The sequence below is a fragment of the Mirounga leonina genome, unplaced genomic scaffold (genome assembly GCF_011800145.1).
Source record: "Mirounga leonina isolate KUSES-001 unplaced genomic scaffold, KU_Mleo_1.0 Mir_173, whole genome shotgun sequence".
NCBI lineage: Eukaryota > Metazoa > Chordata > Mammalia > Carnivora > Phocidae > Mirounga > Mirounga leonina.
Window position 1 is genome coordinate 27,844,963 of NW_023270447.1, and position 72,089 is coordinate 27,917,051.

Genomic DNA, 72,089 nt, shown 5'->3' on the forward strand with positions numbered 1-72,089 from the left:
TGTAAACCTAACACTGCTCTAAAAGTCTTTAAAAAAAGAAAACCTCTCTGAGGTGAGTCTAAGTGTACTTGTTTGGGGATATTTTTCCTCCTATGATGAACCCTGTTCAGGATATTTGTGTTTCTAAAATAGGCCTAAGAGGAGAAGAGTCTTCCTTCTAAACAAATTGTAGTCAACAGCTCAATCATTTGGTAAATTGCTTATACTTATTTCTAAAAAACAGGGAATTTGGTAGAAATGCCTGGATTCTACATAATTTTTGAGACCATTAGACTATGATAGACTTTCTTTCTATACCATTTCTTAATTTAATCTAAGTGTTTCTTGGAGCACCTGGGTGGCTCAGTTGGTTAAGCGTCTACCTTGGGCTCAGGTCATGATTCTGGGGTCCTGGGATCTGCCTGTGTCAGACTTCCTGCTCAGCGGGGAGCCTGCTTCTCCCTTTCCCTCTGCTGCTCCCCCTGCTTGTGCACACACACACTCTCTCTCTCTGTATCAATTAAATAAAATCTTTAAGTGTTTCTCATTTGCCTGTTATGTGACCAATAGGTGTGGGGTGGGGTATAAAGATAAATAGTACCTAGTTCCTGCTTAGACTCTAAAAGATTCTAAAGCTTGGGCACAAAGATCACCTATGATTCAAGGTGGAAATTTGCATGCCATGAGATCCAGTGTCCCATCATATTTAAGATGGAGAGTCAAGGATAAAATCATAAAGTAATGTCATCTAGAAGGACTCTATGGGTATACAATACAGTTTGAAAAAATAAACAAATGCATAAAGCAAACAAGCGAAGACATGCAAGTAAAATTTACTAATTCAGACCTGTTTAAAATTATTCATTCAAAAATACTTATTGGGTGCCTATAATGTCTCAGATACTATTCGAGGATACTAGATGGAACCAAAGCCTTGCCCCTTAGGATGCACATAGTTTGGAGGAGGTAGGGAGATGGATGTTATAAAAGTTCCTCACCAATCTCAGTAATCAGTGAGATGAAAGTCATATATAAGGTATTGAGATTGTATATGACAAGGGTGTCTAAGCTAGTGTGGAGAAATATGGAAAGCTTCACAGAATGCCATATTAGGCTGAGATGAGAAATGTGAAGAGGAGTCTTGAAAGGTCTTGAAAGGAGTCCTGTGCTTTGCAGGAGTTAAAAGAAGGCCAAAGCCCAAGGGTGTCATCAACCTACTAGGAGGTGATGAGACCAAGGAGGGGGAATAAGGAGCCAGACCATGCATGCCTTACTAAACTTGCACACAGGTCTTTCTGCAAAGAACAGTGAGAAACAGGCGTCAAGTTGTAAGCAGAACAAGATGATAAAATTCCAGTTTCTAAAAAGAGGACTCTGGCAGCAATTTGAGAATGGATTAGAAATGACTAAGAATGGATGTGGGAGGGACATCTAAGAGACTACCAGTAGTTCAGAAAAGAGGGTGGCGGCTTGCATTAGATTCTCAGTGACATGGTTTCTGGGCTATCATTGATCTGTTTTCAGTATTAGCTTCTAAAACAAAGTAAAATATGCTTGTTTAATAGCAAATGAAGTTTTCTGAAGAGATCTAAATGGGAAGCCTCTGTATTATCCAAATGCTTACTAAGTATGTATTGATTGTGGGTCGGTAGAGAGTCCTGCCTGTCTGGGGTTTTAATAATGGTTCAAGTAGTGCCTAAAGATCTCATGAATTGACTCCTAAGGAGTCAGATAATGATCTTATGCCCTAAAAAGGAAGATGATATTAACCTATCACCACGACCCGTGAACATTTTCAGTAAGGTGAATCTTTCAAAGCTTTTTAAATTAAATAACGTGTTTATTTTGTATTTCTAATGTTGAGAATTAAGTTTTGACTTTAAACCTAGAATATGCATGCGTGGGTGAACTGCAAAAAAACACATCTTTTATTTTACACCTCAAAGCGTACATAAAATATATGTAATATGCTTCCAATTATATCTTAGTTATATAAGATCACAATAAAACTTCTAGAAAATTATGTAACAATATAAGAGAATATCTTTCAAAGAATGATATTTTTATGAGAACTTGCATTTAAAATAAATTTAATATTGTTACAAAGATCTCACTCTTAGTTTATCAAGCAACATTACGATTGATTAGAGAATAGTTTAACTATGGCAACAGTATGAATCAGCTTAACACTTCTCCTCCCCTTCATTCATCTTGGAATGAGATAATGATGCAGGACTACTCTAGTAGAGATATCACTTGTAGCCGAATAATTCATCTGTGAATAGCCCCAGATTGCAAAAATTACAGCATCATTTAAGCATTATTTATGGTTAGTGTGAGGTTAAAACTTTGGCAATATTTCACAGTGCATGGAAGAAAACTATTCATGGCAGCATATTTACGCATTTTATAGAAATGGACCAGGATGATTCATCTTTATAAAGTTAATGGAACCTATTGAATAATATTACTAAATTAGTTTTTAGGTCAATGAATTTTTTTTTTTTTAATTAGGCAAACACTATTATTAAATGAGATGATTTCTAAAGCTGTCTAATCCATCCCCCGTCTGCTAATAGAGTGTTCCTGTGTAGCCCTGGCACCTATATTCCATTTTAAAATATAAACATATATAATTACTAAAGAGCATAAATAAAGTTTACAATGTAACCTTTCCAGTTCCAATTGTCATCCTATCTGGGACACCTTCATGCAAATAATCTGCTGTGTTTGATAGTAATTCATATAATCTAGCAATGACAGTGGAGATTAAAAAACAAAGTGCTTAGTTAAATACAAAAGACACAAAGTTTAGACCCATGAAGCATTCATGTAAATTAAAAACAAATGCACAGACTCCTGTAAGGTTGAATTAAATTGCAGCACATACGGAAAAATTCTGAAAGTGTCTTCTTTCATTCAGCTGTCTCCCTAGAGTCCTATTCATCACAGTATTGGTAACTGCCCTTGGTCATTCTTCCTCTCTCCACTGATTAAAACAAAAACAAACTCTACATGCTCACAAAACAACTATGATGATGTATCATCCACTGAAGAAATTAGACAAGCCATAAACATACAACAGATAAATGCTTACTGCCACCTAGGATTTAGAATAACAACATCTTGGGAATCATTTGTTTGCAAGAAAACCTAGTCAAATTAAAAAGAAAAATATTTATCCCTACCTACTGATAGCCTTGACATTCTGTATTAAGAGTTTAGTCTTGGGCCACCTGGGTGGTTCAGTTGGTTAAGCGTCTGCCTTCGGCTCAGGTCATGATCTCAGGGTCCTGGGATCCAGCCCCGCATCGAGCTCCCTGCTCCGTGGGAAGCCTGCTTCTCCCTCTCCCACTCCCCCTGCTTGTGTTCCCTCTCTCGCTGTCTCTCTCTGTCATATAAATAAAATCTTTAAAAAAAAAAAAAAAAGAGTTAAATCTTTTTCTGAAGGCTAAAATAGTCCACAAGTAGTATAGGTGGAGAATTGTGGTATAGGATTGGTGTTTCAGTTTCTAAGTTTAAAATGTAGATGTAATTTGTTTTGTAATCACACAGATAATGAATATTCCCTATAGATAAATTGGAAAATACAATTTAGAAAACTTGAAAACTAGAAGAAGAAAAATATAATGTTATGGTTAGCCATTGTTTGCCTTATTGTTCTGAGATCCTTGGGTAGGTTCACTGCAGCACTGGAAAAAGAGAGCATGTACCATGCATTGTCATACAGCAAGAATTTCCTCAGAGAACCAATCATGGGTGCCTGAGCGCCAACACTGTCCCTAATCTCCAAGCCTGGCCAGCTGCTCCAACCATCACTTCAGTATAGGACAAAGGGAAGCACTAAGGGCCATGTCCATGCACTTACAGTCTTGGTCTTGAGGATAGCCACTTTCCGGCTAGTTTGGAAATGATGCATAGTGACAGCAACTTGAGGAGCCCTCATCCCTATGAGTTTTGATCAGATGGACAGCTGAGCTCAAGTACTCAAAGTTCAACTCCTAGCTTAGGCAAACTTGAAGAATTGTGCTCTGGATCCTAGTCTTATTAGTTGGAGTTCTCCAGAGAAATAGGATTAATTGTGTGTGTGTGTGTGTATACATATGTATGAAATATTTATATACTTACATATGGATGTGTATATAAAGAAATTTATTATAAGGAATTGACTCATAGGATTATGAAGGCTGACAAGTCCCAAGATCTGTTGCTGGAGACCCAGGTGAGCTGATGTTAGAGTTCCAGTCCATTTTGAAGGCTGAGAACTGGAAAACTAATGTTTCAGTTCTAGTTGTAAAGTCTACAGGCTTGGGACCTGGGAAGAGCTAAGAGCTGATGTTTTAATTTGAGTCTGAAGGCAAACAAAAGCTGATGGCACAGTTCAAAGCCAGTGAAGCAGAAGGAATTTTCTCACTCAGGGGAGGGTCAGTCCTTTGTTCTAGTCAGGCCTTCAACTGATTGGATGTGGCCCACCCATATTAGGAAGAACAATCTGCCTTATTAAGTTAATTGATTTAAATGTTAATCTCATCTAAAACACCCAGAATAGGGCACCTGGGTGGCTCAGTTGGTTAAGCGACTGCCTTTGGCTCAGGTCATGTTCCTGGAGTCCCAGGATCGAGTCCCACGTCGGGCTCCCTGCTCAGCAGGGGGTCTGCTTCTCCCTCTGCCCTCTTCCCTCTCGTGCTCTCTCTCTCTCATTCTCTCTCTCAAATAAATAAATAAAATCTTAAAAAATAAATAAATAAAAAATAAAACACCCAGAATAATGTTTGGCTAAATATCTGGGCACCCCATGGCCCAGTCCACTTGAAACATAAATTAACTATCCCACTGGTTTTCTTGTGCGAGTACAGACTCTTCCCCTGATATCTCTTCTTATCTCCCACATGGTCAATTATATATTCTCCTCTGATCTTTCCCATTGGCAGATGAACATATTTTAATGCTCCCCACCTTCTAGAAATCCTGACTTGACCCCAGCATCTCCCTCATGCTGTTGTACTATTTCTCTGCTCCTGTAAAAGTTCAGAAAGAATTGTCCCTTATTTATGTTCTCACTCCCATTTTTTTTTTTTTTAAGATTTTATTTATTTGACAGAGACAGCGAGAGAGGGAACATAAGCAGGGGGAGTGGGAGAGGGAGAAGCAGGCTCTCTGCCAATCAGGGAGCCCGATGCAGGGCTCAATCCCAGGACCCTGGGATCGTGACCTGAGCCGAAGGCAGATGCTTAATGACTGAGCCACCCAGGCGCCCCTCTCACTCCCATTTTTGTCTTTGCCCTCCATAGTCTGTTTTTCCTTTGGCATTCTACTCGAATAATCACTATCAATTTGCAGTCAGTCTTTTTTTTAAATTCTTCATCCTTTCATGGCTTCTTAGGAGCACTTGATCTGGTTGGAGTTTGTCTCTTCTTAGAATCACGTTCTTCTCTTGCCTTCCTTGGCATCTCACCCTCCTTGTTTTCTTCCTCTCCAGTGTGTGTTGTTACCTCACAGGTGTTTTGTTGCCTTTTCTTCCTCTGTCAGACTTACAGTTTTCAAAGTGATAGAGGGTTCAGTTCTCCGTCCTGATTTTTCTATCTGTACACTTTCTTGAGTTCTTGAGTGATCTTATTCAGACCACTGGTTTTAAATACCTTTTGAGCAATTAGCACCACTGCTTTATAATGCTTTTACCTTAAGGACATTTGCAAAATTTCTCTATGCTTCAGTGTATTGATCTGTATATTCAAAATAATAATAACTAACTGACAAGAGTTTTGTAAGGATTCAGTAGATTAATATGTGCAAATATTTAAAGCTATGCCTGGTACAAAGTAGGCAAAAAATAACAGTAAATGTATATGACCGTGCATGTGTCTGTGTTTTCATTCACTTCTAGGAACCTAAACTTTGGTTGCTTGTTTGTTCTGTCTTCCTAATTCTTCAGTGGATCTTTCCTCCTTTCCTTTTCAGTGGATATATTTATACATTGACATTGAAACTGACAGGTAGTACACTGTCATGGAATGGAACACAATCTGGAATCAAACATCAAAAGTTCCAAGCAGATACTCACAATCAGTAAACTAGGAGACCTTGGGCAAGTTACTTACTCTTTCTGAGCCTCAGCTGTATCATCTGTGTAGAGGGCATTAAATAGTAATACCTATTTTATGGAGTGATGGGAATTCAATTGTTTAATACATATAAAGCACTTAGAACAGTGTCTATATGGAGGAAACACTGTGAGATAGGATTATTTTATCATTATATGTGGTGAATTATATACACTTATATTTTTCATTACTAAAGGAATTTGTTGTTATTCTATTTTCCCACTGGATTATAATCTCATTGAATACCAAGCCATATCAACAACAGAACTGTGTGTGTGTGTGTATATATATATGTATATATACACACACATATATATATACACATATATATACACACACACACACACACACACACACATATATATATATATATATATAATTGATATAAATAATCTTAGTAGTTTTTCCTGATGGATAATCTGCCGGTAAGATCTTATGTCTACATCTTTTATGTTTGTAAACAAATGTATGATCTCTTATTATAGAAGTCTCTTACAAATAGAAAGTTATATTTAAAAAGATAACTATATAATGCCTAGGAGTACAATGACTAAGTTCATGAATTAGAATTCTTTTTAAATTTGTATATAGCAAACATTTATGATAGAAAACATAATTGTATGAAGATAGGTTATAAAATTAGGACAAAACTCTGATGAGTGTGTTTGTCAGAAATGAAAAAATAAACAACCGAAGATTATGAAATCAGTGTGTCCTAAATGCTTTCAAGCGCTTATGCTGACTACTTTAATGAATGTGAACTCTAAGTAGCAATTACTGTGGGCATGCATACCAGATTCTTTCTCATGTCATTTCTAATTTTTCTTTGCTGCCAGAGAGATTAATTCTAGCTTGTTTTAAAGCCATGGCCTAAGTTCAACAGTAATTAATGTCCAAAGAGATATTAGAAATTTTGCAATTGGAGGAGTGTTTCTGTTTCTACTTCTCAAGTAAAAGACTGTTTTGTTTTAAAGAAGAGGCATTAATGCCTCTGAGTAAAAAAAAAAAAAAAAGTTGCTTCAGTGTACTCTCAGTCAATGTTTGTGTAAATAATAAAAGAGGATATGTTAGGATATCATAGTCTTACCTATGCTATACACACAGTGTGTGTCATAACATTTTAGTAGATTTTTTGTGATTAATAATAGGAAATACAGGAGTAAATTCATCTCATTTCTTTCAAGTATACATAGAAATATGTATAGCTCTTAAAATTTGCTCTGTATATAACTATGATAAACATGACTAGAGTCTAAAGGTAGACTTAAAAAGATAGTAAATAACTGGGGTAAAATATATCAATATATATGTGTAATATTTTATTTTACATTTGAATATCAAAAAATATTTATTGGGGTGCCTGGGTGGCACAGTCAGTTAAGTGTCTGGCTCTTAGTTTCAGGTCTGGTCATGATCCAGGGTTCTGAGATCAAGTCCCACGTCCAGCTCTGCACTCAGTGCAGAGTCTGCTTAAGTTCCTCTCTCCCTCTACCCCTCATCCCCCAAATAAAAAAATCTCTAAAAAAAACTATACACCAGCTACTATGTGCAAGACACTTAATTCAGGTCTTGTGTGTTCTAACATCACTTTTAAGATGACCAAAGATATTTTCAGAATATCATATATATTTCTGTCACTGTTCTAGGTCCTGGGATTGTTGAAGATATAATCTCTATTCCCAGGTTGCTTGTGTACCAGGAGTGGAACAGGTTGACAATAGGTCTGTATATACAGAAAGCAGAATCAAATAAATGACTCAGGTACAATATACAATATGAAGAAGGTGAAATGGTTTTATGTACTTCAGAGGGACTGTGTGTCTATAGAAGAATTCTTTTTTTTTTTTTTTAAAGATTTTTATTTATTTATTTGAGAGAGAGAGAATGAGAGAGAGCAAGCACATGAGAGGGGGGAGGGTCAGAGGGAGAAGCAGACTCCCGCCGAGCAGGGAGCCCGATGCGGGACTCGATCCAGGGACTTCAGGATCATGACCCGAGCCGAAGGCAGTTGCTCAACCAACTGAGCCACCCAGGCGCCCTACAGAAGAATTCTTTACATTAGGCAGTCAGGAGGACCCTGATGCCTTGGAGATTTTTGAACATCTCTACAAAGAGTATTCCAAGAAAAAGCATAGGTACAAATGCTCTGGGACTGGAATGCCACAGGGTGTATTCCAGATACCAAAAGGGCAATGTGCCTGGGCAAGGAAAGAAGGAGAAGAATAGGGTGAGATGGCATTGAATAAAGACCAGATCATGCAGGGTCTTGTGGGCCTTGGCAAAAAGTCGTATTTTATTTTCTTGCAGTGGGAACCTATTGGTAGTAATTTGATTGCATTTATTATTTATTTATTATTTTCTTCTAAAGATTTTATTTATTTATTAGAGAGAGCAAGCGTGTGCACAAAGAGGGGGAGCATCAGGCAGAGGGAGAGGGAGAAGCATGCTTCCCAGTCAAGCAGGGCTCAATCTCAGGACCCTGGGATCATGACCTGAGCCAAAGGCAGACGCTTAACAGCTTAACCAACTGAGCCACCCAGGCACCCCTGATTGCATTTAGAAGACTAGAAATACCATTTTGGCTGTTGGATGGGTGATAGGAGAGCAAGAGTAAGAAGCAGGGAGACAGTGAGTTATTTGGCAGCTGATGTAAATTGGGTAGAGATGATGGTGAATTAGAACCCAAGTAAGGTTGTAGTTACTAAGAGGTGGTCAGGTTGAGAATACATATTGAGGGACCTTCCTAATGATGAGATAGGGGATGAGTCAAGTATGACTATTCGGTTTTGTTAGTTTCTCTTGGAGAAACTGAACTGAAGTTGCTGCCATTTGTGAAGATGGGGAGGGCTTGGAAATAGGAAATGTAAGTATCTGGGCAGGATGTAATAAATTGTTCTGTTTGGGCTGTGAGATGCCTATAGATACTACAGTAAAGATATCAAAAAGGAAATTAAATACATGCATTAGGAGGTAAAGGAAGAAGGCAAAACTGGAGATATAAATTTATGAGTTGTTAACACATCCCCCCCCCAAAAAAAAAGTCATGGCAGTCTATAAGAAAACCTAGGGAGGAACTACAGCTAGACAAGAGAAGAAAACTAAAAATAAAACCTCAGGCAGCCACAATTTGGGTGTAGAAAAGAGGAAAAACCAGCAAAAAGCACTCTGAAGAAGAGGCTAGAGGAAATAAGAGGTAAGCTGGGACACTGAGCAATTAGATGAATCTAGAAACACTGTTTTGAGAAGGAATGGGTGGTAAATCATGCCAGGTGGCGTAAAAGGTTGACTGAGACTAGGTCTGGGATGACACGGTCTGTGCCAGCCTCAGTTAGAACATTGGGGAGGAAAAATCTTACTGGAAATGGTTAGGAAGGTATTGAAGGTTAGGATGTGGAAACAGAGGCAAATCTTCTGAGAAGTTTGGGTCTGAAAGAGAGCAGAGAAATGGCTAACAAGGGGACATCATTCATCTCGTTCAAAACCTAAAACATGAAAGTTCTTTGGCTGCAGCAGCTGTCAGAATATTTATCCTCGGGATTGGTTCAGGTAATCTGGATGGATAGGTAAATACCATTTTCTGCATGCATTATTCTTCTCTAGACTCCTTGAAACTACAAGCTTGGTGAAGGACGGTGGCCTTTCCACATGAGTAAATTCTTTTTGTTCAAGGAATTTGAATAGCTGCATTTTCTTCCTAGGACTTGTAGTCAAGCACAGAGTTCATATTATGTAACAGTAACTACACTACGTTTTGGAGATTCTTTTTAAAGATTGTATTTATTTATTTGACAGAGAGATAGCGAGAGCAGGAACACAAGTAGGGGGAGTGGGAGAGGGAGAAGCAGGCTTCCCACCGAGCAGGAAGCCCAATGCGGGGCTGGATCCCAGGACCCTGGGATCATGACCTGAACCAAAGGCAGACGCTTAACGACTGAGCCCCCCAGGCGCCCCTGTTTTGGAGATTCTAAAGTGAAAAGATACAGCCTCCATCATTAACAAGCTGGTAGCCTAGTTACTCCTCATTAAATTCTGAGTTTGTCTTATTTTGGGGGGGGGGTGTGAAATTTAGTGCCATATCAGTTGTGTTACTACCTTTTGGGGAAAAATATGTCATTTGTTCCAGATAGATAAAAACGAATTTACTGTCATAGTTACTTTGGAATTAAAAGTCCATCAAAAATAACTTTCACATTCAACTTTTCTGGAAAAGTATAAAGAACAAAAGCATCTGCACTGTGTATAAATTGGCAAGTATCCTTGTCTGGCACTTTCCAAATTGTTTTAGCAACGTTTGGCAAGAATCTATCACAAATTATGGATGATTATAATTTTGCAGTATGTGAAAGCAGATGGAGAAGATGAATTGACACAGAGAATGTTTCTTCCTGGGAAACTGATTGGTAATAATAATTATCTTTGAAGAAGACAAAAGGTAAGAATTACCTACTCACTTTTATATTTTTATTTGAGAACTTACCCTATTCAAAAAAAGCCCTTAACTTACGAAAAATTTGAAACTGATAGAAAGATCCACCACAAGTTACTCTATGCACACAGTGCACAAACTGCAAAATATTCTGTTATAATTAACTAAATTGGAAATTAATTGAAGAAAGAACATATAATTGATAGCGGCTTATTTTTTCTTAGAGGTAATATTTTTATGCTCCTAACAAATGAGATCATTTTTCAATCTTTTTTAGCTCATGAGTAATCATATGGATAGTCATGGTAACTTTATAAAATGGCCACATTTTAGAGGAAGGAAACTGAAAATAAGCAAGTTGTTACTGAATAATTTGTAATGGTAATTTGTGGTTTATAACAATAGGTTTCTGAGGAGGGCTGAGCTTTAAAGTCAGTATATCTGGGTTCAAATCCTGGACCATTTAGTCTTTGTGGATGGCTTAACCCTTTTACTACTTCAGCTCCTTTACCATCAGGATCCGGCCACTCCTCACTGCCACCTCCACTACAGTCCTGGCCCTTGATGCCATGGTTCTCACTGGGATTATTCAAATAACCTCCTAATGGTTTCTGTGGTTTGAAACTTGCTTTCTTCTGACAGTTCTGAAAGTGGCAGTCAGAGAGAACCTGTTAAATATCAGATCATGATGCTTTTCTGTTCAGATCCTTCATGGCTTTAGGACCCATTTGCATTCTGTTCCCATCTCTTTCTTATCCCTCTGATCACAGCTTTTCCCCTTGCTCCTTTTTCTCCATGCGGGCTGGTCTCCTTGCTGTTCTTTGAACACCCAGGTCAGGCTCCAGTCTCTAGTTCTTTCTATGTGCTGCTTCATCTGTGGGACTCTCTGCTCTTCCATCTCTTCATGACCCTCTCTTCCTTGGGATCTTTCTTCAGGAAAGCTTCCTTAAATGACCTCTTTCATACTGAAACCCTCCCTAGACACATCCCCATCACCCTTCCCTAATTTCTTCTTCTTTTTTTTTTTTTTTCCCTACAGGACTAGTTGTCATCTATGTACTTTAGTTATTTGTATTGTTTATGGTTTGTTGTACCTCACTAGAATATAAGATCCATGACAACCCGGATTTTCACCTCTATTGTTTAGTGACCTGACACGAAATAGGAACAACAAATATTTTTAAGTGAATTAAATAATTGCAGTTATTATTACCATGGTTGGGAATTAATGTTCTGGTTGTTGCCTCAGACATATACTGGCGGAAAGTCACTTACTATTGCCTTCCCTAAAATGAGGCTAAAAACTGACTACACTAGGCTGTTATGGGGATTAAACAAGATAAAAATATCTACCTTACAGGCTGCTATGAGGCTTAAATAGAACATTTACATGAAAGTACCTAGCACACTGCTTGGCAGATAAAAGGTGATGAATTAATGTTAATAGAATTTGCATTTGAATGAAGAGATAATGGTATGCAAATCCAGGCGTCATCTATTTGGGCCCTCATTTTGTATTTAGGGAAAGAAAATTATATGGATTATTTTTATGGGAAATTTTGTAGAGCACAGAATCTTACCCAATTATGTATTTGTTCCTAAACTCCTTATTCATACATACTTAGATGGTTCTATTATTCACTCATAAGATATGTATCTTAGAGTATGCACATCTATCTTGCCAAGATCTCATGCCTGTAGACCATCAGGAGTGCTTCTATGATCAGAGTTGGATTTATTGTATATTGCTTTGAGAGACATGGAGACCACGCTCCATGGGAACCATGGCATATCCCAGGAAGAGGGTATTAGAAGGAACTCACAGGTTGTGGGCTTGCATTAGGTAATTTTAAAAGGGTGTTTAAGAAAGTGGTACTTGGGGTTGGGTGCCTTTTGGAAGCAGAGTCAATTCTGTGACTGAGCATCTTAGTTTTCATCTAGAGAGTGGGAGGAAACAAGTGGAACTGAAATTGTAATTGGAAAAGTAGCAGTAATCCCTCATGTTAGTCAAGGGTGGTGGATGTTTGGTCATTGTTGTGTGTGTGGTTTGCACAGCAAGCTTGTTATTGTTTGTGCTCAGCCATGACTACTAAGTGGCCTTGTCTTTGTCTCACTTCATCATGATCACATAGTGACCTCGTCTGGTGTTGGTGACATGTGAGATTATTTATGATTGACAGAGAACACTATGACCTCCCACTGAGTACTGAGGTTAGCGCCTAGCAACCCCAAGGCCTAGCTCCCAAATGTCATGGGCTACTTGTCCCTTTCTCAGGCTTTGTACACATATGCATATGTATTGGAACGTGCTTTTGATGATTTCAACACCACTTTTTTTCTTTCTCTTTCCTTTTTTTTTTTTTTTACTAAGTGCTAAGCCACCAAAATTTAGGTGACTCATTGACTCATTCTTAAGAAATAATTCTTGGGAAAACCTTTCAGTATAATTTTATATCCAAATTAATCCTAATTGATTTGTAATAGTTTTAGTAGATATTGATACTTGCCTTTCATAGGTTAAGTAGTTATAAATATCCAAATATAGCTTAACTAAATAATATTTTGGAAAAGAGTTTTGTCAGACATATCTGTAGTGTATGTATCATTTCCTAAGAATACATTATCACAATTAAAAATAGCATTTGTAATAAAAGTAAACAGAAATAAAAATTGCAATACAAAAACATTCTTGTAATTTAATCATGAAGAAACATCCAGTTTCCTCAAGTGCCCTTTAAATATTATTGTAGCTTACATAAATTCACACCACTCATTTTTTTGGTTCTCCGTCAGGAGATTTGCATTTAAAAGTTTATTTATTATTTATGAGTATCCCACTTATTAATAAAAAACTTATGCCAGTTCATTTAAATGTTAGTCAGCTGTTGATGCCTAAGATAGTAGCTATTACACTAAAGTAAAATCTTTCAGCATTGTGTTTTTAAATCCTTATTAGATTAGGTCGTTATCAGCATAAGTGGCTCTTACATTATACATACACACACATACACATAGATAAATAGATGAAAAGATTATAGGTAACTTTATGGACCTTACAGACTTTTAGCTCTGAATGATCATCTAGTCAAATCCCTTTTTTGTAAGGAAAATGAGACCTGTGGACAGATGTTAAATTCCATACTAAGATATGCAGAGCAGAAATAAAGAATTAGAGTTTCCTGACTTCAGAGTCAAGCCTTTTCCACTATGACACTTGTCTTTATCTCTTTGGGTTAAGTCGAAAATCTCCTGTGGATTTATTTTTCTTATATGGTAATTCACACAAAGTCAACATTTATTATTTGAGGGACCCAGGAAGAACAGTGAATAAAATTGTCAGGCTCCTTTTATTTCACAACATTTTGTTAGTCTGAAAAAAAAAACACTTGATCACAAAATGTTGCAATAAAGGCAGGCAGAGATGACTTTCTGTTGCATGGTATGAAACAAGAGCTTAAAAAATAATGAACTCTTCTGTTGACAAGTCCCCAACCGTCTATGTTTTTTTTGTAAATTAGTATTTAATTCTTACTCAAATTGACACATAAGAATTGTGGAGCCTCACCCACCTTTGATTAAAAATCTTGGCTGTTTAGGGGTGCCTGGGTGGCTCAGTCATTAAGTGTCTGCCTTTGGTTCAGGTCACGAACCCAGGGTCCTGGGATCCAGCCCCGCATCAGGCTCCCTGCTCCGCGGGAAGCCTGTTTCTCCCTCTCCCACTCCCCTTGATTGTGTTCCCTCTCTTGCTCTCTCTCTCTCTGTCAAAAAATAAATAAAACCTTTAAAAAAAAATCTTGATTGTTTTAAGTTAAAACACTCTAAATGAGTATTTAGTATATTGCTTACTCTTGGAGAAGCGTGTATATGCTTAACAGTTAAGGAACCCTTATTCTATGAAATAGAATTCCACCGCATGTTTCATTGTTTTATAAGGTGGGGTTGGGGGGAATAATTGAAAGTGGATTTAGAGTAGAAAACACTATCTTTAAAGTTCTATTTTATGCTACAAATTACTTCTCAAGAATTCTTCCAACAAATCAGAAAATAAACATAACAAAATTCTGATGGATTTCACCATAATTTTAAGTTTTGCCATCTTTTTTCCTTTTAACAATTTTTTTTACAAGAGCTTTTAGACTCATAAATTTAGTGATTTCACGTGTTCTCCCCAAATCCCTTTTTTAAAATCCCACAAACTAGTCCATGTGCATGTGTGATACACTTTGCTAAATGAAACACTCAATTATAGGACTGTGTTTGCTGTATGCCAATTTAGTCAATGTTTTTGCATTGGTGAGGCCATCCTTACTTAACGCCTCATAAAAAGAAAAGCCAGCCTCTTCCAAAAGCACTAATTTATTGTACACCAAGGATCTGTGCTTTAAAAAGTTCTCCTACTGTATGCAAGGTAGGTCAAACGCTTGCAGAGGACCTAAATACCACAGATTCCATACACCTTGGAAATGAAGATGCAAATCAGAAAACAATAAATTCCAGGTTTGTAACAAACACCCTGAAGAAAACTTGAACAAATCATAACTGTCAGTGAAGATAGATGATCAAAGTTTGTGTCATGCCAAAGAATACAAATCCTTGTGCTCTTGCAAGCATTTCTTTCTTTCCCTCTCCTCCCCACTCTGCCCTCTTTTCTATTCCTCTCTCGCTCTTTGGTTGCAGGCACATCATCAACCTTAATGATAAAAGCCTTGCACAAAAATAATTCTTAAGCCTCAGGAACAAACACCTCTTTGGCACCCTGAGAGAATATTCCACAAACATCATCAATCTCCTTCAGGTCATGATTTACAACCTTTCCTTTTGGCCGACTTGAGCCATTTGTGAGCATGCCCCAGCAGCGTCACACTGGGATTTTCCTCCACTTTGCCCTCTAAACACATAGCAACATAAACCGTGTGACGCTGCCAGTTTGGAAGCCTGGGCCTGGCAAAGGAAGCAAGTACACACTACAGATATTAGGCTGCGAAAGCACTTACCCAAGCAGCTGCCTCTCAGTGCCTGGACTCTCCAGAGCAATGGAGGAAGGGGATAGATCTTTCTATGAAGGTTCTGGAGCCAATTTGTTGTGTTTCATATGCTAATTGCCAGTGGCATTCAGAGAACCAAGTAATGATTAACTTCAGGGCATGAAATTTGGGTCTTACAAAAGAAAAAAAAAAAATCAAAGTCAGTGAAGTAATTTGCATGGGTGTATATTTCTCTGAACAAAACTTGTGTTTTCAGAATAGTTAAGTTGTCTGATAAATGCCATCTTTCTGGATGTTTTCCTTGAAACTCAGGAGTCTGTACCACAGCTGAATTCATTTAGTATGTGCCTAAACCCACTCTTACTCTGTGTGCTCGCTAAAACAGATGCACATACATTATTAATTGTTGACTAACTTGCAATCATCATCAAGGGCAGAAGAACTACCCCCATCAGGAAAGCACACAAACATTATGATTACTTGAAAACATAGGCAGATCTTTAAGCTGTCTATATTGAGTGAAATAGTAGCTACTGACAGATCTAGCAATATTTATAAGGATGCTTTGCAAAGCAATATGTTTACCATAACCAAGTGGTGCAAACCGGAGGAGTTTGTGAAGCTGGGTACTTGATAGAGAAGTCAGGATTCTTACTCTCCCTCTCCACCCACGCCCCCCACCTTCCCAATAATGTGTGTGTGTTGTGGTCGCTTCAGCCACACATATACTAAAATTGGAACCGAATTTGTGTGTTGTGTGTGTGAGAGAGAGAGAGAGAGAGTCCAACAGTGAGGCATAAATTTAGTCTTAATTGTAAGGCTTAGTTTTTTTTTTTTTTTGTAATAGTTGGATTACATTATAGGGAGTGATGGTTCACAAACCTAATCACCTAGGTGGTCTGCTGAAGAGCAATCAGATCATAGGAGAACGTATAAGGAAAATCAAATCCATGTTTATTACTCAAAGTGGTTCATATTTTTGTTTTCTTCTTGCCTTGGCTTTTTATCCATTCTCTGGTATGGGCTGGGATGTTTTTAGCTTTCAGCATCAAGTTGGCGAATCAGAAGCAGCTATAGGTTTAGAAGATGCACTCTTTCTTACACTGTAAGATTACAAATTGAAAAATTTTGGAAGGCAGTATTTAAATAGTTTTACGCTGCTTTAAAAATATCCATATACTTTGACAGAGTAATTTCACCTTTCTGAATTTATCCCAAACATAATCTGAAATTCATATAAAGATTTTTATAGAGAGATTCACTGTGTTATAACTTAACATTTGAGACAAATACTCAATGATAAGAACAGTTAGCTAAATTATGGTATATAGATATGCTGGGATGATATGAAGCCATTAAATTATATACATAACATTCAGTTACATATTATATAATGAGAAATGCATGTTATAATGCTAAGTAATAAAAAAACTACCCCAAACTTTTCATACCATGTGATCTTTATTATAAAAAAGTATATGTAGAAAAAATATGGAAAGAAAACATTGAAATGTTAATAATGATTTCTCTCAGGGTTAGAAATTAGAGATGATCCTATGTTATATACTTATTTTTTATTGTTATATATGTTTTATTTACAAAACTACAAAGACTCCTTTAGAATTGGTGGTGATAGAGGAGGAAATATAGTGTTTTAACCAACAATTTTATTGTCCTGGGCTGTGAATGAGACTACATTTCCCTGATGCATCAAGTGGGGGCTATATTTTTGGTTCTCAATGGCAGGTAGACAGAAGAGACGTATCATTCCCAGTCCAAGGCCGTCAAGTGTGGGTGTACCTTTTTTCTTAAGTGCTTGCTCTTTCGTCTTCTAGACTGGAAGTGTAAGTTTCTAGGAGAGTAATGCAGCTGAGATTCCTTAGTCACCACTCGGATAAGAGCTCCAAGAATGGGCCATGTCATCCTCATCAACATTTTTGTGATTGTTGAGATTTTCACGTTATTTGTTACTTGAGCTTAGTGATTATCAGCTACTTTACTGTGATACAAGTCACTTGCTAGTTTTCTTAAAGATAAAAGGCACAAATAATGTGAGCAATGCAGAAATAGAAGTATGTAAGCTATTGCTGCTTCTATGTGCCCTGGTTATTTTATATAGGTCTGCTTAAAGCTGTTAAAAAAGTGACAATGTGGGGATTTTTAGCCTGGTTATTCATCTGCTTATATTGGGAGTGGTGGGTTTCCAGATTTTATATTAATGGCAAAAATACATACAGAAAGATGATAAATATGTATATTTATGTATGTATATGCTATCAGGTGCTTTCTTCAATTCAGAAAATTGTTTCACACTGACATGTTTTTTTTAGAGACTGTTTCTTCAGCCTGTAATTTCTCCTTCTCTACATGACAAATGCCTCCTTTACAACGAAACCCAAATACTAAGCCTCAATAAAGCCTTGTTCAGCCCAGTCCTCAATGTGTATGGACATCATTCTGCGTAAGCTCTAGGTGCAGAAACAATGATTAAAAGATAGTTATGTCCCCATGTCTTAGCAAAGAGACTAGCACAATAAACATAATCATTAAATTTGGTATTGTTTTCAAATATGTTTTATTTGTAGTATCCTGTGTTTATCCTACTGTCACAAGTGACAGAAACATGAGTATTATGACCTGTTTGTTGCTCCTACCTAACTTAGCCATCATAAAGGTCCTTTACCTTGAGATACTTTTCATTCTGCAATTTTAAATTCCAGTTATTTTTTCAGTAACTGAACTTTTAAAAGAAGCCAACCTTACTCTTCACCTTTTCTAATGGTTTAAAGTTAACTTTAATGTCACATTTTTAAAAGTTACTAAATACAACTTCTCTAATTCATTTTTTTAACTAGGTAAATATGCTAGTATATATATCTTAGCTTCCTTGTGTGATTTATGAACTACTATGCAGTCATTAAAAAGAATGTAGTAAATCTAGTTATACTACCTATAAAACTTTTCATTACATGTTTGAGAGTCAAAAAATAATGAGTGGCAATGTTCTATGTAGGTTATGGACTTTGCTTCCATTTAGGATATAGAAAACCTCAGGAATAGGTTGTTCTCACCCTAATAACCCAAGAGCTAGATAATCTATAAAATCATAGCTTTTATTTATCTTACTCAGAATGCTGAGTTCACAAGGCAGTCCAGCAAATCGAATTCCAAGGCCCTCTCAGGAGACAGAATACGTGGACTCTTAGTTTGGCAGAACATGAGAGGAAAAGGCAACCACAGTAAAACTGGGAAAGAAGAAAATATTATAATGTTAGCATACATTTTTAAAGGCCAAGTGAAGGTTAGTGTTGACAACTTGGAATCTCTAGGAGCCTCAGACACCAGAAAAGTCTGCTCTCACCCCAAAGCTCTTTTTCATGGGCCTCCATCCAGTAATTATGATAAGGACAGGGGAAAGCAGGGGAAGTTGAGAAAGTATCCCCTGGTGGCAGACGGGCATGAAACCCTTCTCACTCCTCCAGACCCTTCCTTAGAGGAGAAAAAGCTTTTGCCTCCCAGAGAGGGGAAAGGAAATTTCCTGTCCTACCACAACCATTCTTAGTAACTTAGCTCGAGCTGTTATAACAAAATACCATTGACTAAGTGGCTTAACACCATTTATTTATTTCTCACAATTGTATAGTCTGGGAAGTCTGGGATCAAGGTGCCAGCAAGGTCAGAGTTCTGGCGAAAACCTTTCCCAGCTTTCCAGTGACTGCTTTCTTTGCTCTTTCCTCACATGGTACAGAGAAAAAGCTTGGGTATCTCTTCCACTTCTTTATAAGGGCACTAAAACCATCATAGAGGTTCTACTTTCATGACCTCATCTAAATCTAGTTACCTTCCAAAGGTAACCATCGCATTGGGGGTTAGGGCTTCAACATATGGATTTGGGGCAGAGAGAGCACATTCGGTCCATAACACCAAGTAACAAAGACAGTAGTCTACTGTGAAAGAGCAGGAAACCCTTTTGCTGCTGGCCCTAGGTAAAAGGTATTCTGTTCTGCCAGTATGAGTGGAAGCCAAAGCCATCAATTCCTAAGGAATAGACAGGAAGCCCACTTGGGTACACAATCTTAAACTGATACAAAGCAGTTGTCCGCTGCTACTAATGGAGGGGCAAGAAATTCTCTACCACCCAAGACCATCCACAGATCCAAGGCAAAGTTTGGCTCCTAAGTTTGAGAGAGAAACAAGAGTGCTGAGATCGTCCCACACTTGAAGTCCGGGTTCCCAGAACCTGCCTAAGACTGTGATCAGACCAAGATCACAAAGAACCTCCCACCCATCCCTCCACTAAGCCTCACATGGAGAATCATGCAGTAGTGCTCTACTGTAGAAATGTGACCACATGGAGAGGGACCCCACTCAGGGCCTTCTGAAACAGCAGAGCAGAGACACTGAGAAAACCCTCCAGCACATTAGTTCCCACACCAAGCAAAAAGGAGTGACAGCTCATCAATACATGAATAAATAGACTGTTTACATTGCCTTCACTCCCTGCTGCACACACCTGCACACCTGACAAGAGGGTTGCCCATCTCCAGGCATAAATGCTACTTACTTCAGTCTCTACTGTTCTCCTACAAAATGTCCAGCATTGAGAAAATGAGAGACACAACATAAGAGAAAACAACACTTTGTCAGGAGATTAAGCTGTCCAGGATTAAGACTGAGATGATCCAAATGTTGGCTTAGGAAATTTAAAATAACTATAATCAATACTTAAAGGATCTAACACTTGTAAGATGCAACATACGACCACTATAATGTAAATTGAGTCTTAAAAAATGAACGATCTCTACCTGGATGTATAAAGGGATGGGTTAATTGGTTAAAAAGTGTTCTTTTACATTTGTCATCCAATTTACTCTTAGGGAGACAATTGTATTTTGGAAATTATTTCTGTAATGTAATTGAGATTGGGTAAGATTTTCATGTCTTGAGTTAGCAGAAGAAATACATCAAAAGAGATAAAGTGTTCTGAATTTAAAATAATCAGGTATTTATTTAGGCGTAGGAGATACCTAAAAGGCAAGAAAAACCAAGGATTGTCCAGAGACATGGCAGGTCTACAGAATGAATGTTGAGTATTTAAATGTAAGTGGAATTAGTTCTGTGATAATATGACACCTTCCACGTTATCTCTTCTTAAACTTCTAATACAGTTGACTCCATACACAATGGCTTTGTATGATATTTAGAGTGATATAAGGGGAGAAATAAAGAATTAGTAGAAGGAGGCATATTTGAGGGAGAAAATTGAATAGAATTGGAAAGAAATCTTCAACAATAACCAAGGGAACTCACGGAGTTCTGGAGTATAGTTTTGTGTAGTCTACAGCACCTTTTTAATATGAAGGGCAGGGAGACCCCTGCCTAATATCTAAGTTACATGGCTATGCCTAGAGAAAGGACAAATATTCATCCATGAGCAATATATATTTGCATTGTGTTATTTTTAAATATACATTGAAAGAATTTTTGCCCAATCCCATAATCAGTTGTTTGCCCTCGTGGAAAGAAACAAAGCTTGACCCTGAAGCCACACTATAAAAGTGGACCTTGCCACTCCTCTTCAGGTGGCTGCTCAGGAAGGCATTCAGCAAAGCTCAGAAAAGAAAGTGAAAGAATGTGGAGAATAATGGTGGGGGTCTTCATGCCTCCGTTTCCTGTATGTTTTCAGGGCTGAGGAGAATATAACTTTAGGGTGGATTACACTGGAAAAAAAAAAATACGCTATAATGTTTTTCTCCAGAAGGAGTAGAAAGAGTACTTTTTAATGACTTCTTTTTACCATAAGCTCTCTTTTTTGTGAAAGGAATCAAGGGTCTTTTTATTTTTTAAAGATTTCATTTATTTATTTGAGAGAGAGAGCTTAGACATGCATGAGCAGGGAGGAGGGACAGAGTGAGAGGGAGAAGCAGACGCCCTGCTGAGCAAGTAGCCTAACCTGGGCTCTATCCCAGGACCCCCAGGATCGTGACCTGAGCCTGAGCCAACTGAGCCACCCAGGTGCCCCAGGAATCAAGGATCTTAAGTATGATATGTGTTTGTAGTAAATTCACTCTTGGTTGAGTAAGTGTGAAGATTTCACCTTTTACATGCATATTCCTATTTTATTGTTATAAAAAGCATGTATTATTTTTGTATTAAGAAATCACAGAAAATAGTAGATATTTAAATATAAATGGAAATTTTAAAAGTCTTACTGTAATAAGGGTTTTTTTACCTTAACTCTTTTTATCTTCTCCCAAATAATTCCTATCAACATTTGATTTTCTTTCTTCTACGTAGGCTGTAAAATAATTATCATTATATTATAGAAGTATTTTTAGTCTTCTAGTTTTCATATGCCTATTATAAGTTTTTCTGAATGTTATATGTTCTTCAGAGACATGATGTTTAATAACTTTAAAATATTTAATTAACAAATATACTATAATATCTCTAAGTATGCTATTGTAAGTTCATTAAGTTTTTTTTTCTTCTACTTTTTGTCCGTAATGAACAGTGTATTTTTAATGAAGGTACTTTGGTTACACGTAACAGAAACAAATTGACTTAGCTTATGCAAAATTTAAAAAAAGAAAAAAAAATAGGTAGATGCCCCTTACGATTCAAGTAAAAGGTAATAAAAAGTTTTCAGTTAGGTCTGAGACTGGGACAGCTCTGAGGCTCTTCATAGGAAAATATTTTTATGTTCTCTCCTCCACGCAGCTATTGACATAAAATCTCCCCCCTTTCAACCTCTGTGTTCTTTAGTTCAAATTGAAAAAGGAAAAAAAAATCTGATCGACTCGATTTGTGTCGGTTGTCTGCTAACTCTAATCAGCAATATGCAAACATGGCAGCTAGTGAGAGGCCCCCTCCCCGCTTTTAACTTGGACACATAGTTCACAGAAAAGGACTGTGAAGCTATCCCAATAACTGTCTCTTGAGAGTGTGATGAACATTTTTGGGCATCGAACTGTTTCTGGATTTAGGATTATTTCCTTTAAATAAATTTCCAGATATAGATTTTCTCAGTAAAAGGATGTAAATCTTTGAAAAAATTCCTTTAAAGATTGATATCTTTATTTCCCTTTGTATTGCTTGTTATAAACAATCTCCTGTGCTGACTTCATCTAAACCAGTGCCTTCAAAAACTACTTACAAGTAAATAATTTTCCAACCAATACCTGGAGATCCAATCCTATCCCTGAGCTCCAGATTCATATATCCAAGCTGCTTGTTTATAATCTTCCACAGAAAATGTCACTGGTACTTCGAAACCACCAGACTTAAAATTAAACTCATAATTTCTCAACCCAAACCGACTTCTCCTGTTACCTGAATTAAAATAATACTTCATTAAAATTGTCAATAGTCCCCCCCAAATTTAAGGGAAATTCCTTCTCCCGACCCAGAGTGTCTTCACGGTCAGATTCCAGTCTGGTTTTATCCTCGCAGTGTATGTTATCCTCGCTGCCAACACCACCTGCCTCCGTGTGGTGGCCTCCGCTTCAGCCAAGGAAGCGTAAGCTCTCATTTCTCTTCTGTTCTCTCTGCAAAGCCATTCTTTACCTCCCTGACTGAACACCTACAACTCAGTTCAACTGTTATTTTCTCAAAAATTTCTTTCCTCACTCATGAATTAATTGACCCAGTGTCAGCTCTGGTAGCACCTTGTCTATAATTTTATCATAGTCTTTGTTGAGTGAACAAAGACTTTGTTTTATTCCCACATCAGAGATCGCCATTTGGATAGGACTGTATCTGTCTCCTTACATTTTCAGTCCTTAACTGCCCAGGAAGGGCTTTATGTACAGAAGTCACTCACTGCATGTTGTCTGATATAATTGGATTCATATTCTGAATTTCTTCCAGAAAGTGCTATGTCTTCTAGTTATACTGTTCCCTACTGCCCCCTTCTGAAAAGTGCTATGACTACACAGAGAAATAAATTCTGCTAATAGGGACCAGAGTTTGAATGAGAGACTAAGCAATATAGATAATCCAGCTATGTTTAGCCAGTACAAAAATATCACCTTAGAGAGTTTGAAGAGAGAAAGACAGAAACAGGTTATGAGGGAATGGCTGAAACCACAGCACTCTGGCAAAATGGGATGGATGGATGGAGATATATAATTTCAAATATATTCAAATACTTGAAAATAATGCCAAAGTGAAAGCATTATTTTCAAGTATTTGAAATATCAATATAGTTTTCTCCTTTGAGAATTTAAGGGGGGGCTCTACCTCTACACTTGGCTAGACTCTCTGATATTACTATATTTATGGTAAAGAGATTGGTCAACTGTCTCAGACTTTAACAATTTCTAGAGCAAGTCAGTGTGGATTCTAACATAAGCCTCACCATTTTTCTTAAACTTGCATAACAATTTGAAGTCTGGGTGGTTGACAGTAAAAATGAACTCTGGCCAATCTGAACAAAAATGAATAGGTTGAAAGGATACTAGGGATTCAGAAAAATTATAGGAGGTAAAAGTACCACATTCGAGACCTAAGTGAACTCTAGAAGACTGATAAGATCTCTAATCTAAATCTAGAAAGCTAATTAAAGGCCATTAAGGAACCCTAGAAGGCTAATAAGCAGAATGAGTAGATACCGAGTACCTACTCTATGTTAGGTATGATGGGGTACTCAAGGGGAGGAGGATGTGAACTGTACCCACAATGGTTTTCTAGCCCAGCAAAAATCTTAGGTGTTACATCAGTGGTGACAGGTAGGCTCCCCTTTCACCTAAATCTAAATTTAGGAAAATAATCTCCTGTCATTAGTCAACCAGTAAAATCTATACACAATAAATGTAGAGTGAAGGAAATTGTTTTTAAATGAATAATTGAAGACCCAGTAAGACTTACCATTTCTATATTGCTCTGGTTATTAAATGGTTGCATATACAACCAGAGGGAGAGAGAGTGTGTGTGAGTGAGTTTTGTGGTAGCTCAGAGTAATGAGAAATAAGTTATTAAATTCCACTTTCAGGTGAGAGAAGTCAAGGGAGGTTTCACTTTTGAGGTTGAGACTTGTAGTTTGAAGAAGGAATTGGACTTTGCTACAAGATGGGGATGAGAAATTGCATTCAGGGCAGAGATAACAACACGTACAAAAGCATGTGGATACACAAGTTCCAAGCACACTAAAGAGCCTTTGGGTAGTGCATTGTGTTTCTGTTTAATAGATGGCATCAGGGAGAAATAGCCCTAGCTCAGGACAGAAAAATGCTAGGGCCACCTAAGAAAGCTGTGAATGCTAAGGAATTGGACTTGATCGTGTAGTTCATGAGTTGTTGAGGAAATCTTTCAAGGAAGAGTTAGATGGTCAAATTTGCAATTCAGAAAGTTTCCTCTGCCATCAATGAAGCAAATAGGGACAAGGAGTGGATAATGGGAGGGAAGTGAAATGAGGATAAATGGCAGGATTTTTTTGGAAAAATAACTAAAAATAATTTCAAATACTGTAATGTAAAAAGTACTAGAATTCAGACATAAAACATACAAGCAAAGAGTGTCAATCATCCTTTTTTAATATTTATGAGTCAGCCTGTAAATATTTTCAGGTAGATTTAATTTTTTTTAAGTCCTGTCCTTTATTAAACCATTTAAAAGATTTTAAACAACCATCTATATAAAACATTCTTGAACCATGTTATGCTTCATTAATGCTAGCTTGGAGTGTATTTACAGCATAATAATACTTAATTTCTCTTTAGAAATTAAACCAATTCTTCTTTGGCATTGGAGTAATAATTCTAGGTATTATTAATATCATAACAAGCCTAGGGCTAGTCAGTTCCCCAGTTTAACAGACTACCTAGGGTCAAATTTTGATAAACACAATATTTTAAGGTAATAAAGAACTATAAACATTTCATTTTCTTCAGCAAATATAAGCTCCCCTAATTAATATGTTACAGTATAATTCTGCAGTATACATTATATCCAAGGAACTGCGATTGTGGTTCAGATGCTGCCTGATTTGTTAAAAATGTCAACTGTAGGCATTTGATGTGACACAAACCTGATGTCTAAATGTTGAATTTGTCTAATGTCTATCAGGTGCAAGACAGTTCCTATACTTGATTCTAAAGATGTCACTGCTTTCAAAATTCCAGAATAAACTTTACTAACTTGCTCAAAATGGACTACTAAATCATTAAATAAATAGTTTGTTGTTAGGAGCCAGGGTGATGGTTTAACTTATAAACATTTTGGAAAGTCACAATCCAGTTGGTTCTTCTCTCTCTTTCAACCAGTGCTGGGCATGTATTTTATTTGAAAACTCCACATAGTTTTCAGTATTCATTTATATCACATCTTCCTCTCCATCAATATTGAAATGATTCATTGGTTTGCCTTTTCTTCTCTCTTTTCTTTCTCACATACAATAAAAATAAGTGTTTCCTCACTTCTTGAAAAAGCAGATGTAGCCACAAGAGCATTTTCCAGGACTGTTTATGGTACAGTTTCCTCAGTGAGATTGTGGCTAAAAGTGCCTAGAAATATAGCATGAGGTGATAGATAATTCCATCTTTCTGTAGTCCAGTAGGGAAGATAAATGTTTCATTATGATAAACACATCCAAACAGGAAATGTGTATTTACTATCTATTCTGAGTCTACGTCTTTTTAGTTTTGTCTAGAAATCTTTAGTTAAGAGTCTACAAAGGCATAATCCCTATTCCTATGGAGGTTATAAAATGGATGAACAGGAAACATGTACGCACACACACGTAGCTAAAACATATTTATAGTGAATCTTAAAGTGAATGGATCTATCAAACACGACAAGAATTTGAAGAGACCAGCATTTACAAACAATGAGGAATAAATTATTCAAAGAATAGCATGTGAATACCCAGAAAAATAATATCAAAGATCTCCTATCAAACTCAGTATCACTATATTATGCAAGAGATAACTGGGTGACAGTATCAGGAAATCTAGAAGATCTAGTATATGTGGAAATGTAATTTCAGCCCAGTATTTGATTGTTTTTCATAATATACTATTCAAAAACTTGGGGAGAGAGGGGTATAATCAGATACAGTAACTAGCTAAACAAAATATCTCTAAGATACTAATAATGAATTAACATCAGTGTAGAAAGTGATTTCTAGTGATTTACCATGGGTATTATTTGACTTGTCTGGGTCACCATTTTTCATTAGTGTAGTTGATGAATATTCAGAGGGCATTCTCTCCAAATTTGTAATTGACACAGGTATCAAACGGATGTTACAACCAGGATCTGAAAAAAAGTCATAGCAGGCTCTATTAGTTCTTCTTGCAAGCCCCGACTTTTTGTTTTTACATTCAATTTACAAATTACATATTGGATTAGACATAATATACATGTTAAATTTTTATAAAAATTTCTAAACACTTGCTCTCTATTTCTGTATTCATCTTGTTGTGGTCAAATAATACGTGGTTCATGGACCAACATTGTCCTAGGGAATTATATTGCTATTTCTATTTTCCATGAGTAATACAGCACCCTATACAGCACTGTATTTCCATGAGTAATACAATCTAGTCTTAGTAGATTATTAGATTAGATTATTAGGTTTAGATTACTGTATGTGGCACCAAGTCCTTTTTTTCTTTTTTTTAGCCTGTATTTTATTAGGTGAAATTTACCAAGAATGACTCAAATATCCTGCAAAGGAATCCTAAAGCCAATTATACAACTACAGGATGAAAGACCTATCATAGCAGCTTCAGTAAAGATATGTGAGGGTTTAGCTTATAATGAGATCAATGTAAGTCATTGTGAGTTAAGAGGAATCAATAATGAAATGGAAGTTAGGTTTCTTCAGATTATTTTCACTGTAGTATTGTGTTTGGTTCTGTGTACTTTATTTTTTTTTATGTAATTTATTTTTTAAAAAAGATTTATTATTTTAAAGAAAGAGTGAGCAAGCGGGGGAAGGGGCAGAGAGAGAAAGAGAATCCTGAAGCAAACTCCCTGCTGAGTGCAGAGCCTAATATAGGACTCCATTTCAGGACCCCGAGTTCATGACCTGAGCTGAAATCAAGAATAGGGGCACCTGGGCGGTTCAGTCAGTTAGGTGTCTGCTTTTGGCTTGGGTTATGGTCCTAGGGTCCTGAGATTGAGTCCCGCATTGGGCTCCCTGCTTAGTGTGGAGCCTGCTTCTCTCTCTGCCTCTGCTGCTTCCCCTGCTTGTTCTCTCTCTCTCTCTCTATCTCGTGTGTGTAAAAATAAATAAAATCTTAAAAAAAAAATGGGCCACTTAACCGACTGAGCCACCCAGGCGCCCCATGGTTCTGTGTACTTTAAAAAGAAAAAAAGACCCATAGAGGGGAAAGAAAAACTGGCCTCTTACAGAACTAAGTAGGGTTTGAGAATTTTGTAGCATAAAATGCATGGGTGGCTCTAAGGGGAAAATGAGGCTAGAGAACAGTCAGAGGGAGCCAACAATGTGTTTAAAATTAAAGGAAAACATGATCAGTTTTAAATTATCTGAGAACAATTACTCTGGCAGCCATAGGCAGCAAGCTCGCAAGCAATGAGATGAGTCTGCAGTCTGAGAGAGATGGGGAGAAAGTAACACTGGGGACTGGCATGAGGAGACAGGTCTGAGAGTAAGAAAAAGGCAAAATCCATAGGACTTGGGGACTAACTAGATTTCAAGTGAGAATTTTACTTAATTGTCCCCTCCTCCCAGGAAGAAAAACAGGAAAAGATGTCAATGGGCAACTCCCAGAGGAGGGAATACAATTGGTTATTAATTAATTTATTTAATATACTTAACCTTACTTTTAGTAGTAAGATGTGCAAATTAAAACAAGGTACCAGTTTTGTCAGCTGTGCGAGTTCGGCCAAATCCTGGGTCCTGGTCAAATTGCAACCTTTGAATGAGAATGTAAAGTGAGGACTTGGGAAATGTCTGTGCTGACCAGTAAACATGAGTTACTTAGAACACCCTTGAGTTACTTAGAAAAGGTACATACCAACCCCGGCTTTCTTTGTTTCTTCCTTTTTAAAGCACTGCCCAGAATTTGTTCAGTACATGCTAAGCTTGAGAGGAACTGTAGTCCTAAGGCTGGAGAGCCTGCCTCCTCTAGAGAGCATCTGGCCTGAAAGTGTCATGCTATTGAAGAGAAATAAATTCTGGATCATTAGAAGCATCTGAGGGAAATTCAAGTTTATCGTCTAATGGACTTCACATGGACAGTTTGGGACCTGGATGCATGAATTGTTATTCCTGGGGATAGACAACCTTCAGTGGTAGAGAACTCCTGGCCTCAGACTGAGGAAACCTTTCAGATGCTGACTCTTTGACCCCATTTCCTAAAAATGATAATAATCCATGCCAGGCAGGGTAGGGAGATAAGGTTCATGCACACTGATGAAGCAAGTAAAGATTCAAACCACCTTTCTAGGAAGCATTGTTGAAATATATGGGTCTTAACAATGTTCATTTTCTTAGTGTCAGGAATTCATCTTCTGACAATCTATCTTATAGAAACAGGAATGCAATGATCGACGTTCAGAGATGTTCACTGGAGTTCTATTTATAATTACAGCCAAACATAAGAAATAGTCTAAAGAACCAGCAATCAAGGAATAATTACTATGCTTACAATAAAGAAATGATCACAATAAAATACCAAGCAACTAAAATGTCATGTATACAAAAAGCAAATTGCTAAACAGAGTATATATAACTATGCATCTATTTTTTAAGACTTGAATATAAAGAAGAAGAAGAAGATAGCAGGAGGGGAAGAATGAAGGGGGGAAATCGGAGGGGGAGATGAACCATGAGAGACGATGGACTCTGTAAAACAAACTGAGGGTTCTAGAGGGGAGGAGGGTGGGAGGATGGGTTAGCCTGGTGATGGGTATTGAGAGGGCACATTCTGCATGGAGCACTGGGTGTTATGCACAAACAATGAATCATGGAACACTACATCTAAAACTAATGATGTAATGTATGGTGATTAACATAACATAATAAAAAAGTTAAAAAAAGACTTGAATATAATACATTAAAGTAGTAATGTTTATTCCTTGGCTATAGGATTATTGATGTTCTTAAATTTTTAAGTTGTTTTTTTTTTTTTTTACTGTTTCGTAACAATGAAAATTTGTAGTTTATATAATCAAGGAAAACATATTTTAAAAACCCAGATAGACCAAGCTTTATTATTTTAGACTGTAATTCCCTGTTTAACGAAGTAAGTTTATCCTTTCCAATTTAAAGTCTTATTTTTTGTGTAGAGAAAGTAGGGACAGAAGGATTTGAAAAGTTTAGCCTTAACTTTGTTAATATTGCAGAATCTGCCCACAGTATCATAGGGCTTCTCTGTAGTAGTTGCACTGGTGGCTAGTGAGAAAGAGAAAAATCGTTGGGGAAAAAAATCAACCTGATTTGTATCATTTGCCGACTTCCATGTTATAAATGCTCCTGCCATGACTGATCTCAAACTAACAACATTTTTGCGTCCATCTTTCAAATTACCTGATATTTAACAGTTGGCTCTTCCCCAGCAGCCCAAACCAGCTTCAGCTCCAACTCTTCACTGGCAGATTCTCAACCAAGTTTGTTGAGCTAAATGAATAAGGTTTTATTTTAGTTGCCTTCTTTCTATGTTAAAAGCTTTGTTCCTTGTGGGGTTAGTTTTCTTCATGCTATCACTACTACTTTATATGATTTTTAAAAATTTGTTTTTGATTATGTGTCCTTTCCCTCAATCTTTTGGACTTACACTTTTATCTGCAACCATATGAGTTGGATTTTTTTAAAATTTTTTTTAAGATTTTATTTATTTGACAGAGAGAGACACAGTGAGAGAGGGAACACAAGCAGGGGGAGTGGGAGAGGGAGAAGCAGACTTCCTGCAGAGCAGGGAGCCCGATGTGGGACTCGATCCCAGGACCCTGGGATCATGACCTGAGCCTAAGGCAGGTATTTAATTGAATGAGCCACCCAGGCACCCCAGTGAGTTGGATTTTTTAAGGAGACTAACTCTCTTTTTCCATATGTTTAGTTAGGGATGAATTATTAAAATAAAATTTTAATAACCTTTTCCTCCTTTTAAGTCATTGGTTGTGAGATCATGCTTAAGCATTTTATAATTTAAACTCTATCAAAAGTTTAAGGTATATTCGGCCAATATTGATTTATTGTTTTTATTAAAAAAATACTAATTTATATTTGGGGCTATCTGAGACTCCTTGTTGAGTGGTCACTTTCTCCAGGTTACTTCTTTGTCATCAAACATTTCTTTTTGGTCCGTTCTACACTAAAGGAATGTTCTACTTGTCCTTTTCCTTGTTCACCTCCTTTTTGAATGTTTCCTACTGTATAAACTTATCCTTCCTGATCATTTGATGCCTATTAACTTCCTCATGATTATTTAAAAGACAGTAGTTCATTAAGCATGCTTATCACTGCTCAGTGCTCATGGATTCAAGTATTACAAGACTGTTTATTATAAATGATTTTCAAATTTACCCATAACTGCTTGGTAAGGAAAAGAGCAAAGGCATTTTTTTACATTCTTCATTATCTCTTAACTGTTTACATTTCTTTTCTTCATTTATTTTTCTGTTGAAGTCTGATAAAAGGAAGAAATTCAATAACTCAATTGTGCAACAACATCATTAATTTTGTTCCTCTACTTATTATTAGAGAATCTATTTTTCCCTTTCTTATTTTTTTTCACTTTATGTATTTGTAAAAGCCATTTAATTTTAATTAACTTTTTTAGTTATAATTATCTCATTTATTTTTGCTTGTCATCTTTTCTCTGTAGAGTTTAACTGAAAACTTACTTTTTTTCTCATTTCAAAACCCAATCTTCTTACTATTAGTTCTTAAAGAAAGTCACTCTAGCTATATTAAAATTGGCATTATTTATTTATTAAGATTTTATTTATTTGGCAGAGAGAGAGAGCACAAACAGGGGGAGCAGCAGGCAGAGGGAGAGGAAGAAGCAGGCTCCCATGGAGCAGGGAGCCTAATGTGGGGCTTGATCCCAGGACTCTGGGATCATGACCTGAGCCAAAGGCAGACACTTAACCAACTGATCCACCCAGGCACCCCTAAAATTGGCATCTTTTAAATGTGATTCTTTTAAAGAATAGCAAAGAGTAATCAGTCCATGACATCTGTGCCAAAATTTACATGCAAAGTGTTTTTTACTGTCTGTATAAAGGGAACAGAGAATGAAGGGAGGAAGAGTGGAGCTTGCTTAAAAATTCACATTCTCCACTTCTTGTCTTGGGAATGATTGCCTTGAGTACCATTCCTTGCAAGAATACATGACACTTTGGATTTATTTTCAGAAAGATTGTCACTCCCATATTAAAATCACATTTTATTCAACAAAATAATCTCTACATCTAATGGATAATAGTGGTATTTCCTTTGGAGAGGTCTTCTGGTTTCCATATCATTGAAAAGTAATTCTCCATAAGTATCTCTTGTTCCTGCACACCTTGCAAGGAGAGTAACTGATTGACCTCTTAGATGATAGAGATAGTACTTTCCTCTGGAGCAAATGAAGGCAAGGCATTCTTTCTGTCCAGTACAAAACATTTGGGCTCCCTACACTTAGTGTTCCTCTCCTATACTGAAACCCACTATATGTGCAGATACCATCTAATCCCTCCTTTTATCTCCCTGTGAGAACTGGAGCTCAGATAACAAACCCCAAAATGCTGTCAATCTTGTTACTGCTATTGCTGTGAAAAATGAAAGGTCTTTTGTCTCTGACCTAGGAATCTTGTGTCTTTCACCAGCATCTATGAAACTATGACAGGTTAACTTTTTAACTTGAAAGTAGGGTAAGATATCAGACCTTTTAACTTTCTTCACACAAATAATAAACCATCACTGGCTTTGTAATTAAACAGTTTGTTGTATCAAAAGTCCAAACTTCTTAAAGTCTGATGATTACATCTTGATCACTTTGTCCCCCTTCCATGAATACCCAGATTATATTTTAACCATGAAGAGTGAAGAAAAGATAGAGACATCAAAAACTAATTGCAGAGCAAGGTGATCAAGTAAGTGCTGGATTGATAACCACAAAAATAAATGATCTAAGGGAAAACTAGAGTCTCAGCTCTGTTATTCTAGGAAATAAAAGCAGTACACACACACTGATGGTAATTCATAAATTAGTAATGGAGTGACTCCTACGACCTACAATGCAGAGGTGTGTATAAGGCTAAGAAGCATTACTGAACTTCTGTAGGTGGGAAGGATAATGTGGTCAGAGCTGGGGTAATATGGAGCTTCTGCACGATTTTAAAAAATGCTACCCATCTATGCATATGCAGCGCACTAGTTTGGAGAGCTGAGCATGCCTCTGGGCAAGGAAAGAGCCCTGCTCCAGGGCCCAAGATTTGGTAGTTTTGTGAGCGGAACTTGGTGATTTCAGAACTTAGGCAATTCCCCCATAGAATACCTTAGGGAATATCACACAGACCCCACAATCTCTGGAAGCAACCATGTAGTCTTCCATTTTATGTGTGCCCGTGACATTTTAAAATCAAAATAGTTTTTATTTAATATATGCTATGCACTAGGTACTGTGCCTATTTTAAATGAACCATCTAATTTTATCCTCAAAACAACTGTATGAAATCAGCATTTTAACCTTCATTTTGCAAATGAAGAAAGTGAGGTTTAGCATGACCACGTAGAATGTAAGGAACAAAAGCAGGACTCAAACTCTGCTCCGAGACCAAAACCACACACTTATCCTTAACACTATTGTCTTTACTATTGTCATCATCCAGGCGGAAAGGAAAAGATGGTGTTCAGGTTGCAGCTTTTTCATGATATTTATTACTCTCCCCCCTTTCTCATCCCATGCTTCTCTTCAGTTGATTTATACTCATCAAGTAGTTCTGCTTCTTGTTATCAATGGAATGATGTTAGAAACTAAATGCCAGTTTAACTTCCTTGTTAATCCCTTTGTATTGTGCTGTTTACTTTCTTAATGCCTTTTTTCTGCTAGAAAGAAAAACTTGGCTGTTTCTGAAATTTAACAGGTTTACAGCTTTTTCTACTTTCATTTGATGTGCTATTATAACCACCTAGTATTTTGAAAATAACAAAATTCACCCATGTATACAATTTAATATTCTTAATTGTATAGTGTATATTGCTGATCTTTTTCTGTTGAAAACATCTCCGACTTTTTACAACCAAGCCAAACTGACTCAATTAATTCTTTTGATTTTCTATTCTCATGTCTAGAGCAACATATCTTTTGAATTCTCTGCTTCCCAGAATTCAGCAAAAGCTCATTAATTTTTTGGTCTCTTGAATAGGAAATTAATAATAACTTGGAAATTAAATAGGCTCAAATGATCTATATTTTAAAGTTAGGGCATGTGTCATGGGTGCAACTTGGTTCCCCTCCCCTAAATCCACTGAGTTTTTCTTTATCTTCTCTTTTTTTCATCCACTGGCTTCTGTGAAAGAGAATAAGGACATCTTTTGAGAGAGTTTGCCCAAAGTAGCTCCTTCTGCAGCTCAGGAGAATTCACCTTCTGAGGAAAAATCCAGGCCTAGACAGATAGTAGAGCTGAAACCCTACTTTGGGGATCTCAAGGCACACATCCTTTTATGTTTATCAGTAGTCCTGCTGTATTTGGTGTTTTTTCTCTTTTTTTTGGAAGAAGAATCATCTTTTCTTTTGGCATTAAGTTTTGCCAGCTCCAAAAGAAAAACAATGTGTATAAGTTATTAGGATATTGTGATTAATAAAGTTACTTTCACTTAAAAATGCATTTGAAAAAAAATTTTTTTCAAATAAGGAGCTCCTAACTAAAATTTTGTATCTCTAGTGATTGATTCGTATTCCAAATAATACCTTTTTTTTAAATTCTTCTAATTAATTTTTGGCTCATTATTACTAAAAGACTTTGGGAAAATTCGGGAATGAAATGCTGTGGGCAAATTTTTAATCAAACAACAGAAGTCAAGCAGTAATATCTATTGCTGTCATAGCATTAACTGTAATGATGAAATAAGCCATGGTTTTTATTATTTGCATTTAGATTCTTGTTATTCTTGACTGCCTAAATTTTATTTACAGTGACTGCTTTCAGTACTGTTTCATAAATATCGGAGTACTGTCTCAATCAGTGCTACTTGGTATGATAGATAAAAAATAGGTTATTCTATGAATACCTTACAAAGATGGAGTTCTAATAGTTAGCAGTGCAATTATTGAGTCCTCATACTCAGGATGTTTACTCCTGTATCAAATTCCATTGGCTAGGTACCTTAATAAGATTACTCTGTTTTGTGAGAAAGATACGTAGAAAATAAACCTCAAAAGATTTTCATGGGTAAAGGATGCCAAAATTTGATTCCCATTTATTAATTTTATGAGGCGTAATAATCTCTAATGGTCCAGGACACCGAAAATATGCAATATTGCCATGGAGTTAAAGAACCTTCCAGTTGTGGCAGCAACTGATTTAACGAGCCAATTCTAGCAATAATTGAGTTTCTGTGCTTTTCTTTTAATTTCACTACCTGATGATACCTGAGAGCAGTAGACTTTATTTCAGAATCCCATTAGGTACCATTATGAGATCCTATTTCCTGGGGTTTTAAAATCTAATTGTCAGTCAATGTGTTACAGTAAGCTTAGCGTCCTTTGATTCTCATGGCTCTACGCGGTGGGAAAAAAACAAAAGAAGTATGTTCCATCATCCTGTCAAGGAGGTTTCTTAACAAATTACCTTTCCCCTCAAAAGAAAACACAGAGAGACTTTTTTGTTGCTTTAATAATTCTCATAGTTCGTATCTTCTTTTCTAAGCTATTAAAGGGAACAAAAACTGAAAACCCATAGAGCACAGACATCCTGACAACTGATGTCCTTAAGATTTATGGAGAAATTTAAGTATTTAATAACCAAGTAAAAGTAAGCTGTGTTTCTTAAGGATATTTCAGATCTGATCATAAACCTCTGCCTTGTATAAGAAAATAAAATTATCCAACATATATTTCATTTGACCTGCAAGAACATTTGACTTTGTTTGAAAATTATTTCCTTTTCCTTGGCTATTTTGTGATGAAAGATGTCCTCTACATCAAGTTTATTTTTTTTCCATAAGACTTCATAACTATTTTTCAGTTCTAACATATTGCTGGATTTTTCAATATTTTTTTAAAACTAATTTTCAGCACACTCAAATTAATGTTGGATGTCCTTAAGTCTCACCACTGCTAAAACTCCAAAGTGAACTATCCAAAGCTAGGGAAAGATTAAGTTACATATTAAATTAGCTGGATTTTTTTTTTTTTTGTAAACTCTAGGTAGATGTTCTTAGACTAGAATGACTTCACATCAAAATCAGTTTGTCAAAAATAAAAATGTATCTGTGGGCCGGTTCAGTTCATAGATTTCTTACTATTTTTCATTATATGTATGAACACTCCTCCCATTGTTTTAAATAAACGTGGAGCAAAGATCACAGACAGAAGAAACTGCTGCTTAAGTTTTATGACTGCATTGTTGTTTATGTGTCACATTTCCTGTTGGACTAAGGAAGAAGAAACAAAGGCGTGCCCATCTTCTTTCAAAATTGTGTTAAGATCTTGGTCATTTGCTTTTACTTTGAATTGTGGGAGCAAATGTGTAAGTGGCCTCAAATTGCCCCATCAAAACACCCTGAAGTGACCCTGTTCCTTATCTAGGACAGTGTGGCATGTCTGTTTCTGCCTGCCATTCATGCAGCAGCCTTGCTAGGATTTTTCTAGGTTTCCCTAAATGCATTAGGTTGTATAACTCTGAGCTCAGCACTCAATTCACCTCAGACAGTCTGTCATAGACTATCCTGATCTACAGTTACATCCTTCCCCTCTAGCAACAGTATCGCAAGAGCAGTACATAAAAGCAAGATATGATGTGCATTCGGGTCAAGAGCTAGCCATAACAGAGGACCTTCGCCCCCTCCCTTGCTGCATTGCCCATTTATCCGTACAGACTTCCAAGACCATTAAACAGCTTCGACCAGGTAATTTTTTTTCCTAATGAAAATAGAAATAAATGCAAAGTTTTCTTTTTTTTTAATGAAATATAAATAAAAATTTACATCATCAGTAGAACTGCCCATTGGAGAGGGGAAGTCTGGAGCGAAAGCACCACGAGAGAAACTCGTAAAAGAACTCTACAACCTTTCAATAATTCTTAGAAATGGGGGATGAGATTTAGTCATTGAAAAAAGTGTTGATTCCTATCAATAATACATTTTTGAACAATCATTTCTGTCAAGCACTGTTTAATATTATGCATTTTTTATTAACTACTCACAGTAGTCTAATAAAGAGGACATGACCTTCTCCACTTTACAAATTAAAAAATGACATTGCCAGAGCTGTTCAAGGTCACCTGGTTAGTAAATAGCAAACATGGGTTTTTAATGCAAGTCTTCATGACTCCAAACTCTATGCTAGCTCGATACCATAGTGCATTGAAACCATAGTCTTAAGTCAATGAAAAGCATAAGTAAAATAAATTCTAGGGAAAGAAATCAGAAATTTTGGTTTTATTATATGGTTTCTTTTGATTTTAATACATCACTGCTTTAATACATCGCAGTACTTTTCATTGACTTGTTTGACTCCAAAGGCATTGATGAGTGCTTAACCACAAGCATTTTATTTTGTATACTTCGCCAAACTGACTCTACCTTGGGCCAATGCCTTTGAAATATAAATAAAGTATAAATAGAATCCAAATATGTCATGAGTTCCTGCTATACAAACAAAGATTTAGAGCATCAGCATATCATATTATAAGGAAAAAAACAGACACAAATACCAGATCAGACACTGTCCTTTAAAAGGCAGAAGGCAAATTGATGTTAGCCATCACTTTTCTTCAGTTATTAGGTGAAAAATAAGAAGTCATGATAAGATGGTACATTTTCTTTTCTTTTCTTTTTTTAAAGATTTTATTTATTTATTTGACAGAGAGAAACACAGCGAGAGAGGGAACACAAGCAGGGGGAGTGGGAGAGGGAGAAGCGGGCTTCCCGCGGAGCAGGGAGCCCGATGCGGGGCTCGATCCCAGGACCCTGGGACCATGACCTGAGCTGAAGGCAGACGCTTAATGACTGAGCTACCTAGGTGCCCCAAGATGGTACATTTTCATTAATACTTGTTGATTTATGTCTACAAATTTAATTTTATTTTGATGGCACATAGTACACACATAACTTTAAGGGACAGCTTTGTCTTTCAGCAGTTATTTATTAATAGGTTGGCCAGAAAATTCATTGTTTGAGCTGGGATCCTTTAAGAATGACGTGGATGGAACTGGAGGGCATTATGCTGAGTGATATAAGTCAGTCAGAGAAAGACATGTATCATATGATCTCACTGATATGAGGAATTCTTAATCTCAGGAAACAAACTTTGGGTTGCTAGAGTGGCGGCAGTGGGAGGGATGGGGTGGCTGGGTGATAGACATTGGGGAGGGTGTGTGCTATGGTGAGCGCTGTGAATTGTGTAAGACTGTTGAATCACAGACCTGTACCTCTGAAACAAATAATACACTATATGTTAAAAAAAAAAAAAGGTAGTAGGAAGGGAGAAATGAAGGGGGGGAAATCGGAGGGGGAGACCAACCATGAGAGACTATGGACTCTGAGAAACAAACTGAGGGTTCTAGAGGGGAAGGGGCTGGGGGATGGGTTAGCCTGGTGTTGAGTATTAAAGAGGGCACGTACTGCATGGAGCACTGGGTGTTATACGCAAACAATGAATCATGGAGCACTACATCAAAAACTAATGATGTATGGTGATTAACATAACATAATAAAATTAAAAAAAAGAATGAATAGGACCATTAATATATTTTGGAACAAAAAACATAAATGAGAATGTGCCAAGAAAATTGTGGTATATAGTTACTCTGTTTATGAAATACCTACTTTGTGCTTAAGATTGTTTTAGGTACTATGGAAAGACCTAATGAAATGAGAAGATGACCTCAAGAGTTGACGGTATAGTTAGGGGAATAAGGTTTACCATAGTATCACTGGAAGAGAAGAGGGTATATGATTAAATACTAAATATAAAGGACTTTCTAAATATGCTATTATAATTTTAATGAAGGAAAATTCTTTGTAGGAAAGCTTCATGCAGAAGAAATAAATTTTGCTGAGTGTAAGAATCTGGATTAATATGAGAAGAAAAGCTAAAATCTAAATAGCATTTGTTGGTGACATTCAACCTCATTTTTATCCCTAGTATCCAATGAATAATTCCTCTGGTAAACAAACGGGTAATGGACAGATAAAAATAAAGGTGAAGGTTATTGGAGAAGTCTGGATTATTATCCATGGTTGAAAATACCTGTACTTAAATTAGAAAAAAAAGATTGATGTCTTTCCACATTATATCATGATGACTCTGAGTACAAACAAAAAGAAACATGTTGATAAATTTATTTGTTTTACCCTAGAGGAATTGTATGAAAAACCTACCGCCACTGGGGCGCCTGGGTGGCTCAGATGGTTAAGCGTCTGCCTTCGGCTCAGGTCATGGTCCCGGGGTCCTGGGATCAAGTCCCACATCAGACTCCCTGCTCCTTGGGAGCCTGTTTCTCCCTCTGCTTCTCTCTCTCTCTGTCTCTCATGAATAAATAAATAAAATCTTAAAAAAAAAAATCTTTAAAAAAAAAAACCTACCGCCACAACATTCTGCTAACAAATTACCCCAAAACTCAGTTCTTGCAAAGAGTATACATTCTCAGTGGCATAAGTCTGTAAGTTGACAGTGGTTCAGTGGATCTAGACGAGCCTTTGCAGGGCAACTCTGCTTCAGGCTGTGTATTAGCTGTACTCACATCTAAGCTTTGGTTCAGTTCAGGTTTCTTCCATTTTTGCTTGTTCTGGAACCCAAGTATAAGGATGCAGCAGCTACCTCAGGCAAAGTTAAGTATTGAAACACAAGCATGAACAAAACACATATGCATGTTTAAAGCTTTTATATGTGTTATATCCACTAAAAATGCACTGGCAAAGACAGTTTTTTGGTCAAGTCCAGCATCACTAGGATGAGGAAATATATTCCACCTTTCGAGGCGTGTGGATGTGGTTTTGAACAATGATTTAAGCTGTCACAGAAATTATCCACAAAGAAATTCCACCCAAGTTGTCTTTAAATGGAGTTTCCATATTGCCATTTCTGATTCTGCTGTTCTTGAATTATTTTACCTACCTCATGATTATGTAAAGGTAAGAAGGGTATCAACTTGCTGTTACATCTTTAAACAGTTTTTAGATGTGGTGAAAATTTTTAAAAATTAATGCATACTATATTCATCATATTGGAGGTTCACATTAAGATCTGCAGAAATAAATTTCTAGTTAAGTAAACAAATATTTATTCATTCACAATTTTTTCTTTAAGCATCTACTTCATGCTAGGCACTGTTACAAGTACAAGCTATAAGAACAAAGATACAAACCTTACCCTAGAGCAGCCCACAGTTTACATCAGGAGACAATGTGTGAACAAGTACAGCATTCTGATACAAGTTTACCTTAGCTGTGGTGCTATTGATAATCCTATGCATAAGTGCAGATCTACAGAGGGATTACGGAAGAACCTGATGCTTTCTGGAACTGAAGTGGTAGGTAATAGTGACTTTGGATACAAGTTGGTATAAGGCTCCTGGACAGTGTCTAAAGATCCTCCTCTTTCCTGCCTGCTTTTCAGGCACAGTGTTGGAAACTTAAAAGAACTGTTTGTTTAATAATCCAGTTCAATCTGGAGAGTTGCTTTCCAAGTGTGTTTTTATTGTTCTTGTTTAAATGATCTGTCCAGTATCCAATGGTTATTTAGGATGGAGGTGATAAATTTCACATTGATATTTTTACATAAAGGTATTGAATCATTTAGGATGTGGTTGTCAAAGTCAAGTGGGCTTAGAAATCACTCAGGTAGGGCGCCTGGGTGGCTCAGTTGGTTAAGCGACTGCCTTCGGCTCAGGTCATGATCCCAGGGTCCTGGGATCGAGTCCCGCATCGGGCTCCCTGCTCTGCGGGGAGCCTGCTTCTCCCTCTCCCACTCCCCCTGCTTGTGTTCCCTCTTTCGCTGTGTCTCTCTCTGTCAAATAAATAAATAAAATCTTAAAAAAAAAAAAAAAAGAAATCACTCAGGTAGCTTGTTAAAGGAAAGCTCCAGGCCTATGTGCCAAATATTCTACATTCCAAGCATTATGGGATAAGGCCCAGGAGATAGTATCATTAACATTCAACCTCACTGTACTCAATCCCCAGGTAATTTTGAGGGAAAAAGTAATTGTTTAGAATGTGAATACATTAGTTTATTCCAAATCATCAATGATAACACTGGCAATGGACTTTGCTAAATTCTGACTTATGATTATCCAACTTAATGCTTTAGAATCAGATACTCGGTTTTGTTAATGGAGATTTAGTTTCATGGAGCCAGGAATGCTCATTAAAGGTTAAATGAAAGGAAAAAAAAATGACCAAGTTTACCCAAAGCAAGTAGTTTCCTTAACTGAGCAGCATTTGTGTAACTTCTGCAATTCAAATACATTTGAAGATAATTAAAAGAAACCTAATGCAAATACATAATCACAAGGTAAGGAAATTAGACGATACGTTTTAAACATAAAATGTAAAAAAAAGTAAAGGAAAGTAATATCAATTTTAATAAAAGATAAAACAGTTAAGAATGAGAGACTATAATGCAACTAAAAATAGGGCGCCTGGGTGCCTCAGTCATTAAGCGTCTGCCTTTGGCTCAGGTCATGATCCCAGGGTCCTGGGATCGAGCCCAGCATCAGGCTCCCTGCTCAGCGGGAAGCCTGCTTCTCCCTCTCGCAGTCCCCCTGCTTGTGTTCCCTCTCTCACTGTGTCTCTCTCTGTCAAATAAATAAAATCTTTAAAAAAAAAAGCAACTAAAAATAAAACTAAACATCCTAAGACTTAAACTGGTAAAATTTTTAGGAAGATAATTAGATAAAAGTTATGTGTGAATATAAGAATAAAGAAAGAAAAGGCAACAGGAAGACTATATTGCCAAGGAAAGACAAATTAAAGAATTGTTAGGTACAGTGAAACAGATAAAACAATCAAATAAGTAAACAAAAAACCTACAAAGGGCATAATAGTAAAAGGAATTAAATAATAAAAAGGAATATTACAAAAATTGAATGCAAAAGAGAAAAAAGCTAAAGGAGGTACTGACACGAAGTATAAGACCTAACATTTCTAGGAAGCAGGAACACAGCCTTGGTAGCAGCTGAAGCTCAGATTCTGAGCCAGCGTGTGGAATCTGTAGAAACATGTCGCCAGGGTCAGTGGGTCAGCAAGCAAAATTCTTGGCTTTTTGTCTTTTCCCTCACACTGCTGGCAACTAGTCGACTAAATCATCTACGGAATGAGGACAAAACTAAACACTGTGAGGCCACAGTTTTTAACTCCCTAAGACAGCACCACACATACCTTCATCCAGCAAGCAGCATGCTTACTGGAGAAAGGCATTTTGCTTTGTGTTCAGGTTGCCCCTGATGCCTACGTTTGTTGAGAAAAATGGGAGAATAGTCTTTCCTTGGCTACATTGATAACTTCTACTCCATTTACTTTTACATAGGGTTTGCATCTGGAAAAAGAAGTGCCTTTTTTTTTTTTTATTCTTATGTTAATCCCCATACATTACAACATTAGTTTTAGATGAAGTGTTCCATGATTCATTGTTTGTGCACAACACCCAGTGCTCCATGCAGAATGTGCCCTCCTCAATACCCACCACCAGGCCAACCCATCCTCCCACCCCCCTCCCCTCTAAAACCGTTTGTTTTTCAGAGTCCATCGTCTCTCATGGTTCGTCTACCCCTCCGATTTCCCCTGCTTCATTCTTCCCCTCCCGCTACCTTCTTCTTCTTCTTCTTCTTCTTCTTTTTTTTTTTTTTTTTTGTTCTTAACATATATTGCATTATTTGTTTCAGAGGTACAGATCTGAGATTCAACAGTCTTGCACAATTCACAGCGCTTGCCAGAGCACATACCCTCCCCAGTGTCTATCACCCAGTCCCCCCATCCCTCCCACCCCACCCCCCACTCCAACAACACTCAGTTTGTTTCCTGTGATTAAGAATTCCTCAGATCAGTGAGATCATATGATACATGTCTTTCTTTTTTTGACTTATTTCACTCAACATAATACCCTCCAGTTCCATCCACGTCGTTGCAAATGGCAAGATCTCATTCCTTTTGATGGCTGCATAATATTCCATTGTATATATATACCACATCTTCTTTATCCATTCATCTGTCGATGGACATCTTGGCTCTTTCCACAGTTTGGCTATTGTGGACATTGCTGCTATAAACATCGGGGTGCACGTATCCCTTCGGATCCCTACTTTTGTATCTTTGGGGTAAATACCCAGTAGTGCAATTGCTGGATCATATGGTAGCTCTATTTCCAACTTTTTGAGGAACCTCCATACAGTTTTCCAGAGTGGCTGCACCAGTTTGCATTCCCACCAACAGTGTAGGAGGGTTCCCCTTTCTCCGCATCCCCGCCAACATCTGTCGTTTCCTGACTTGTTAATTTTAGCCATTCTGACTGGTGTGAGGTGGTATCTCATTGAGGTTTTGATTTGGATTTCCCTGATGCTGAGCGATATTGAGCAGAAGTGCCTTTTTGATTATCAGAAAATAGTCCTAATTTGGGGGGCAAAAACTCTAAATATTAATTGAAAATGCAATATTTATTAAGAGCCCATGTGTATCTCAGATAATCTCTGGCAAGAATATGAGGATGGAGATTACCTTGCACTTTTGTCACCCAGTTATTTAGCTACCTAGACATTGCTACTAATAAATATTAGGGGTTTCATTTCCCCTTCCTTTGTTTATTGATTGACTTGACAAATATTTACAGAGCACCAGCAATATGTCAGGAGATACACTAGGTGCTGGAATGAGTGGTAAACAGGATGAACCATGTGATTGTTTTGATGAAGCTTATGTCTTGACAGATGATTCAGAGAAGAATGAAAAATAGTCAAAATATCACACGAGGATATATGCTATGGGGAGATTTTATTGTGTTAATATGCTAGTGTGTAGCTATTCTACTAGAAGTTTCAGGGTAGACTTCTCTGAAGATATGATTTTGAAGCTGAGCTAAGAACCTCAAAAGTATGCTATCCATTCATAGATAATAATAATTAAAAAAAAAAAAAAAACTTTGCTGGAAAAGTCCTAAAAAAGGGAATGTGAGCTTGGCATGTTCTGGAAATCAAAGGACAACCAATGTGTCAGGAGCAGAGTGGAAAAGGAGAGAGTAGTATGGGATGAAATTGGCAAAGTATAGAGAGGAGGCCAGATCTGAAAGAGATTCTTGAATGTGGTGAGAATGTTGTGTTTTATTCTAGGTACAGTAGGAAGTTATGGGAGGGTTTTAAACAGGGGATTGACATGACCTGATTCACATATTTAAAAAAAATTTGTCATGCTGTCGGGTAGGAATGGGTCAGATAAGGCAAGAACAGAAGCAGGTCAGTTCAGTTCAGACTGAAGTTCAGCCAAAGAGGTCATGTGCAGTGGAAATCGATGAGGTACCAAGAGAAGTAGAAGGATCTGGATATGGTTCAGGTGGCAAACTCAGTAGAGGTTGCTGATACAGAAAAAGAGGAAGTTAAAGTATGTTTTTAAGCAACCAGATGGGAGGATTGCTGTTCTTGACTAGGGAGAACTGGGGAAGAGACGACTTGGTGGAGAGAGCATAGTGGACTCTAGAGGAAACCTCTCTTAGATTATGTCTAACATATCAATGCAGTTGTACCCAAGTAGTAATTGGAGGTCCTGGGGATGGAGAAATTAGATCTTGATTTCAAGATTTGGGACTTCTGATTTGCTGATTCTTTAAAAGCTGCAGTTATTTGTTCAGTAACTTTGTGGTTATTATTGTTGTTAGTGTTTTCTGAATTTCTTTGTAGTGATCCTTACCAAAGAGGCCAGACCTAGGGGCGCCTGGGTGGCTCAGTTGGTTAGGCGACTGCCTTCGGCTCAGGTCATGATCCTCGAGTCCCTGGATCGAGTCCCGCATCGGGCTCCCTGCTCGGCAGAGAGCCTGCTTCTCCCTCTGACCCTCCCCCCTTTCATGTGCTCTCTCTCTCTCATTCTCTCTGTCTCAAATAAATAAATAAAATCTTTAAAAAATATATTAAAAAAAAAAAAAAAAAAGAGGCCAGACCTATATGTCTACACTAAAATGACCTAACTTCCTTAGTCATCGTTAAGTTTGCTCATCCCTCTGACCCTCAAGTACCTATCCAACTGCTACCCATGACTTGTGATCCCAGAAGACTGGTTCTTTTATTCTTCAATGAGTATTCTCTGCCTTGCCTCCTCACCCCTATTGCTTGTGTGTTCCTTGTCTGGGAAGGCTTCTGGTTCTCTGAAAGCTTCTGTCCTTGGTGATGGGTCCCGTTTCTGGAATCTAAACCCAACAGCAAATATTCTATCACTCTTTCTCCATTTCTAAAAAGGCAATACAGTTATTATTGGTCTCTTGGGATTCTTATGATATTGAGATATTTAAATGAGCCCTCAACATATGCAGATTATTATATTCAATATTGTTACTGTCAAAACAGATTTTGCTGTCCATCTTTTTTCAAAACAGGGCAATTAAAACATAAACAGTGTTATTAAGAGCTTCACTTAGAAGGAAGTAATCATGTATTTGCATTTACCTTGATGTAAGATTACTTTGGTTAGCTCACCTTAGCAAAAGGGAATTTAATGAAAGAATACTTAGGACTCTTGAAGAATTGACAGCAATGTGGGAGACAGGTCTCAGGGAAAAAGACATAAAGTAGGAAGCTCAGTAACTATCCTGAAGCAAATCAGACCTCTTCCAAGACTGCTGCTGCTGAGCCATATTGAATATCTCAAGGGTATTTGCTTGTCCTGTTTTAGCTAGGTCAACTTTCAAAATTCTGGATGAGAGTACTTCCGGCTGAGTTCCTCTGAGGTGTAGGACAGAGAGATCCAACTCCTTTGGTCACCTTCAGCAGTATAGGCAAAGGGCGAGTCATTGCTATGAGGAAAGAGTGTTATTGAAGAGGGTGGAACAGATACTAGATTACTAAAAATGTAAGTACTACGGCAACTTTTTAGAGATAAGTGTCTTCACAAGCGCCTGGGTGGCTCAGTCATTAAGCGTCTGCCTTCCACTCAGGTCATGATCCCAGGGTCCTGGGATCAAGCCCCGCATCGGGCTCCCTGCTCGGCGGGAAGCCTGCTTCTCCCTCTTCCACTCTCCCTGATTGTGTTCCCTCTCTCGCTGTCTGTCTCTCTGTCAAATAAATAAAAATCTTTAAAAAGAAAAAAGAAATAAAAAATAGAGATACGTTCCTTCTCCCCTAATAAATGAATAGTCCTTTGAAAATTTACATATATATTTAAGTGTATACATATATAAGTATATATTTACATATATATGTAATATATATTTAATTTATAATATATATATTATATAGGGATGGAAGTAGAAGTATACTATAATATAGTATACTAGTTATATATATTATATATAACTAGGATATATGTTATATTTGTTACATTTATATATCTTATATATAAATCCTGGACTTTGAAGTTTGAAAGACAGGAGTTTGAGTCTTAGGCCTTATACTTATTACTAATAAACATTATTGCACTATTGCAAGATTTTAATGAAATCACACCAGTAAAATACTAATACAGTGTTTGGAAAATGTTCAATAAACATAGATAGTGTTTATCAATGTTATCATTAATATAAATATGACACAAGCTGTTTTTCTCTTCATTCTAAGGAAAGTGAAATATACATAATTTGTTTTAGATCACATAACAGCTTAGCCCCAACATTAAAAAACAAAAAAAGATCACATGACCATTCATTATGAATCTACTATCCTTCCTGTACACATTTGTTCAAATATGTAGAATTCACTTTTTAATAAATACATTTATTTCTTTAAAGAACCAAATATCTGAAATATAATTCAAAACATGGCTCATAGTGCAATAGTTCATTTCACTATAGTAACTCCTTCTCCTATAATATACTGTCAGTATTATAAAATACTGTTCTCACAGTCTCCCAAGCTAATCAATGCTCAGAAAGATGCACCCACCATTATTAATCACCAAAAGTGTCTGTCAATCTCAGCCCTCAAATGTTAAATTGTATTCTCCCCAGCAAGCCACAGAGCCCTTTTTGATATCAAAATATCTTTAATCTCATCATGGTCTATTGCACAGTCCATTCCTTTAAGCTATTAATCTCATTATATAACCTCTCTGGCCAAGTCACTCATTTTAAAAGGACTTCCCTTTTGCCATTATTGTAAAAACCAAAGGAAAAGAAGATAGCTCTTTCCAAGCCTCAAAAGGGAAGGAAGTGATCTATTCTTTATTGCACTTTATCATGTCCTTTTGAAAATCTTATCATGTATTAGCAGTAATATTCATGACACTGGAGTACACTTACAGTAGTCAGTGCTCATGGTTATCAAAAAGCTTCACTTTAGCATTTAATCAACTCTAAAAGCCATTCATTGCTTTGGATATTCCCAGTGCAATGAGCATTATCCATAAGCAATTTTTTTTTTCATAGAGAAGCAAGATGGCATAGAGGATGGAATATAGCTCTAGTAGGGACTTTCCCGATTTTTAAAAGGGGATTTTAATTTCCATAATACCTTCTCCAAGGAGTCTGCTGAGTGGTCATTTAACCTACCAACTTTAGAAAAAATTTAAAAGCATTGTCTTGCTTTCTGTATTGAGGACTACTTTCAGGAAATGAGCAGGTGTGGGAGGGTAAGCTTCAAGAAAAGCAGCATGAGAAGGATGGAATTAGGTAGTTGTAAGGGAAGCTTCTTCCTTGTGTGGTGGCTATTGGGACATGAAATGTTCTGTCAAATCCAAACTACTTCTTTTCTATGGCGATAGCACCACTGTTCTTTCTGAGGGGATAGCTTCTTAGAAGCATGTTCATTAAATCTAGGTTAAGAGATTTGAATTTCTGAAAGAGAATGAAGCCCTTGAACTTCTACTTCCATCCCTCTTATCTTGAAAAATATTATCTCTGAGGGCTTTGAGGAGCAATTAAGCTATTACCATCATCTCATTATTATTACTGTATTATTATTAGCCTGATATAAGTAGGGGCTCAATCAATGTTTCTGATAAAATAAAAGCTGTTCCTCAGCCTGGAGCTAACAACACTGAAGGAAAAGGATCCTCTGCTCTCCAAGCAACTCAGCCAAAATCCAGAGATTTGTATTTTTAACTTTTTTTTATTTATCATATGTGATACCTAGGATGATTTGACACTTGATTAAATCTATGTTTACCGCTTTTATTTCCTATGTTCTACTACATTTGTGACCACTCATTACCTACTTTACTAATTCCTTTTAGTCCTTCTGAAATTTGTTTTATGGATGCTCAATAACCTCACAGCCTCAAAAACAACAAAAGCGAGAAAAACTGTTTTTTCTCTGCATACTTCAAAAACCTCAGCTCCAGTCTGACATCCTAACATTATTTTGAACTTTATGCTGAGAATTCCTATAAGAACACCCCATTATCACTTCATGTGCAACATTACATGTGCACATACAGAGCCATTTTTTGTCATGTATGTATGTTTGTCTCTTTTTTATCATAAGATCCTTGAGAGAAGGGACAATGTTTCTTACTCCATTTATTCCATTACAATTCCTTATTTTAATATTAGATGTTGTTTAAAGACACGGTATAGGGGCACCTGGGTGGCTCCGTTGGTTAGGTGGCTGCTGACTCTTGATTTTGTCTCAGGTCATGATCTCAGCGTCCTGTGATTGAGCCCCTCATTGGGCTCCATGCTGAGGGGGAAGTCTGCTTGAGATTCTCTCTCTCCCTCTCCCTTTGCCCCTTCCCCCCTCGTGTGCATGCATGCTCTCTCGCTCTCAAATAAGTAAATAAATCTTTTTTTAAAAAAGGTAAGATACAAAGACTCATGATGAGCAAAGTCACTCAGTATAAAATAAACTTCTCTGGTGTGCCTTGTTTTTTTTTTTTTTTTTTTTAATTCTCTCTCTTTCTTTTTTAAGATTTTATTTATTTATTTGACAGAGAGAGAGCGAGAGCAGGAACACAAGCAGGGGGAGTGGGAGAAGGAGAAGCAGGCTTCCCGCTGAGCAGGGAGCCCGATGCGGTCCCAGGACCCTGAGATCATGACCTGAGCCAAAGGCAGACGCTTAACCGACTGAGCCACCCAGGCGCCCCTTTTAATTCTCTTTTACAATAATCTCTCTCAGTGTCTTCTAAGAGCTAATACAGATAAATATATATGTAGCTGCCAAAGAGCTAAACGTCATTACAACCTGCTAGATTATCTTACTCGATACCACAACAGAGTGATAGTATGGTCACTCTGGCAATTTTTTATTACCTATATAAGAGCTGAAGAAATTGAGGCTCAGGAAAAATAAGCTACTTGCCCAAGAGCACACAGCTAATGAGCAGCGAGGTCAAGGGTCAAAGCCAGGTCTGGCTGACTCCAGAATTTTACAACCTGGCAAATTCTCAGGGAGACAGACAGCAATGCTTCAGAGGGAAGAGGCTCAGCAGTGTGGTATGGTAAATGCATAGACTCGGATCTGAAGGGAACACTTCAAATGGAATAATAATATTCATGGAATATGGACAGTGTATTCATCAGAACTGCTAACAGATGTGAAAGAGGGGCCTCCTTGATATGTTGGCATTGGATGTGGTCCAAGTGCCTGCCTTCACTGGCGAATAAGCACGTTATAAAAGGCTCAGGCTAGAGGCACCTGGGTGGCTCAGTCATGAAGCATCTGCCTTCGGCTCAGGTTGTGATCCCAGGGTCCTGGGATCGAGCCCCGCATTGGGCTCCCTGCTCTGCGGAGAGCCTGCTTCTCCCTGTCCCACTCCCCCTGCTTGTGTTCCTGCTCTCACTCTCTCTCTATCAAAAAATAAATAAAATATTTAGAAAAAAAGGCTCAGGCTGAATTTCTCCAGCACTATGGGATGCATATTCAGAGTCAAAATTAATATTTAGAGAAAATAAAGGCATGCGTTATTTTTACATATATGGTTAAATTTGGAAGGATGAAGTTTTTGTATTTTCCCCTTTATTACAGCTTTAAATCCTAAAAGTTAATTTTCATAGAGTCTTTAAATTTGCAGCAGTACTGCAAAATTAATTTGTCGTTTGTGTTAAAATTTGCAAATTCAAAGCTTAATTTAAAAGATGAAAATTTTTCTTCTCCTTGTCTTACCATTTTGTTTGTCTAGGATACGGGCTGACAAGCAAAAATCAGGAGCTGTGTTCTCTAAAGAAGGTAGACATGCAGGCATTAACCTCATTTAAATTTCTGAGTGATTTGATGGTTGAATTTCCCAACAGTAAAGTTGCACCTAAAATTGATCACCTTCAGTGTCATCAACAGATGTCCCTAAAACCGTTAGCAACTAATGGATTGTTTAAAGGACTTTAATAGCTCATTTGCCTAGTCAAAACCCCATCAACTGAACCTTTTGAAAACGGTACTTTGCTGTCATTAGAAAATTGAGTCCATTGTCCTTTAATTTTGAGATGACATGTATTTCAAATCAATTAAAGGCAGAAAGACCAATTATCTGGTGAATCTGTGACAACCAGAGTGTTTTGAATAGCTGATGAAAAAAATAGCTACAGCACAGCAGACGGTGTACTGATGAGTCACGTAGAGGGACCAAAAAAAAAAAAAGATGCATGTAATCTTAATATAAATATGTTAGGTCCCAAAGGGCTATTAAGTCAGATGTGTGTCTTCTTCCAACGGCTCCCAGTGGTTTTAAATAATGAAACCTTATATTTAAAGGCGTCTATCTTTTCTAGACCTCTTTGAAGAGTTTGGAGATATTCATGGCTTAAAAGTTCTCCATTGTATCTTCCTATTAAACACTTTTATCTCTTTTTTTTCTCATCTTCCAACAGCCATGGTTATAATCTATAATTTGTTGTGTAATTGAAACATAACAAATTTCATTTATAAAAATTGTTCCTAGAGACAAAATGAGGTGTTTTCCCCCTCATGTTTCTATGTTATCTATAATGATAACTTCTGATCCAAATTATGGTCCGATAAATATGCACACAGCCATGTAGATTTTTGGCATGCAGTTTTTCAAAAGGCTATAGTCATGGGATGTTAATGTACTTTTAATTGTCATAGCATTCCTGAAAAACAGCCAAAATTAGCAAGTTACAAATAATGGCTTTGCTATGACTCATGAAAACAGTTACATAAATAAAAAATATGTGGTGAGGAAGCCTATCTGGACATACACAATACTCCAATGACATTAGATAGTGTTGATTTTTACTCTTTAATAAATGCTCCTTTATTTTCATTTATATTGACTTCATTTAACATATTCTATTGGGGCAAAAAACCCCACAAACTTTTTACTTAGAAATTAATTGCCTTGTGTGTGTATCATAGAGATAAGTGAAGAATGTTTTAGATTTGATTCTATACAGCCAAGTTACTGAACTTTTAATTTAATTGGGCTGTTATTTAGAGGGGACCAATTTAAATGGCAGTATGTAAGGGAATGCCTTACTGAATAAAGGACTTTTTCCTCATTTTTAAAGATTATTAAAAAAATTTTTTTAAATGTTAAAGTACAATTCAGGAACAGTAAGGGTAACTATTTAGTGTAGAGTTGTACAGGTTTTGGCAAATGCATATGGTTGTGTAACATCATTAAATAAGATAAAAGACAACGCTTTCATTACACCACAGATTTTCTTCAAGTCACTTTGTAGCTAACACCCACTCTCACCCTCAGTCCCTAGCAGCACGGAGCTGTGATCTGTCAGTTGAGTTTTTTCCATCTGGTATTATCAATGGAATTCATCAGTATGTAGCATCTGGAGTCTGATCTTTCACAATGCATAATGCACTTTAGAATTGTCTCTGTTGTGTGTATCAATAGTTCATTCCTCTTTATTGCTGAGTAGCATTCCATTTTATGGGTGCTTTTTCAACCATTCCTCAATGGAGGGACAGTTAGGCTGGTTCCAGGTAGGGGCAGTTATGAATTCAGCGGCTCTAAATATTCAAATAGAGGGGCGCCTGAATGGCTCAGTCATTAAGCTTCTGCCTTCGGCTCAGGTCATGATCCCAGGGTCCTGGGATCGAGTCCCACATCAGGCTCCCAGCTCAGCGGGAAGCCTGCTTCTCCCTCTGCCACTCCCCCTGCTTGTGTTTCCTCTCTAGCTGTCTCTCTCTCTGTGTCAAATAAATAAATAAAATCTTTAAAAAAAAATTCAAATAGAGATTTTTGTAGGAGCATAGGTTTTACTTTTTCTAGGGCTATACCTAGAAGAAAGACTGTTGGGTCATATGGTGAGTGTATGTTTAATTTTATAAGAGACCGCCAAGCTGTTTCCGAAGTGGCTGCACAATCTGTCATTTCGTACAAGCAGTGTGTAAGAAGTCCAGTTGCCCTGCCTCTTTGCCATGTCTTGGTATTGTCAGATAGGTCCGCTGTGGTATCCAGTTGTAGTTTCAATTTACATTTCCCTAATGGCTAATGATGGTGGACATCTCTTCAGGTGCTGATTTGTCATTCTTTGGTGGGTGTGGTTAAATCTTTCTTTTTTCTTTTTCTTCCTTTTTCTGTTTTGGTTGTTAGTTTTCTTACTGAGTTTTAGACTAATATATATATATATCTTAGTATGTATATGTATATTCTAGATATACATGCTTTATGTTATGTACTTTGAATATACTTCTCTCAGTCTATCACTTTCCTTTTTTCTTAAGTGTCTTTCAAAGAGCAAATGTCCTTAATTTTGATGAAGTCCAATTTATTAATTTTTTTTCTTTTACGATTCATCCTTTTGGTGTTATATCCAATAAAATTCACCTAACCCAGGCTCACAATGATTTTGTCTTGTGTTTTCTTCTAGATGTTTTATAGTTTTAGGAATTGCATTTAGATCTGTGATTGGTTCTGAATGAATTTTTTTTGTGTGGTCTGAGATAAGAGTAACAATTCACTCTTTCACCTATGGACATACACACTCATCCCATCATCATTTATTTAAAAGACTGTCCTTGGGGCGCCTGGGTTGCTCAGTTGTTAAGCATCTGCCTTCGGCTCAGGTCATGATCCCAGGGTCCTGGGATCAAGCCCCGCATCGGGCTCCCTGCTCAGCAGGAAGCCTGCTTCCCCCTCTTCCACTCCCCCTGCTTGTATTCCCTCTCTCGCTGTGTCTCTCTCTGTCAAATAAATAAATAAAATCTTTAAAAAAAAGAAGAAAAGAAAAGACTGTCCTTTTCCCATTGAATTGCCATTGTACCTTTGTAAAAACTCAATTGCCCATATATGTGTGGGTTCATTCTAGATCCTCAGCTCTGTTCCACGATCTACGTGTCCATCCTTTCTCCAATAACATACTATCTTGATTTCTACAGCTTTATAGTAAGGTCTGAATTCACACAGTGTGAGTTCCTAAGCTTTGCTCTTCTTCTTTGGTTATTCTAGATGTTTTGCATTTTCATATACACTTTAGAATCACCTTATTAATTTCTACACACACAAAAAAAAACCTTTGAATTTAGATTGGAATTTTGAGTCTTCAAAACAGTTTACAAAGAATTGACAACAATATTGAGTCTTCCAATCCATAAGCATGGTACATCTTTCCATTATTTTAGATCATTTCTTTTTCTTCAGTTAGTATTTTGTAGTTTACAGCAGATCTTACATATATATTTTAATAAATTTATGTACAAGTATTTCTTATATTTTTGTTTCTACCATAAATGGTACTTTAAAATTTTGAATTCCTGGGGCACCTGGGTGGCTCAGTCGGTTAAGCTTCTGCCTTTGGCTCAGGTCATGATCCCAGGGTCCTGGGATTGAGTCCCACATTGGGCTCCTTCCTCAGTGGGGAGCCTGCTTCTCCCTCTCCCACTCCCCCTGCTTGTGCGAAATCACTTTCTCTCTCTGACACATAAATAAATAAAATCTTAAAAAAAAATAGTCAACTTTATGAGTATACAATTACTGTAGAATTTCATTGTTCTCTTTTTCATGTTTGTAGGGTCTGTACTGAAGTGACGATCCCTCTTTCCTTTCTAAAATCGGTACTTTGTGTCTCTTTCCTTTCTCTCTTATTTCTTTCTCTCTCTCTATCACCCACACACACGCACACACTTTGTATCTTTTTTGTCAGTATGGCTAGAAGCTTATCAATTTTATTAATCTCCACCGAAAACCAGTTTTTCATTTTGTTAATTTTATTATTTTCCTGTTTTTCATTTTACTAATTTTTGGTTGCTTTTTCCTTCTTCTTGCTTTGAGTTTAACGTGCTCTCCTTTTTCTAATTCTATAAGCTTAGATAATTCCCTTGCAATCTACCTTCTTTTTTAATATAAGTATATAATACTATAAATTTCCTTCTTAATACTGCTTGAGCAGAAGCCCCAAGTTTTTCATATATATTCAATTAAACATATTATCTGATTCCATTTTTTCCTCTCCAACCCTGAGTTATTTAGAAATGTATTGTTTAATTTCCAAGAATATGGAAACTTTACAGATATCTTTTTCATAGTTTATTTTGTTATGGGTTAAGAACATATATGGTATAATTCTTTTAAATTTGTTAAAGTTTGTTTTATGGTTCCAACTATGACCTATCTTGGTAAAAGTTACATGCACGATTGAAAGAATGTGTATGTGTTGCAGTTTGGTGGAATGTTTCATAAATCACAATTAGGTCAAATTATTTATATTGTTTTCAGGTCCATTTAACCCATGGTGATTTTCACCCAGTTTTGTCATTGCCTGAAATAAGTATGAGAAATTCTTCAACTATAATTGTGAATTTGCCTGTTTCTCCTTTTAGCTACATCAATTTTCCTTCATCTAATTTGATGTTCATTTATTAGGTGCATAGCTGTTTAGGATTGTTATCTGTTCTGTGAACTGATTCCTTTGTCATTATTTGGTTTCTGTATGTATCATTTGCAATAGTCCTTGTTCTGAAGTCTACATTTTCTGATTTCAATATAGCCACTCCACCTTAATTTTGGAAAGAATATCTTTTCCCTCTCCTTTCCTTTAGCTTATTAATGTCCTTCTACTTTACACATTTTGTACTGTTTCGTTTTTTAGACAGCTTGTAGATGGGCCTTACTTTGTTGTATAGTTGGGCAATCTGTCTTTTAAAAGAAATGCGTGTTTAGATCATTTATGTTTATTGATGCTGGTATGATTGGATTAAAGTCCATATCTTTTTTATTTCGAATTGTCCCATATATTTTTGTTTCATTTTTAGTCTTGCCATTCACTGAGTATTTTTGGATGGAGTATTTTTTACAAATCCATTTTATTTCCACTTCTGGCTCATTATGTATACCTATTATTAAAAAAAATTGGGGTTGTTTTCCTAGACTTCACATACACATCTTTTTTTTTAAGTTTTTTTTCTTTGTTTATTTTTTAGTATCTCTACACCCAGTGTGGGGCTTGAATTCAGAGCCTGAAATCCAGAGTTGCACGTTCTTCTGACAGAGCCAGCCAGACACCCCCATCCTGTGCCTCTTTAATCACAGTTCACCTTCAGACAATATTGTACCACTTACGTGTAGTGAATGTTATCACGCACCAGTTTCTCTCTACCATGCGTTGTGTTATTTTATTTTACTGCTTGAGTAAATACATTTACTTTTTTTAGTAAATACATTTTACTTTTTTAAAAAAGATTTTTTTTTTTTTTTTTATTAGAGCACAGGAGCTGGGAGTGGAGGGGAGAGGAAGAAGCTGACTCCCTGCTGAGCAGGGAGCCCAACGCCAGGGCCCTGGGATCATGACCTGAGCTGAAGGCAGACGCTTAACTGACTGACCCAGGTGCCCCCATACATTTTCCTTTTTAGTGCACTATTAACACATGGTACATTGCTACTATTTTTGTTGTAAGTAGTCAGTTACATGTTAGAGCAATTACATGAAAAAATTATATATTCTATTTTCAATATACTTAATTTCTTTGGGTAGATACAAGTTTTTGCCTGATATTCTTTATGGCTGAGAAACTTTCTTTAAAATGTGTTGTATTTCAGTCTTTAAGTAAAGTACTCTCCGCTTTTCTGTGTCTGAAAAAAAAGTCCTTATTTCTCCTTTATTTTGAAAGTATCTTTTTTAAAAATTTTTTTGTTTGTTTGTTTTATTTATTTATTCATGAGAGTCAGAGAGAGAGATAGAGAGAGGCAGCGGCAGAGGGAGAAGCAGGCTCCCCGCCTAGCAGGGAGCCCGATGCGGGACTCGATCCCAGGACCTTGGGATCGTGACCTGAGCCAAAGGCAGACGCTTAACCATCTGAGCCACCCAGGCGCCCCGAAAGTATCTTCAGAGTATAGAATTCTGGGCTGGCTTTTTTTTTTTAAAGCATTATCAAAATGTCACTTTACTGTATTTTCATTGACAAGAAATCTGATGGAAATTTTACCTTTGTTCCCTCTGTGTATAATTTGTTATTTTTTCTGGTTGCCTTCAAGATTTTCTCTTTATCTTAGATTTTTAACTGTTTGAATAACATGTGGTTTGGTTGGTTTTTTTTTTTTTTTTAATCATCCTGTTTATTGTTCTCTGAGCTTCTTGAAACTGTTTTTATTTTAAACTTCTTATACATTATCATCTTTTAATATTTCTTCTGTCCCATTATTTCACTCTCCTTTTTGTACCTATTTATTTGCATGTATGTTAGATTTATTTCCCATAGTCCTTGGCTGCTGTGTGCTTTATTCTTTTTATTATTATTACTATTACTATTATTTGGCATTTCAGTTTAGGTAGTTTCTATTGATATACAGTTCACTGATTCTTTCCTCGTCTGTATCATCTATGATGAGACCATTGAAAATATTCTTCACCTCTGTTACTGTGTATATCATCTCTAGCATTTCTATTTTTTTAAATTGTTTGTATTTTTTATTGATTGATTTTAAGATTTTATTTATTTGAGAGAAAGAGAGGGAGCATAAGCTGGTGGAGGGGCAGAGGGAGAGGGAGAAGCAGAATCCCCACTGAGCAGGGAGTCCAAATCAGGGCTTGATTGCAGGGCCCTGGGATCAGGGCCCCACCTGAGCCAAAGGCAGACGGTTAACCAAGATACCCAGGTGCCCATCTATATTTTTTATAGTTTACCATCCGATCATGCCTGTTGTCCACTATTTCCACTACAATCTTCAACTTATTAACTATATTTAAAAGTCTGTGTCTGATAGTTCTAGCACCTTTGTCATATCTGAATGTTTTGATTGATTGCTTTGTCTCCTGGGCATGTATTGTTTGTCTTATTTCCTTTTGCATATTATAATTTGAATTCCAGTATCTTATGTAGAATTGTAAAAAATGAGGTAAATAAGGGTGCCTGGGTGGCTCAGTTGGTTGAGCATCTGCCTTTGGCTCAGGTCGCGATCCCAGGGTTTTGGGATGGAGCCCCATGTCAGGGTCCCTGCTCAGCAGGGAATCTGCTTCTCTCTCTCTCCCTCTGCCTCTTCCTCCTCTGTGCTCTCTCTCTCAAATAAATAAACAAAATCTTAAAAAATTAGGTAAATAATAGTCATGCTTGGATATGTACACATCCTCTTTTTTCTAAATTTTTAGTGTCAGAGGTTAAATCAGTCTAGTCAGAATTTGAGCTAGGTTTGATTTGTTGTTGTTAGGGCTTCCCTCAGCGCACCACAGGCTACAAATGCCTCTTAGTTATCTTTGTGTTTAGGCTAGGGATTGATCTTCCAGAGAGTTTCCCCATTGTTTTTTCCACCCTTAGCTTTAGTTCTTCACATTGCACTTATTTTCAGAGAAGGTTTCTCTCTCTCTTAAGATATATATATCTTGTGTGTGTGTGTGTGTGTGTGTGTGTATTAACCAGGATTAGACTGCCATTACTCTTTACATAACTCTTGCTAGGCTGGTGGACACGAGTATCTCTGCTGTTCTGCTCCAACCCCAATCTTAGGGAAATTTGATGCCTCAGGTTTTCAGGAATGAAGACTTCTCAATGATACTGCCCTTCTTCCAACAGTAGGGATATCATGGTCTGGGCTCATGATGTATTTCTGTCCCTACTCCAGGAGTAGAGGGATTTTTTGTTGTTGTTGTTTTAAATTAAATTAAATTTTATATTTTATTCCTCTTCCCTTAGCTGTAATGGGTTTTTGTATATATCCTGAGGTTGGTGGTGTTTGTTATGGTTCCCTTAGAAGCTTTAGGCTTTTGTTCCGTGGGAGATATGAGAGATAAGATAGAAGGATCCCAGTGAGAATTTGTATCATTCCCACAGTAGCTATATTTCCTCTCGCCCAGGCTTGTATTGTAAACAGGGTTTCCTCTATTCTCTTGTCCTCTAACCAGTCTTTTTTGTGACCATATAGTAAAGTCTGTGGAAAAGAACCTTCAAGTGGGTGTGAATTCCTCTTGTGTCTGTTGCATCCCAAGTTTCTGTACTTTTTTGTGAACTATCACACTCAGCCTTTAGCCATTTGTTTAAAATTTCAACTGAATTCTTATTACTGGCATGTCTGGCATTTGGCCTCTGCTCCAGGTAAGCCAGTGCTCCTATCCATTTTCTCCTTGGAGATCCTGTCTTTCAAATTTTGGGTTATATGATTGTCATGTAGCCTCAGGTGTCTGGTAGATTCAATAAAAGACATAATCCTTAAAATTAACCAGCTTTTCTGGATTAATATTGTAGTAGAAATTATGCTTTGTCCAGCTTTCTACAACCAAGCCAAAGCCAGGAGGGACAATGGAATGTAATTATGAGTAAGAGCTAAGTGAGAAATAGGAATGAAGTAACAAATATGTCAAGAGAATTGGAATTATTGTGTCATTTTTTTTAGTTATTTTATTTTGGGTTATTTTGTGTGTATCTGTTTCTGAGTGTACATGTGAATGAGTACATGAGTATCTACGTGTAAAATATAGAAAACATTTGGACTTTCAAAACCAGAAAATAATGATATCCTTTTATTATAAAAGAGAGGCAACCCAGTGATTATCTTTCATCTGACTTGGCAAAGCTCCAGTTTACACACCAAGACAATAATTTCCTTAAAATACAGAAATGGGGGATTTCAGTGTATGAAACAGTGAACATTTGTAGTCAATGGGAACATGAGCTTCGGGAATTTTAAATGAAAATCACTATGAAAATCCTAATCTCGTTATTCATAATGCACCATTTACTGATATGTTTAGATGGCTTCTGTGTTTTGAGTATTGTGTGTTTTTACCCCCCCTACTTTTTTCAAAAGGAGGTCCACTCGGTTGTTCCGAGAAATTCAGTATAAAATTTCCATTAGAGAATATCATAGCATTTTCCAAGATGGGTCTTTGCTTTAAATATTTAACAATATTTTTAAAGACTGCAAAACTGGAAAAATTAAAGCACTTCTATCATAATAATGAAAGATTATATGTTCTGATTATGTTGAAAAGACTGATGACAGGAATGATTTGGGGCACACATGTTGGGCCTGTTTTCTTGACATGGGTGGTTCTAATAAAAAATATTTAAATCTGAACCTTCTGGTTTTTATTCCAGAAATGAGAATATCAGAATTAAATAGCTTGTACTCCCTCCCTCTGTTATATAATACAAGACGTATATAATGGGGCACAGCTTGGATTGGAATTTTGTCTATTAATAAAGGCACAACCTCATTATTCAAAGAGAAAATATGTATAATAGGATAAAAGAGAGTTATGTTTATACAATGAAAATATGGACACTGATGAAAAAAATAAGACCTCTTTCTCTCTACTCTTTTAAAAAACTTTTCATTGAAGTATAATCAACATCCAGAAAGGATCACATGAGTGTACAGCTTGATGAATTTTCACAGCTAAATAGCCTAGTTTAATCAGCTCTGAGGTAAGATCCCAAAACAAACAAACATATAACCCAGGTCATTACGCATACTACAGAACCTTCTTTCTCTTCCCTCCAGCCTCTATCTCTGTACGAGTAACTGCTACCCGGAGTTCTAACAGCATAAATTAATTTTGTATGTTTTGTACTTCATATGAATGGAATATTGGTGTATGTATTCCTTCTGACTTCTTTTGCTCAACATTACGTGTTAGATTTATCCATATTGTTCTTTTTTATTATGTTAATCACCATACATTACATCATTAGTTTTTGATGTAGTGTTTCATATTGTTCTATGTAGTTGAAAATCATCCATTCTCCTTGGTATAGTCTGTCATTTCTTTTTGTGAATACAGCATACTTTACCCAATAATAGGAATTTGGGTAATCAACAGTTTGGGGGGATTATGGTAATGCTGCTATAAATATTCTAATACATATATTTGGCAAACATGCACAATGTGTTAAGTATAAACCTAGGAGTAGAATTATCGGGTCATCAGGTATGCATGTTTTTAGCTTTGGTAGATTCTTTCATGCAGATTTATGAAGTGGTTTTTATCAAATGGTACTCCCACTGGCAGGTTATGAGAGTTCCAGGTACTCCATATCTTTACTAACACTTGATTATTTTCTGTCATTTTTACTTTATTCTGCTGTATTCTACTTTATGGTATCATGGTGTGATTTCAATTTATATTTTCCTGATACACACAATGCACAGGGGCGCCTGGGTGGCTCAGTTGGTTAGGCGACTGCCTTCGGCTCAGGTCATGATCCTGGAGTCCCTGGATCGAGTCCCGCATCAGGCTCCCTGCTCGGCAGGGAGTCTGCTTCTCCCTCTGACCCTCCCCCCTCTCATGTGCTCTCTCTCATTCTCTCTCTCTCTCAAATAAATAAATAAAATCTTTAAAAAAAAAAAAAAGAATCAATGCACAGAAGTCAGTTGCATTTCTATACACCAATAATGAAGCAGTAGAAAGAGAAATCAAGGAATTGATCCCATTTACAATTGCACCAAAAGCCATAAGATACCTAGGAATAAACCTAACCAAAGAGGTAAAAGATCTGTACTCTGAAAACTATAGAACACTTATGAAAGAAATTGAGGAAGACACAGAGAAATGGAAAAACATTTCATGTTAATGGTTTGGAAGAACAAATACTGTTAAAATGTCTATACTGAAGCAAGCTACACATTCAATGCAGTCCTTATCAAAATAACACCAGCATTTTTCCCAGAGCTGGAACAAACATATCTTCTTTAGTTTCTCTTATGCTCTTTAGAGTTTTTAGTCTAGAGCTATTTTGTTCACATCTTTTGTTAGATGTATTTAAACATTTGATACATTTTGTTGCTAAGGTTATTAGCCTTTTTAAATTTCATTTTTACCTGTGAGTGCAGAGCTTGACTCGGAGCTTGATCCTATGACCCTGAGATCATGACCTGAGCTGAAATCAGGAGTCCAATGTTCAACCAACTGAGCCATCCAGGCCCCGCTAAATCCCATAATTTATTTACAGTCTTACTTTGATATATATCACCATTGAAACTTTAAGGCATGTATTAATATCTGGAGATTTTTGTTTATCTTCTCAAGGCTTAATAAATTAAACCAAAATTTGAATGCCATATATTCATTAGAAAACTACAGAATTCTTTGGTTGTTATGGTATGATCCATGGATTATATTATGGTCTAACCCAAAGATGCATATTTATCCTTTAATATAAAATATTTATTGAAATATATTAGGTCCAAAAAAACTGTGATGGTAGATATGAATACAGAGATAAAGCATATCAGGTGACTATCTGGAGCTTACTTTGTGGCATAGACACCATAATGTAATTTCATCAGGTCATCAAGGCATTGTCACAAAGGATTCAAGCAGTGCTGTACTAGTAAATATTTAACAAGTGTCTTTCTGGGGTCAAAACCCCAAATTTGTAGCATCCACCAATTACTAGTGTAAATACTCCTTCTGTAGTCAATTAAAACATGCCAATGGTTTAACAGCTTGCTCACAAAATTTGTGATAATTTGAAAATTGTTTATTTCAAGTCTTAAGTTGGCTTCAGTACATCACTTGATTTAAGGAGTAACAAGCTACAAGGGAAGAAAAAGCACTAGTTTAGGATAAGGCCTAAGAATAGTACACAGGATTTCGTCCCTGGATCTGATTAGAAATTGTATTTTAGAAATGTCTTATGATGTAGTAGGAAGCGGTATGGTAGATAGATCTTAAAGAAAATGCCACATTAGATTATAAGTAGTTAACATCCTTACCTGAACTGGATCTTTTTCCATGGATTAGATGATATTGAAGATATTTGGGACATAAAGTTTTAGAATAGAGTTTTTTCCATATGTCAAGTTTCATTGATTAATAAAACTCCTTTGGGCAGAATTAAGATACTAATTCTAGGCTTCTAATCTCTAACAACTCTAAAATAACCTGGCCAAAGATTTTTCTGAAACAGGTTTATAGGAAGAAATATTTGCTACCTTAAGAGAGAAGTGTTGAAACAAACAAACAAACACCTTCATTTAATAACTACCTGCTCTGGGTGTAGTATGTATGTAGCAAAATGACAAAGGCTTTACCAGTAACATAGGAAATCAGATATATTTTTTTACATGTTGTTCTTAGCTATGTGATTGCCATAAAGTATAATGCCAACTAGTCAGAAAATAGAGTAATAATGGAGATCATAACAGGGGAACCTAACACAGCCAGGAGGTGGGGCATGGGAATCAGTTAGTTACCCAGGTAATACATTTTATTCATTCTCTTTTCTAATCTACATTGTGGGCCTAGTATATGCTGGGCAAAATGAAAACAGTGATGAAAAAAAGGAGATTTTTCTTGTGGTCATAAAATCTAGAGTCCAGTCTTTTAAGGGAGGGAAAAATTAAGGTAAAAAAAATTACACAAATAAATATATACTTACAAAATGTCTAAAATATTATTTAAAAATGTGAAAGGTGTTTTAGTTGAATGTAACATGGGACCTTACGTATTCTGTGGATCAGAAAAGACTTTCCTAAGAAAGGGTCTTTTGAGTTGATATCAGAAGGATGTGTAAGAATTAAGTAAAGAATGGTGGTGGGAGCATCCCCAGAGATAACAGCACTTAAAGGCCACGAAGGCCAAAAGGAACATGATGTTACTTCAGAAGGTCATTGTGGTAGGAGCAAAAGAAGCAAGGGAGAAAGAAGCAGAAATGAGGCTGGAAAGGTGGGCAAGGGTTTGTTTTTTTTTGTTTTTTTGTTTGTTTGTTTTTGTTTTGTAATACATGTCATTAAACTTGAACCTTACCCTAAGAGCTATGAGTAAGTTCTTTAAGGTATGGCGATGGAAACGATGAGGAAAAAATATTAATCTATGTTCCAGATTCCCAACACAACCTACTGATAACTTTAGGAAAATAAAGTTTTTTACATTAGTCAGTGGTTGAATCAGCTCCATTGGAATTTGCTATTTAATGCAGATTTTGTAGATTGACCTTAAAGAAAATCACTGTACCTTACTCTCCCATTTAGAAATGGTTTACTCTACTATTTGTGGTCAAAAAACAGATTACAAAAATGATCTATTTACCTGAAGTTTGGTTATGCTTCAAGACTAATTTGTAAGGACACTTACCACTCTCGATTTTGTCCCTTTTGTTGGTTTTTCCCCTCTCTCTAAGAGCTCATGGCTAAATAAAACAAGAATTAAGGCTGTAGATTTAATCATAGCATTTTTAAAAGTTAAAATGACAAGTTTAAGAGGATTTTGGATTTAGAGAACTTTATTTGGCCCTAGTAGGTGCTTCCTTGAAGCAGATGCAGTCTGCCAGTTGGATGATATACACTGTGGCATGAGGTGGGAGGAAGAATCCGTGTCTAGAGCTGATATCTACTGTTATTCACACTGGTATTGTTTGAACTCTTGAACTCTAAATCTTATAAAGTAGTCACTCATTCAGTATTTATTGAGTTCCTACTGTGTACCAGATGCTTAGGATATATCAGTGAACAAATCAGAAGAAAACATCTCAGTCCTCACTGAGTTCAAATATTGAGGGAGGAAGATGTACAATAAACAAGCATCCCAAATAAATACAAACACATTAGAGAATGATAAATAACACACATTTCATAGTATGATGGAAGATGGTAAGTGTTATGGAATAAAAAGAAAAAGAACAGAGTAAGTTGAATTGAAAGTGTTAGGAAAGAGGGGTGGGGAAGGATGGAGTATTAAATAAAGTGGTTGGGATAAACCTTTTTGAAAAGATGAGATCTGATCCAGGACGTGAGTGAGGTAAGGGAATGAGCAAAAACATTGTCTGGAGAAAGAGTATTCCAGGAGGAAGGAATAACTAAAGCAAATGTCCTAAGGCAGAAGCATACTTGGTATATTCTAGGGCCTTTTAAGCTATTGTAGCGAATTTTGGCTTTACTCTCAGTTAAAGGAGGGTCCAATGAAGGGAGGATTTTGTTGTTGTTGTTGTTGTTGATTTGGTTTTTCTTTTCTTTCTTTTTTTTTTTAATACAATATTTTGGCTGTACTACTGATAAGACTTTAGAAAAGTAAGGATAGTCAGGGAGAATGTTGCAGTAACCAAAGTAAGAGATGATGGTAAGAGATGGTAGCCCAGACCAAATGTTATAATAATTGGTGAAGAAATGGAATCTGGATATATTTTGAAAGGAGAGCTGAAAGTATTTGTGTTTTGGATGTGACACCAAGAGAGGTGTCAAGGACGACATGTCGTTTTTCTCTGAACAACAGGAAAGTTGCCCTTAACTCAGATGAGGAAGGCTATTGGTGGAACAGATTTTGAGAAAAGATTATCAGGACATGAAACATCCCAGTAGAGGTATGAAGGCAGTTAGATACAGAAGTTTGGGATTTAGAAGAAAGATCTGAATTGGTGATATTATTTTGGAAGTCATTAACATAAATATTATTTAAAGCCATTTAACTAAATACAGGCACTAAGGGAGTGAGTATAGATAGAAGAGGACAAAATACCGAACTTGGGGCAATTCAATATTGAGAGTTCGGGGAGAAAATGAGAAAGCAGTAAAGGATATTGAGAAGTGGCCATAGAGGAAGTTAGAAAACCAACAGTGTGCAGTATCCTGGTATCAAAGTTAATTAAGGAGTAACCAACTATGTCAACTATTGCTGATGGGACAGTTAAAATGACTGAAATATAACCATTGGATTTAACAATTTGGGTCATTATTGACCCTAAGAAGAGCAGCTTCAGGGTAAAAGCCAGACTTCAGTGGGTTTGGGGGATAATAGTAGGAGAGTTTCTAGAAACAGTATTAGAATTGTATGGTGTTTTCATATAACAAGAAAATAATAACTGTGGTAGTAGCTAGAAGGGGAAGGGAGAGCAATAAAGTATATTTCATGACAGGAAAATAATAGTATATTAATGTGTTGAGAGCAGCAGTATAATAAAAAAAAAGAAACACTATGATGTGGAAAAAGGGGAGAATATAGCGGGAGAGAAATGCTTGAGAAGGTGAATGGCATTTAGTGTAGGAGCTGTAGAAAGACTGGATTAGATAGAAACATGGAAATCAATCTACAGGTAACAGAAATGGAGGCATATGATGTAGGTACAAGCGTTGCAAAAGGTGTTGATAGGGTGTTGGCAATCTGTGAATATTCTCTTCTGATTGCTTTGGTTTTCTCTGTAAAATCAAAGGTCATCAGCTGAAAGAGGAAAAGGGAGAGAATGTGTGTGGAGTATGAGGAGAGAATGTCATAAAAATAATTATCAAGAATAGTGAGAAAAGGTATGAACTGTGTTCTTACAATATGCTTGGTCTCAGCCAGTGAGAGTCACCAGTAAAAAATCAGTGGAAGGACAGAGAGGTCAGAAATTTGAATCTCCCAGCTTCCTGCTGCCAGGCTGAAATTTGGCAGGGATTATGTTCCCATTGGGAAGCCTTTCCTATAGCTACAGTTCTGTCCAGAATTCAGTAATTGCTCCTTTATCTTACCACTTCCAGTCTAAAGATGGTGGTAACTTACCACTGCCTGCTAGTGCTGGAGTGCTTCATAATCCCCTGTTGGACTGGTTTACTTAAAGAAAAAAATGTTCCCTACATTGTTTTTCTTTCTTTCTTCTCTTTTTTTCTAAAGGTTTTATTTATTTATTTGAGAGAGAGAGAGAGATTGAGAGAGCGAAAAGGAGCAGGGGGAGGGGCAGAAGCAGACTCCCCACTGAGCAGGGAGCCCGATGTGGGACTCGATCCTGGGACCCTGGGATCATGTCCTGAGCCGAAGGTAGATGCTTAACTGACTGAGCCACCCAGGCACCCACTTTAAGTTTTTCTTAATTACTCCAGTAGGGTGTGCCGTCTGTTTTCTGACTAAAATAAGGAATTGGACCCAGGGGTAGCCCCAGGAAGGAAGCCTTAAAATTAAGGTTTTGAGATTTGGTTGTTTACATATTTTAGAAGCACATGGATCCTTCTTACAGGGTGGGGATGATAATGGGCAAGTGTTGGCATCTCAGTTCCAAGAAACGATCATGAGCAAAGAAACATTGAAGAAGTACCAGTGGACGGTGACGTTTGGTGATCAAGTGTCTGTGCCACTTAGTAGCTATGGTGGCAGTAGGTGTTACAAAGATTATAACAGGGGATGAGCTCCTCTGAAGGTCCTAGAGAGCCAACGGAGCAAAAATGAAAAGCTTTCTCTCCATACTTGTTCGCTAGGTCCATATACAAAGTGACAAACGTTGATGTTATACATTAGTTCAACGGTATAAACAGTGTAGACTTCTTCCTACAGTGGCTGACCTGACTACCACCACTTCTTGTTACCCAGTCTGCCAACAACACAGGCTTTTGCTGAGACTCTGTTACAGCATCTTCCCCCTGGCATACCAGCCAGCCACCTGATGGAAGTGTGGAGGCTTTCTATCATGGAGGAGACAGGAACCGGTCTTCCTAAAAATAGATATATTGTCATATGTGATATGCTTTACCTTAACAGAATTTTTGTCAGTGCCACCTTATATGATCTTAAAGAATGATTTTGCCGTTGCCACGGTATATACACATCACTGCCTTTATCAAAAATAAACAATAAAAACACACCTCATTCTGTAGCACAGTGAGTACCGCAGTAGCTCATGCCTGCAAACTTGCAGGTTCTACCTCAGGCCCTACCACAAGTAGCATCTCCTGTACGGAACATTGGAATGGTCTGCTGAAGGCTCAGTTAAAGTACCAGTTGAGAGAGAATGTTCTGCAAAGCTAGGGAGCTTTCCCATAGGATGTATCATATGTCTGAAACCAGAGGCAAGACACGGGGCCTTCTTCCTCATACTCAGAAGTCACTAGTCTAGGAATCAATGAGTAGAGGTAAAAAAGGACTTACCTTGCTATTATACCTACTAACTGGATTAAAGGGTGCTAGTACTGAATTGTGTCCCTTCCCCAAGTTAATGTGTTGAAACCCAAACCCCGAATATCATTGTATTTGGAGATAGGACTTTTAGGAGGTAATTAAAGCTAAATTAAATCATAATGGTGGGATTCTAATCTGTTAGGATTGGTGCACTTCTAAGAAGAGGAAGAGCCTCTTTTCCCTCCTTCTCTCCCACCCTCCCTCTGTCTCACTTCCCCCCCACCCCTCTCTCCATGTGCATGTATCAAGGTCATGTGTGCACTCAGCTAGAAGGCAGCCGTCTGCAAAGGAGGAAGAGAGTCCTCACTGGAGCCTGATTATGCTGGCAACCTGATCTCAGATTTCCAGCTTTCATAACTGAGAAAATAAATTTCTGTTAAGACCCCCAATCTGTGGTATTTTGTTACAGTAGCACATGCAAATTAAGACAAGGGATTTTTGCTTCCACCCCATACTCTTATGCTATGAGCACTTAGAAGTACTAGTGCTCATGGTGGAACACAGCCTTTTGTTTAATTAAAGTAGAAGCTGAAACTTCCCTTTTACCATTTTGAATGCCACAGTATACTGAACAACAGGCAGAGGAAAGGTTCATTCTACTTTTAGGATAGTTGCAAATGGGGTTGCTTCTATACAATGTAAGCTAGGAGAGTGCAGAACCCAAAGGATTCACTGTAGTCCTTCTTAGTACATTGTTTATAATCAGGTCAATGGGGAAAAGAGGCAAAAATAAGTCAGGACCACATAAATACTGGGCTTCTCCATGAATCAAGAGTTGGGTCATTTCACCAGGTAAAGAACTCTTGAAATCGAGGTGTTGGCAGAGAGCAAAAGGGAATATGGAATTTGAGGGGGACAAAAGCAGGAGTGATACCTACTTAGGCTTGCTTAATGGCCAGCTGCTGAGACAGGGACTGGAACAATTTAAATATGTTATTTAATGATTTCTTTTAATCCTTTTCCTTGGATCTTAAGAAAGAATACAAATAATAGCTAATGTTTTAGGTTTCAGGTGTTAGTATGACTAAATTGATAACATGGCATGCCAACCTGATAAGATAGCTGAGAGGATTTTGCACATTCCTTATTTGTGAGACATGAGGAAGAAAGAGAACGGTAGGGGCTGAGGGACAAAGAGGTAGACTCTCATTTATCTTCAATTTTAACCTTCATATCCATTATGCACCCCCACCCTGCTTACTTACTGTTCAACCTGGAAGGCTCACATGTATGGACTGGGCTTCCATGAGCTTTGACTACTGATTAGGATTGATCAATGAGCCTTGGCAGAATATCAGAAGGAGGGAGAAAAGTGATGTCAGAAACTTCAAGTTTTGAGCTCCACCACCTCCTATTTCCACTTTTATAAGTGCCTAGTACCCTTGCACACCATGCCATGAAATCTCTAAGCCTATTCATGTAATGTCCCCTGAAATTCCCTTTCATTTTTCCCCCCTTGGGAAATGGTATTATTCAGAATAGATTCAGGTGTAGGCTTTTCCATATAACCTTCCCTGATGCCTCAGGTTACTCTTGCTACTCTTCTTTGCACTCTTGTTTTATTTTTGTATATATCACGATTATTATCCTAAAATTACAAATTACATTGTAACCGCCAGTCTTTAAAGCTTTCTCTTCCCTGAGACTGCTGACCATATTTTATTCATATTTATAGTCTAAGATATAAAAACAGTACCTGCCAGTTAGTAGGTTCTAATAATACTTGTTAAATCAAAGTGGCAATAAATGATCAGAAGGAAAAGGGTTGAAGTATGGCATTCGGAAGTATGGCTGTTGGAAGGGAGGGACAGTTGAGATTCCCGGTCTCGGAACTCTCGGTATTTGGATGATGCTGGTAGGAGATAGGATAGCTGTGCAATAAAAGATGGTGGAAGCAAACCTTACGAGTTCTGTCTGTAGAGAAGTTCTAATGCAAAAGCTTTGATGCAGTGGAGATTCAGTATATTCACCAGTAAAAGTTTAGTAGAAGGGAGAGAATGAGACTATGTCATAAGAAACAACATCCTAGAAATGCCAATATAGATTCGATACGCATTTCCCAGCTGTGCCTGTTCCTAGGTATTTTCAAGGCCTACTCCCAGTTTTAAGTGCCCCAGCTAAATGCTGAAGGCAGTTTAAAATTGAGCAATTAAAGGCTCAGGAGAAATCCTCATAAACACCTTAAAGACACTTACTGGCTGAAATGTCCCTGTTTCTGTTAAACTCTTGATCTGCTCTGTTCCTATGGATAACAATGAGTGTAGCTCTAGAAGTCCACCACATATTCTGGAGGAAGCAGACACAATTAGTTATCTTGACTTGTCATTATGTAACAATTTAAATTTGGTTGTATAAATTTGTCTCCGAGAAATTGAGAGAGAGACAGTAAGGCAGCTTTCTTCCCCTCAAAATGATTTGAGTGTGATAATCTAATTTAATAAAAACTCATAAAATAGAATTTAGAGAAAAAATCTGGAATAGAACATATGCATTCTAAAACAAATGCATATCTTAAAACCTAGTATATAGGAGACATTTAATAAATATTTGTTGAGTGTATAAATCTTGGATTAAATTCATTGAAATTGAAAATGAATGGAGCTATCCCTACTAACAGAAATCAGACTCCCTTCTTCCCTGCTTTCTTCAGGAGTCCATAGCAGTGCATGCTGATACTGATGTACCACAGTTAAGCATGTGGTATGAGTCACCGCCTGCAATCAGCTGTGAATAGATCATTTGGATATATACCTCAAGGGTGTGTGTGCATGTGTGCTTGTTTCTTTCTTTGTTTAAAAGATTTATTTATTTGGGAGAGAGAGAGAGTATGAGGGGTAGGGGGCAGAAGGAGAGGGAGAGAAAGAATCTCAAGCAGACTCCCTGCTTGGTGCAGAGCCTGACATGGGGCTCAATCTCATGACCCTGCGGTCTTGACCTGAGCTGAAATCAAGAGTCGATTGCTTAGCCCACTGAACCACCCAGGTGCCTCACCTTAAGGGTTTTTAGACACGTCCTTTCTAGGTCTGTATACAGGCCTGGAAGCTTTTTTAGCTAATGTGCTGAATTGGCTTTGTCCTCGGATCGGCACCTTCTCATGAATTTTTTCCTATGCTCTGCTTCAAAATAAATATACTGTTGTGAGAAATATGGTGAGAAATGTGTCTTGGGAAACATCATCCACTTACCTTATTCCGAAGGAAAATAAGTCATTCATTGTCTTTAATTTCGGCAATCATCTATGACTGAGCAAGCAAAATTGTATCTGCAGACACTTCATGCCCATGTAACATTTTTTTTTTTTTTTTTAAAGAACAACAAAACTCCAGCAAACCAACCATATTCTTACACTAGGAAAAGGAGCTACGTCGCTGCCACACATGGGCATACTCCAGCCTTGGAGCTATTGGTGACTTAGAATTAAGAAAAAAGATGTGCAATATACAAATGATTTAGATACCAGTTTAACCACTTCCTTTTTGGTTTGGATGTTGGTTGTTATTTAATGTTCTTCTGGCTTTTTCTTTTCTTTTTCTTCCTGAAACTTTCTATTGCTGCCTTATATTGCAAAATTAAGAACTAGGGTAGCAGATTTTTTTTTTTGAAAGATAACGAAGACATAAACACTTTGATTTTTATGTTAGACAAACAAAGCAGTTTAAGAGATGTAATCGATATATGGGTTGGCGAAAGATATGCATTTTATTCACATTTTCACTGAATTCTTGAAAACCATGATGCCAGGTAGAACTGTGTTTTATTTCCATGTAAAGAAGGTAGTTCTTTCTCCTTTCCAAACCAGAATTTTAAAATTATCAGGCCAAAGCAGGTCTGATGATGAGATGGGATAAATAAGATGAAAAGTGAAGTAGAAGTTTCAGTGTGTCCATTTGACTCAATAACCTTTTCTTCTCTATCCTCTTGTTCATTCCCAAAGTGACAGCAAAAATTTCAAAGTAGCTGTTTGAAACACTTTTTGAAATTTCAGTTTCAAAAAGTGTTTGTAAATTGCCTTGTAATATTTACTGTATACTAGGGAGCAAAAGGAATGTGGAAAAAAATAGAAGGAACAAGGGAAACTATATATTCACTAGTTTTATATAAAATATTCAGTTTTTGAATAGGAAAGTGACACTTTTTTAAAAAAAGATTTTATTTATTTGACAGAGACACAGCGAGAGAGGGAACACAGGCAGGGGGAGTGGGAGAGGGAGAAGCAGGCTTCCTGCTGAATAGAGAGCCCAATGCGGGGCTCGATCCCAAGACCCTGGGATCATGACCTGAGCTGAAGGCAGACGCTTAATGACCGAGCCACCCAGGCACCCTGGAAAGTGACACTTTTATTTATTTTTTTATAAAGATTTTATTTATTTATTTATTTGAGAGAGAGAGAGAGAGAGAGAGAGAGAGACAGCATGAGAGGGGATAGGGTCAGAGGGAGAAGCAGGCTCCCTGCTGAGCCGGGAGCCTGATGTGGGACTCGATCCCAGGAGTCCGGGATCATGACCTGAGCCGAAGGCAGTCGCTTAACCAACTGAGCCACCCAGGCGCCCGAAAGTGACACTTTTAAAACTGATAAATTAGGAGAGGTGTGAACAGTCCCTTTTAAATGTTCTGACCAAAATAAAATAAAAATGTTCTGACCAAAGTGATTAATTATTTGAAAAAATAATTACTAATACTAATCAATACCTTTGTTTGTATACTTCTTTTGAGTTTACAGTGCACTGAGAGTTCACCAAGCCCCATCAAATCTACCTCCACTTTAACTCTTAGACATGCATGGCAAGTCATAGCCTCATTTTACAAATGACAAAACCCAAACTGCAGAGGATAAATGACCTTTCCAGGGCCACCCTGTGAAGAAGGGGCAAGGTCAGGTTATAACTCAGATTATGCTCAGATGTTGCTCTGGTTTTAGGACTATATCATGGACATTTTAATTAGCATTCTGGTTAAAGTGGCCAATTCATAGTTTGTACAGTTATGAATCCAGGTTTGTTTCTCTCCATCTCCCACTAAAAACAGCATATAAATTAAATTTGATAATATTTAATATGTTATTTTGGAATCAGAAAGGCAGAATTCTTTTCTCAGAACATGAAAACTGTGGTCTCACTTAGAGGTTTGCCAGAAAGAAAAAAAAAGATGT